The sequence below is a fragment of the Cloeon dipterum genome, chromosome 1, assembly GCF_949628265.1.
Source record: "Cloeon dipterum chromosome 1, ieCloDipt1.1, whole genome shotgun sequence".
Classification (NCBI taxonomy): Eukaryota; Metazoa; Arthropoda; class Insecta; order Ephemeroptera; family Baetidae; genus Cloeon; species Cloeon dipterum.
In genome coordinates, this window is record NC_088786.1 from 39,353,216 (window position 1) to 39,414,163 (window position 60,948).

The 60,948-nt window shown below is 38.2% G+C and overlaps 2 protein-coding genes across 4 annotated transcripts; one reads left to right on the forward strand and one right to left on the reverse strand.

Moving 5' to 3' along the window:
* The first annotated feature begins 36,496 nt into the window (after positions 1–36,496).
* On the forward strand, positions 36,497–39,968 carry BORCS5 (BLOC-1 related complex subunit 5). 2 transcript variants are annotated; one of them, XM_065485401.1, is made up of 6 exons: positions 36,497–36,656; positions 36,715–36,912; positions 36,962–37,182; positions 37,266–37,316; positions 37,396–37,584; positions 39,605–39,968. In XM_065485401.1, the coding sequence occupies exons 2-6, from the start codon at positions 36,723–36,725 to the stop codon at positions 39,818–39,820; spliced, it is 867 nt and encodes a 288-aa protein (XP_065341473.1). In that variant the 5' UTR covers positions 36,497–36,656; positions 36,715–36,722; the 3' UTR covers positions 39,821–39,968. The 2 variants fall into 2 exon arrangements, with proteins under 2 accessions (XP_065341473.1, XP_065341484.1); XM_065485412.1 differs by lacking the exon at positions 37,266–37,316 and having other exon boundaries at positions 36,498–36,656.
* LOC135940478 (choline/ethanolamine kinase-like) lies at positions 39,961–60,048 on the reverse strand. Of its 2 annotated transcripts, none has more exons than XM_065485381.1 (8): positions 59,887–60,048; positions 51,742–51,854; positions 45,682–45,910; positions 45,489–45,622; positions 45,251–45,367; positions 44,328–44,580; positions 41,782–41,985; positions 39,961–41,105 (listed from the first exon to the last, which is right to left on the reverse strand). In XM_065485381.1, exons 1-8 carry the CDS (start codon positions 59,902–59,904, stop codon positions 40,968–40,970), a joined length of 1,206 nt encoding a protein of 401 aa, XP_065341453.1. In that variant the 5' UTR covers positions 59,905–60,048; the 3' UTR covers positions 39,961–40,967. The 2 variants fall into 2 exon arrangements, with proteins under 2 accessions (XP_065341453.1, XP_065341462.1); XM_065485390.1 differs by lacking the exon at positions 59,887–60,048 and adding an exon at positions 51,920–52,076.
* Positions 60,049–60,948: the final 900 nt, after the last annotated feature.

The window sequence follows — 60,948 nt, forward strand, 5'->3', positions numbered from 1 at the left end:
TATGAAAAAAGCTTTTGATTCTATTGATCGTAAATTCATTTACCGCAAAATTATCGATAGTAAGAAGTTTACAATTCATGAATTAAATTTAATGGCTGACATTTTAGATATAAATTTTTTACAAATCAATGACGGGATCACAACTTCTAAGAAAATTACTCAGAGTAACGGTGTTAAACAAGGAGGCAGTCTATCCCCTTTTTTGTTCATTTTTGCCATCAGCGACTTTAACGATCTGCTAGTTGACTATCCTGATGTTAAGGCAATAATGTACGCAGACGATATTGTTTTGTATAGTGAAAATTTGCTCGTTTTCCAAGATCTCATTCGCGATATTAAAACCTATTTAGGCAAAATGTCTCTATATTTAAATTGGGATAAATGTCAAATTATAAAATTTAGAAATAAAGGTCTTGGTAGATATAGTAAAATTGAAAAAGCATGGGAATCTGAAAATAACTTAAAATTTTCCCCTTCAGTCAACTATCTAGGCGTAACTTTTCAAGCATCTGGCACTTGTTTCAGTCAACATATTGATCGAAGGGTTAAGGCCTCTATTTTCGCAACATTAAAAATAAAAAATCTGTGTAAGTCCTCTATTGATACGGCTACAAAGTTATTTAATTTAGCAATCTCGCCTGTTGCTTCCTACGGTATTGAAGCTATTTGGTCACATTTAACTTTAAATGATTTCCACAAATTAGAAAGTGCTAAATCTAGATTTTTTAAAAAGGCGCTAGGAGTTGATAAACGAATGCGTTCTAGATTGGTTTATGAACTTATACAGACCGACCTATTTGTGAATGAGCTAAAATCAAAATTCTCTCTCACTTGTTCCGAAGCTTTTGTCAAGTTTGTAAGTAATATGAATATCAAAAAGCAAAATATTGATCCAAAATTCTATTATACTCCTGCAATGTTAAATACTGATTGGAAGAAAACGAATTGTAAGGATCGTTCCATGCTAACCAGATATTCTTTTCATGGATATCATTTTCTTATTTGCACAAATTCTAGCTTTCACCTGGATGTTACCGATAAATGTAAATGTAGTTATTGCAATGCTGATCTGTATAGTATGTACCATATTCTTGACTGTCCTCTGAAACCTTTGACTTTAACCAAAGCTGCCTCATATAAATGCTGGAAATAGTTGTACGCCGTTGGCGTTGAATAAATATTCTATCTATATTTCAATTCCCTCCAAAATTTCCTGCACTTCACCACATTCTTTGGCAGATTTCAATTCCTCTGGTCGAGATTTGTCCAACAGCAACGTGAAACCATTTAGGGAAACTCTTTGTTGTGAAATAAAAAAGGATTTCAAGTAGTGAGACATTCCTGACCATTTGAAATACATGCTGACTTTGCAGCAACTTTTTTCAAAAAAATTAGGTCAATTTTGGCTTCAACTGAATGCCCATGCCACAAGGATTTTCCCGGATCTTGCAGTGTCAATCGTCTTCCAAATAAAATTCAATTATTGATCAATTACTAATCGATCGTTTATTAATTTATTTAACAAACGAATGGATCTGTTCACTTTAACGGGATATAAAAACACATGTCCAGTATTGAAAACAAAAAGATAATATTTTAGTTTCTGAAGAACCCCTTTTTGTGTCAATTTTTATTTTTGAACCGAAAATATTGTCTGTTTTGCTTCGCAGTGATTGAGTGCTGAACGTGTTTTCATCACGAATGCAAAATAATATGTATAGAAAATATTATTAATAAGGTTTTTCTGTCCTGTTTTGAAATTCGAATTTAAATCCCGAAAAAACTCAGGTTTATTTTGATCAGATTTTGACCAATAATTTTCAATAGTTTAGAAGGAGTTTAAATTACCCCTGGACACCAGTTCCACAGTTCATTTGATTTCGATTAATTTGTTCATGATTAGTGTTATTTCCAATTATTTAAAACCCAAGAAACTCTAATCTGAATTCAATTTTACGAACTACATGTCCTGAATATGCTGTTGAAGCACTTCAGCATGTTTATTCAAACTGAATTCCACAAAAATTTAAAATTGATAATATTTTCATTAGCTAATAAACTTATTTTTAACATATTAGCTTACATATCAGTGGTCGAACACTCGAAATAAATATAAAAGCTAGGCATGAATTAAATACACTACTTGTAGTCATTTGTGTGAAGCCAGACATTTCACCGTGATGGATGACGAAACTGTGCTCTACTTGGCCAAGAACAGGCTTCAAACTCTACGGGCTAAGAGTTTCAGTTTGGAAAAACTTGCGGTTCGAAGCATTGTGAAAAATGTCAGATTCTATTTGGATATCGATGATCAGCTGGGGCAGCTCAAGAGTTTGCGTGAGTATTTATTTCCTAAATAACATTATAAAATATGACAAAATTATATTCCACAGCTTTAATTTTGAAAGAAAAACTTTTACAATTGCTGTTAAAGCGGAGGAGGATAGATTACTATGGGAAAACAGAGGAATTTGAGGTTTTGATGCGAATTTTTCCTGTTTTGCTGAACTCCCGGACCCGATGCATTGATTTGAATGGAATAATATCATTCGTCGATCCTGATGGTTTGTTTCAACCAAAACGATATAAGGGCCAAGGTGATGCAGAGTTTGCCACTCTAGAAAAGGTAATTTGAGTTAAATTTTCAAATTTGACGATAACGCATTTACGTTATTTGAATTAGGCAAGCGAGTGGTGCGAGCAGTTGATCCAATGGATTGGAACACAAGCTCCGAAAGTTGAGACACTAATCATAAGGCAAAACGATCCATTCGAAAAAATCATTTGTCCCTTTGATAGAAAGCCCGAGGTCCAGCCGGAAATGCTACAATCGATACTGAAAATGCCAAATTTAAGAATTCTTGATGTAAATTTGCACAGGTTCAAGATTACTGATGTGTACGAAATGTTCAAAAACCTTCCAAATCTGCAATACCTGAATGTCCAAACTTTAAAAAAAGAATACCCTCACTCCCCAAATGACTCAAATTACCTCGATATCGTTGCTTCTGAATCGATAGAAAAGATTTCCGAGGAATTAGAATGGCTAACTTATAAGACCTCTGTAAATTTTCCAGACTTAAAAATTGTTCCTTATAATGAGAGCAGGATAATCTGGGATGACTTTAATGATAAAAAGAGAAAAAATCGTTTTTATGGGCAATTATATGAGGAGGAGAAGAAGATCCCCGGGAAATCATATCAGCGACACATTTTTGTGAATCTTGCTGAACATGAGGTTGAACATCCTGGAATTGATATTCGAAGCCTATTCGAAACTCCCAGTCCCGAGGTAATTGAACTTTTCGAAACTATGCATAGACCTTTTAATCCATTCTGATTTTTAAGGCTAGTTTGGATGAACGATATCCGGATCCGAAAGCTGCCTCTACGCCACAATTTGACAAAAATAGACAGCTTAATTTTGAGTTTCGTGATAGATACAGTGATGTAATCTCTCTCCAAAATGATTTGAGCACATATGGACAAAATCTGCAAACGCTTAATTTCTCAAATACATCAAGCAGTTATTACAGTGATTTTAGTATTGATTTGGCAACCATCTCGAAATATTGTCCAACGCTAGAAAAATTGTCACTCTCAAATGTCTGTTTGAAATCATCCACGTTGCCAATTGAGGTTTTTCCGGAGCTGAAAGAACTCGAATGGAAATTTCCTAACATAAGGTAAGTGTCAAAGAGCTTTATTTTCCTATTTTAAATATCGATACACTAGTTAATTTTCTAAAGATTGGATGTAACTCATGAAACGTAATAATATTTATTAAAACATCTAGGGAACGCTACTCCGTAAATAAGAACGATGCTATGATTTTGTCCGACATTTTGTCTGCGCCAAAGCTGGAAAAAGTTGTTCTCTGGGGATCAAGCTTTAACGAAGCAGACCTACTGAAACTCAACTCTTTGATTCAAGAGAAGCAGATTCTATCGCAACTGCACACTTTTCACTTCTACCTCAATACCTATGCCAACGATAACTTTGAATATTTAACAAATATTTTGAAGAGCGCGTGTGCATTTCTTCCCAAATTAACTGAACTCATGTACGTTATTTTTGCAAATTTGTGGGACAAAAATGCTTTAATGGAAAATTGATTTGCAGAGTAAGCAGAATGCTTGGCCGTCTAGATCCACTCTACAAATACGTACTACGAAAAGACGATAAAATTTTTGATGAATGCATCCGCAGTTTACTTTCTCTGTTTGAAAATGAAAAATAAAACATGGGATTAGAAATTAGGACTATTATTTCCTGAGAGCTTCAAATCGTATCGAGACCACCCAATCAGAATGAATCATGCAATTTACAGCCATTTAATCAAAACTAAAATTATCCAACACCGTTTAATCTGTCAATACCGGTTTAAGCGTCTAAAATTCGTTTCAAACTCGTCAATTTTGAGATTAAAATCAATTGTTTCATTTGATATTTTGTATAGAAATCGTAGATAGTCTAATTTCCTTGGTCGCAATTGGACTTCGCCAGATTAATCAGTTTTTTCCAATAGATTGTTAAGAGGAATTCGAAATATTCAGCTGACGTCAATTTGTGAAGAACAGAATTTGAAATGCCTTCTCCGCAGCGACGAATTTTGTGAATTTTACGCATGCTTCTGTGGATCAGAATTCTCCTTGTATAAAAATGCCTTTTGCTTTTATTTTAATTACCAAGGACAAAATTGTTGCCCAAAAATAATATCAGTAAATGTTTTACCATCGAAATTTGCTCCCTTTTTCGAATTGTGATTTTAGAACTAAAATTATTCAACGAACAATGTTATTGTCTCGTTCCTGACCTTGCGGTAAACTAATTGTTATCGAAAAAGTTACGAAAAAGTCTTAAATTTGATCGATCCAGGGCGCGACAGTTGGAAATATTTTAATCGTTAGTTGCCATAAGTAATTTGTTGTACAATTTTGCAATAGTAAAAAGTAGAAAAGTCCCTTAATACAGTAAAAGTTCGAAATATTCATCAAAATTTCCAGCGCTTGACCACATTTTCTAGGCATATTTTGATTCCTCGAGTCGAACTCTGTGAAGTAAAATCGGATTTCAAGTAGCGAGACATTCCTGAACATTCAAAACACATGGTTACGACTTTGCAGCCAATTTTCAATTTTACAAAAAGAAATTACATCGACATTTGGGGCAATTTTGGCTTCAACTGAATATGCTGTCACGCAACAAGCAATTTATTTAAAAGAAACTATCCAATTGCAGAAGAAGACAAACTTTGAAATAAAATGATCTCATCGGAAGGGAGAAAGGAGTTATATAATATATATATATATATGTTAATTAAAAACCCAATTGCTCACTTAACGCGATGTAAAAATTAGTATTTTGCAAAACAAAAAGATAATATATTGGTTTCTGAAGAACACCTCTGTCAATTGTGATATTTAATCTGAAAATATTTTTGATTTGCTTCACAGTGAATGAGAATACTGAACGTGTTTCCAATCAGAATTCAAAACATTGGTGTTACGGTTTTTCAAATTAGAATATCGAAAAAAAAATTTTGCACCAAAATCATATATAGATTTTTATTGTTCTTAGTTAATTTAATTTCCATGAATATATGGCTGTCCTTAGTGCCTTTTTCAATGTTTTCAAACTCCAAAAACTAAAAACTGAATTCCATTTCAAGAACTACATGTCTTGAATATGTTGTTGGAGAACGCCAGCGTGTTTATTTAAACTGAAATTCACAAAAATAACAAATTTGATAATATTTTCATTAGCTAATAAACGTATTTTTAACTTATTGGCTTACATATCAGTGGTCGACCACTCGAAATAAATATAAAAACAAGGAGTGAATTAAATGCACTTGCAGTCAGCAGTCTTTTCGGATTTCGTTCATTTGTGTGAAGCAAGACATTTCACCATGGTGGACGACGGAACTGTGCTCAAATTAGCCAAGAACAGGCTTCAAACTCTACGGGCTAAGAGTTACAGTTTGGAAAAGCTTGCGGTTCGATCCATCGTAAAAAACAACGGATTTTATTTGAACAGCGATGATCAGCTGGGGCAGCTCAAGACTTTGCGTGAGTATTTATTTCATAAATGACACTACTATGTGACAAAATTATATCCAACAGCTGCCAATTTAAAAGAAACACTTTTACAAATGCTTTTAATGCGGAGGAGGATAGATTACTATGGGAAAACAGAGGAATTTGAGGTTTTGATGCGGATTTTTCCTCATTTGCTGAACTCCCGGACCCGATGCATTGATTTGAATGGAATAATATCATTCGACTGTCCTGATGATTTGTTTCAACCAAAACAATATATGGGCCAAAATTATGCAGAATATGCCACTCTAAAAAAGGTAATAATAATTTAATTTTCATAATGGCCTACAGTATGATACGTAAACACTCTTTTAACTAGGCAACCGAGTGGTGCGAGCAGTTGATCCAATGGATTGGAACACAAGCTCTGAAAGTTGAGACACTAATCATAAGGCAAAACGATCCATTCAATAAAATCATCTGTCCCTTTGATAGAAAGCCTCAAGTCAATCCGAAAATGTTGCAATCGCTGATGAAAATGCAAAATTTGAAAATTCTTGATGTAAATTTGCACAGGTTCAAGGTTACTGATGTGTACGAAATGTGCAAAAACCTTCCAAATCTGCAATTCCTGAATGTCCAAACTCTAAAAAAAGAATACCTGATATTCCCAAATGATTTCGATTCTTTCTCTTTTGATGGAGTTGCTGAAGTGATGAAAAAGATTTACAGAGAATTACTATGGCTGAATTATAAGATCTCCATAGATTTTCCAGACTTAGAAATTGTTCCTTATAATGAGAGCAGGATAATCTGGGATGACTTTAATGAAAATAAGGGAAGAGTTCGTCATGATGGACCAATATTTAAGAGGAGGAAGATCCCCGGAAAATCATATGAGAGACACATTTTGGTGAATCTTGCTGAACATGAGGTTGAACATTCTGGAATTGATATTCGAAGCCTATTCGAAACCCCTAGTCCCGAGGTAACTGAAATTTTCGAAAGGATGCATAAACCTGTTAATCCATTCTGATTTTAAGGCTAGTTTGGATGAGCGATATCCGTATCCAAAAGCTGCCTCTACGCCACAAGTTGACAAAATCACACAGCTGAATTTTGAGTTTCGTGATAGATACAATGATGTAATCTCTCTCCAAAATGATTTGAGCACATATGGACAAAATTTGCAAACGCTTAATTTCTCAAATACATCAAGCAGTTATTACATTGATTTTAGTATTGATTTGGCAACCATCTCGAAATATTGTCCAACGCTAGAAAAATTGTCGCTCTCTAATGTCTGTTTGAAATCATCCACGTTGTCAATCAAGGTTTTTCCGCAGCTGAAAGAACTCGAATGGAAATTACCTTACATAACGTAAGTGTCAATGAGCTTTATTTTCCTATTTTAAATATCGATACACTAGTTATTTTCTAAAGACTGGATTGTAAAGTCACGTAATTTATAGAACTAATAATATTTTTAAAACATCTAGGGAACGCTACTCCGTAAATAAGAACGATGCTATGATTTTGTCCAACATTTTGTCTGCGTCAAAGCTGGAAAAGGTCGTTCTCGAAAGCGCATCTTTTAACGAAGCAGACTTGATGATACTCAACTCGTTGATTCAAGAAAAGAAGATTTTATCGCAACTGCACACTTTTCACTTCTACCTCAATACCAATGCCAACGATAGATTTGAATATTTAACAAATATTTTCAAGAGCGCGTGTGCATTTCTTCCCAAATTAACTGAACTCAGGTACGTTATTTTTGCAAATTTCTTGGACAAAAATGCTTTAATAGAAAATTGATTTGCAGAGTCAGCAGAATGCTTAGCCGTCTAGATCCACTCCACAAATACGCAATACGAAAAGACGATAAAATTTTTGATGAATGTATCCGCAGTTTACTCTCTCTGTTTGAAATTGAAAAATAAAACAACTTGGGATTAGAAATTTGGACTATTATTTCCTGAGCTTCCAATCGTTGCGGAACCATCCAATCAGTACGAATCATGAAATTTAAAGCCATTTAATCCAAACTAAAAATTATCCAACACCGTTTAATCTGTCAACACCGGTTTAATCGTCTATCAGTTTTCTGCAGTCTTGGGATGAGTATTAATATAATTTAAATTTTGCGCGCCTTTTTAACTTCGGATGATGGATAAGGGGTGTGGCAGCTCCCGCAAAATGGCGCCACAAGTTACATCTAGCTGCTTTCCCTTCCCCCCTTCCTCCCAGAGGGGTGTTCAATTAGTTTTAGTTAAATATAGTTGGTTGGTAATTAATAAAATATTATAATTTATTTGTGCCATTTTAGATTAGTTAATTAAATTTGTAAGTTTTTAAAACTACACTATAAAGCTGATGTGAATAGCGTCGATTTATCTTAAAATCAAAATATTAGTGTTTTTCCATCTTAAAAGTGCCTTGCAACATTTATTTATTGATAAATAATTGAGTTTAATTGCGATACACGTAATTATGAGAAATCAGAATGAAATTACACTTAACTGCAGCTGTTTTATTTTAAGCGTATGGCGGATTTTTAATTTAGGCTATGCCTTCTACAGAGCAATATTCGCAATAATATTTATATGCAAATGCAATTTGTAATTGGTTCAGTTAAACTATTTATCTTAATTAACGCCATTTAGATCAATATTCATTGTTTACAAACAATTTAGATTAATTTTCTATCAAGCTATTACTGCCAGCTGATCACAGCTGACAGCAGATCCATCTGTGATCGATTAGCTGAGACATTTTTCGCGCCATTTGTGCATTGTGACAACTTAAATATTGATAACGCCCACTTTTAGTGACGGAATGTACAGTTCAGTCCAACAAATTTTTATGAAAACCGGAATGAAAAATGCCATCTGTCGGTCAAAAATGTCAACTGATATCAACCTTGATATCTGACTTTGATATCAATATCAGCCTGATACGATATATCGATATTTTATATATATATATATATATATCAACTTTGAGATTCCCATCCCTACCACGTTGTCAATTAAGGTTTTTCCGGAGCTGAAAGAACTCGAATAGAAATTTCCTTACATTATGTAAGTGTCAAAGAGCTTTATTTTCCTATTTTTAATATCGTTACACTAGTTATTTTCTAAAGACTAGATTTTATAGTCAAGTAATTTGTAGAAATAATAATATTTATTAAAACATCTAGGGAACGCTACTCCATAAATAAGAACGATGCTATGATTTTGTCCGACATTTTGTCTGCGCCAAAGCTGGAAAAGGTTGTTCTCAAAAGCGCATCTTTTAACGAAGCAGACTTGATGACACTCAACTCTTTGATTCAAGAAGATTCTATCCCAACTGCACACTATTCACTTCTATCTTAATACCAAAGCCAACGATAGCTTTGAAACTTTAACAAATATTTTTAATAAAGCGTGTGCATTTGTTCCCAAATTATCTGAACTCAGGTATGTTATTTTTGAAAATTTCTGGGATAAAACTGCTTTAATGGAAAATTGATTTGCAGAGTCAGCAGAATGCTTCGCCGTCTAGATCCACTCCGCAAATACGCAATACGAAAAGACGATAAAATTTTTGATGAATGCATCCGCAGTTTACTCTCTCTGTTTGAAAATGAAAAATAAAACAACATGGGATTTGAAATATTGACTATTATTTCCTGAGCTTCCAATCGTTGCGGAACCATCCAATCAGTACCATTTAATCCAAACTAAAATTATCCAACACCGTTTAATCTGTCAATACCAGTTTAATCGTATAAAATTCGTTTCAAACTCGTCAATTTTGAGATTCAAATCAATTGTTTCATTTGATATTTTGTATAGAAATCGTAGATAGTCTAATTTCCATATCAGTTTGGTCGCAATTGGAATTCGCCAGATTAATCAACTATCTCACGCAGATCGTCAAGAGGAATTCAAAATATTCAGCTGACGTCAAATTGTGAAGAGCAGAATTTGAAATGCCTTCTCCGCAGTGAGGAATTTTATGAATTTTACGCATGCTTCTGTGGATCAGAATTCTCCTTCTATAAAAATGCCTTTTGCTTCAAATTCCATGAATTACCAAGGACAAAATTCTTGCCCAAAAATATTATCAAGAAATTTTTTTACCATCGAAATTTGCTCCCTTTTTCGAGTTGTGATTTTAGAACTAAAATTATTCAACGAACAATGTTATGTTGTCGTTCCTGACCTTGCTGTAAACTATTTGTTATCGAAAAAGTTACGAAAAAGTCTTTAATTTGATCGATACAGCGCGCGACAGTTGGAAATATTTTAATCGTTAGTTGCAATAAGTAATATGTTGTAAAATTTTGCAACAGTAAAAAGTAAAAAAGGACCTTAAAGTGGAATGATACATGGCAACAATTGAAAAATAATTGAATTGCCATGAACAATTGATCGATAAACAATTTGTTCAACGATTTGCAATAATAAAGAAATAGACCTTCCTACATTGAATATTCAAATTTTGTCAATTTTCTCCAAAATTTACAGTGCTTGAACATATTTTCTCGGCATATTCCGATTCCTCTGGTCGTGATCTATCCAAGAGCGTATGCCACTTATTGGAGAAACTCTTGGTTTTGAAATTAAATCGGATTTCAAGTAAGGAGACAGCCATTACCATTTGAATAGCACGCTAAATTTCCAGCCATTTTTCTCAAAAAATTACAGCGCTCCTTAGGTTAAATTAGGCCTTAACTGAAACCTAAGGGATGAGTTTATGCATTGGCAACAAGAACTTTCCAGGCTTTTGCAGTACATTCCTCTTTAAAAAAGTAAAAATTCAGAATTTTCAAATTTTCATCAAAATTTCCAGCGCTTGACCACATTTTCTAGGCATATTTCGAATTCTCGCCTCGAGAGCTGTGTGACAGAGTATGAAACCTTGCAGGGTAACTCTTTGTTGTGAAGTTAAAATCGGATTTCAAGTAGCGAGACATTCCTGAACATTCAAAACCCATGGTAACGACTTTGCGGTCAATTTTCAATTTTACAAAAATTTAAAACGACACTTGGGTCATTTTTGGCTTCAACTGAATATGCTGTCACGCACAAGCAATTTATTTAAAATAAACTATCCAATTGCAGAAGAAGACAGACTTTGAAATAAAATGATCTCATCGGAAGGGAGAAAAGAGTTGTATATGTTAATTAAAGACCCAATTGCTCACTTAACGCGATGTAAAAATACATTTTGCAAAACAAAAAGATAATATTTTGGTTTCTGAAGAACCCTTCTGTCAATTTTGATATTTAATCTGAAAATATTGTTTGTTTTGCTTCACAGAGAATGAGTATACTGAACGTGTTTTCATTCAGAATTCAAAACATTTGTGTTACGGTTTTTCAAATTTGAATATCAAAAAACATTTTTTTGCACCAAAATCATGCATAGATTTTTATTGTTCTAAGTTAATTTAATTTCCATGAATATATGGCTGTCCTTAGTGCTTTTTCCAATGTTTTCAAACTCCAAAAACTAAAAACTTAATTCAATTTCAAGAACTACACATGTCTCATGTCTTGAATATGTTGTTGCAGAACGCCAGCATGTTTATTCAAACAGAAATTCACAAAAGTAATAAATTTGATAATATTTTCATTTGCTAATAAACGTGTTTTTATCTTATTGGCTTACATATCAGTGGTCGACCACTCGAAATAAATATAAAAGCAAGGTGTGAATTAAATTCACTTGTAGTCAGCAGTCTTTTTCGATCCCGTTCCTTGTGTGACGCAAGATATAATTTCACCGTGATGGACGACGAAACTGTGCTCTACTTGGCCAAGAAAAGGCTTCAAACTCTACGGGCTAAGAGTTATAGTTTGGAGGAGCTTGCGGTTCGAACTTTCATGAAAAACAGCAGATTTTATGCGAATAACGACGATCAGCTAGGGCAGCTTAAGACTTTGCGTGAGTATTAATTTCATAAATGACTCTAACATATGACAATATTTTATCTCACAGCTGCCATTTTGAAAGAAACACTTTTACAATTGCTGTTAACGCGGAGGAGGAAAGATTACAATGGGAAAACAGAGGAATTTGAGGTTTTGATGGGGATTTTTCCTGTTTTGCTGAACTCCCGGACCCGATGCGTTGATTTGAATGGAATAATATCATTCGACTGTCCTGATGGTTTGTTTCAACCAACACGACCTAAGGGCCAAGATGATGCAGAATTTGCCACTCTAAAAAAGGTAATTAAAATTAAATTTACATAATTGCCCATGATACGTAAACGCTCTTTTAACTAGGCAACCGAGTGGTGCGAGCAGTTGATTCGATGGATTGGAACACACGCTCCAAAAATTGAGACACTAATCATAAGGCAAAACGATCCATTCGAAAAAATCATTTGTCCCTTTGATAGAAAGCCCGAGGTCCAGCCGGAAATGCTACAATCGATACTGAAAATGCAAAATTTAAAAATTCTTGATGTAAATTTGTTCAGGTTCAAGGTTACTGATGTGTACGAAACGTGCAAAAACCTTCCAAATCTGCAATACCTTAGTGTCCAAACTTTAAAAAAAGAGACCCTGATATTCCCAAATGAATTCGATTCTATGGGCAGAGTTGCTAAAGTGATGCAAAAGATTTACAGAGAAATAGAATGGCTGACTTCCATAAGCTCCATGGATTTTCCAGACATAGAAATTGTTCCTTATAATGAGAGCAGGATAATCTGGGATGCCTGTAATAATAAAAAGGGTAGAATTCGTTATGAGAGAAGACGAGGATCATATCAGCGACATATTTTTGTGAATCTTGCTGAAAATGAGGTTGAACATTCTAGAATTGATATTCGAAGCCAATTCGAAACCCCCGGTCCCGAGGTAATTGAACTTTTCGAAACTATGCATAGACCTTTTAATCCATTCTGATTTTTAAGGCTAGTTTGGATGAACGATATCCGGATCCGAGAGCTGCTCCTACGCCACAATTAGACAAAATTGGAGAGCTGAATTTTGTATTTCGTGATAGATACAGTGATGCAATCTCTCTCCAAAATGATTTGAGCACATCTGGACCAAATCTGAAAACACTTAGTTTGTCAACTATCAGTTTTGATTGTGATTTTCAATATGATTTGTCAACCATCTCAAAATGGTGTCCAAGGCTTGAAAAACTGTCGCTCTCTAATTTTTGGTTGACAACATCCACATTACCAAATGAGGTTTTTCCGGAGCTGAAAGAACTCGAATGGAAATTTTCTTACTTGCTGTAAGTGTCAAAGATCTTTTTTCTATTTTGAATAACGTTACGCTAGTTAATTTTCTAAAGATTGGTTATAACTCATGAAACGTAATGATTTTTATTAAATCATCTAGGACAAGCTTGTTCGTAAATCAGGACGATGCAATGATTTTGTCCGACATTTTGTCTGCACCGAAGCTGGAAAAGGTTGTTCTCGAGAGCGCATTTTTTAACGAATTAGACCTGATGAGACTCAACACTTTGATTCAAGAGAAGCAGATTCTATCGCAACTGCACACTTTACACTTCTATCTTAATACCAAAGCCAACGATAGCTTTGAATATTTGACAAATATTTTGAAGAGCGCGTGTGCATTTCTTCCCAAATTATCTGAACTCAGGTACGTTAATTTTTTGCAAATTTCTGTGTTGAAATTGCTTTAATGGATAAATATTTTGCAGAGTTGGCAGAAAGGGTAGCCATCTAGATCCACCCCTCAAATGCACAATACGAAACGACGATACAATTTTTGATGAATGTATCCGCAGTCTACTTGATCTGTTTGAAAATGAAAAATAAAACAACTGCGATGTGAAATTTGGACGACAAGTTTAGCCGTCTAAAATTCGTTTCAAACTCGTCAATTTTAAGATTCATATCAATTGTTTCCTATATTTTGTATCAAAATCGTATAGGAATAAAAATATAGCAATCATTGTTTATTTCAATCCTAATTTCATTTTATAAATGTCTTTGTAAGGGTAAATAAATTTACTACATTTAATCTAATTCACCAGTTGCATAAACCCTAAGTGTTCGAAGCCGCCAACAGATGGCGCCACCGTAGACTTTCTATTTTAAAGCACTTCCGCTGCGATTGCAGACTCAATCTAGCTACTGTGCATTCTTCAATTAATTTGCTAATTTTTGACGTGCTGAAAACCAAAATCGGTTCAGCCAATCGCCGTAGAATCGTGAAAACCTATTTTTTGAAATAAAACAATATTTTCCAACGTTTCTACGGCGAATGGCTGAACCGATTTTGGTTTTCAGCACGTCAAACAATAGCAAATTAATTGAAGAATGCACAGTAGCTAGATTGAGTCTGAAATCGCAGCGGAATGCCTTAAAACCGCTTAAAACAAAATTTTTTAAGAAAGACTTTGGTTGCGCCATCTGTTGGCGGCTTTAATAACTAAGGGTTTATGCAACTGGTCAATTCGGTCAAATTATGAATATTATTTTACGTTTAACGATTTCGTTATTTTTGAATTTATGAAAAAGAAAAGCATTGAAACAAAATATTCTCAACGGATGGGAGAAAGTGTTACATCTTCAGAAGCGTGCACTTGCACTTGCGATGTTTTATTCAACGCCGGAGAGCAATCTCGGCCTGGCACGCGAGATAATAAAAAGCGGCAATCTTTTTCCGTCCCTGCGCCCCTTGGCTCTGACTTAACGAACAAATTAACCCCGCTGGGGGATGAATAAAAGAAATCCGCTGGCCCCTGAAAAAAGAAAAAAACGCCTTATATATTTTCTAATGGGGTCGGCTTACAATATTAAAAAGGGTTCGGTTACCGCACCGAGCCGATTTTACGGCTTCTCCTCATTGCCAGCCAGAAAGAGATTTACATTTTTGTTGTTTGTACTTGCATCTTCGCAAGAAAAGAAAAAATAATAACTCGCTCATCTGCGTCTAGGCCTCCTTTTTTTACTTTCTTTCTCTTCTCTCGCGCCCGAGACGCACACTAAATTACATGCGCGGGAAATTTATCTGCGCCCGGCCATTTCCCGGATTTATGCCTTTCCCTCTTTGCAAGGCGAAAATTCCCCTTTCGCTGTATGCGCGGGAATGAGAAGCAGGAAATTATTTTATTCTCGTTGCCAATTTATTGCTCGGCATAAAATATTTTAGGCTATCTCGGTTTCGTGGGCGTAGGGAAATTATTTCCAGTATTTATGCTGCGGCGCCCTGAAATACGGGCCTTCTGCAGTTATTTTAATTAATTTTCTTTCCAATTCGAGGATGATAAGGGGGTGAAACAATGTCTGTTGAACTTTCAGGTCAGTGAATTTGTTTCAGAACACGAAATTTGGCGCCAGATTTAAATTTCTGATGGATAAATTAAATCATGTCGATCGATTTTGGTTGAATTTGTCCCAAAAAAACAACCCTAATTTGTCAAATTTACGAAGTAGGCCGTCGGAAATTTGTTAAAAATGAAATTAAAAATATTTTGGACATCTAAATGTTTGTATTTTCCCTTTTTAGAACGAAAACAATAATCTAGAATGTTGGTAGACCTGTAAAATAGACAATTCTTGTAATTTAGACCTGGAATTTCTCTCATAAGGCACCGAATTTCATCAAAATCTGAATATCTACGCCAAAAAAGGGTTCCATAACGAAGAGAGAGTTTAAAATTCTTCAGAAATTCCTTCGAAAATTGCTAAACAATAAGACAAGAAGCCTCACCTTGTTTATTTATCCAGTAAAAGTTGGCGGGAAAAATTCAAACTCCAAACATGGCCACCACGGCATTGCGATAGCAGCGCCTCCAGCGGTGGCGTCATTTAAATTATCGCTTCTTCTGTTTAATGTTCTTTAATCAGAAGTTCCAGCTCGATATTAATAAAAATATCTAGTTTTCATGCTAAATTAAATTTAACTTCCCCATTTCTCAAAAGAAATAAAAAAATATTTAACACTCGGGGAGAAGATCAACACATCAACCGCGTCTGGCATTATTTCTGCATCAATCTAAATCAGTGCCTTGCTTGATTGGCCATCAATCAATCACCCGGAGGAATTTGTCCGGAGCGGCCGGCCCGCCGCTGAAAGACGATCCCGCCGATATATCCATAAGCAGGAAATTGTTTTTACAGGCCATCCGCAGCTCCGAATATAATCCAAACATCGGAATATTGGGCACTAAATTTTTTTATCTCCGAGACGAGTCGTGCTAGCTGCGCGCCACAAATTATTCCAAAGTGGTCCATAAAGCATCAAAAGCTGCAGCGCCGGCGGACGGAATATCAAGTGTGTGTGTTGCTTTGTGCACGGCTGTTTGTCCTTTCGGATGGAATATTTATTAAGCCACAAAGCAGATTTATTTCCTATTTTATCATTCGGAACGATAGCCCCGGCGATAACCCGCCGACTCGAATTAATATCGAGAAAGGCGAAATCATGAGCTTTTATTTTGATTTCTCCGCCTGATTTGAATATACTCACATTTCAAGCCAGAAATTTCAAAATAAATATTTTTCTTTAAATTAAATTATAAAAAATCTGTTGGTTTTTTACATTGTGCTGACTCTAGAAGTTCCGTACAATTTGTTTCTGGAATCTTGTAAAAATATTCATTTTCAGAAAAATGTTTACGCAGATTTAAAAAAAAAATAGTACAGATCCACTTAACCGCCTAAAAGTAATTAAATAGCCAACAAACCTGGAATAAGAATCTACGCAAATCCGTTCCAAACCAACACCAAAATGCATGCAAATTAAATGCCAACACTCACCGGCCCGACTTCTTTTCGTGAATCTCAGCTCCAAAAGCATGTGTCAGCCGCCGAAAACTGTTCAAAACGATGGCACACGACTCACACTGCACTTTCCAACCGTTTTTAATCACTGCACTCACTGAAAACACTTCAAAATTCCGCTAAATCCGCTGACTGAACCGAATGTCATACACTTGAACAGCTGACTCTGAAACAATGCATTGCAAGCGCGGCAGCAGCTCTGACCAATCACAATAAGCAGGCGCTGGCGGGAAGGCTTTGGCGCGGAATCTGGTGAAAACAAATAATGTGCCACGCCCAACTGGTCAGGACTACTGTATTCAATTAAGAATACACTTTAATTCCTAATTAAATAATGATTTTAAGATTCCTTTCTGCTTGCACTGCACACCAATGATTTTTAACAAACAAACAAAAAATCAAGTTGAGCTGCAGAGATATTTTTTGGCACCAGGGTTTTTGGCATTGAAAAAAAATAATACAGATTATCAACAGTTAAAATCGGCCACCGATGAGGGGGGCGTAACCAAGGGAATGCAATATGGCGGCGCGGACAAGGCAGGCAAGAATGCACTGCTCATCATTCATAGGGGGCGTGGTGCGCCGCAATGTTATTGTTTTAACTCGGTTACGCCCCCCTCTTTGGCGGCCGATTGTAGGCAATATAATTAAATAAACTCCAGGCTATTTGAAAATAATTAATGTGATGACTGTTTTTATAAACAAATATGAATATTTAATCATTATAATTGATAGAAGTTGGATATTTAGCCACGGTTTAGTCGCTTTTGGCGCCAATTTAGACGCGATTTCAGGAAAATCACCGAAAAATCTTGTTTACAGAGCGATTGCCTGTTTATTTCAAAGTGTCTATGGGATAAAATTTAGAGATTTCGGCTATTCTTTTATGAAATTAAGTCAACTAATTTTCTTCAACTCGTAAAATCGAACGATTTTTCCCATATATTTTTAAATCAACCATCAATACATATTTTTAAACGCTTTTTCCAATGCGCTAAGAATTTTCAGGTGCAAAATAAAATATTTAACAAAATGAACGAAAATAACGCTAAGTTTCTTGTTTATTTTATTTATTTTTATTAAAAATGGATGAATAAAATTCACAGATCGTATTTTTGGTAATTTTATTAAAGGTAGAGAGCTTTACAGGCCACAAATTAACAGAAATTAAGATAAATTTTGCATTGTTGACCATATAAAGTAGTTCAATGAGTTAATTGTCTGTGAAATTTAGCATTTTAATACCGATAATTTCAGATTTTGCCAAATTTCTACACAAAAAGTTCCAATGGATTGCGAATTTTGAGGAAAAATTCCGTAAACTGCTAAAAAACCCGTCATTTTCCAGTATGGAGACAATTTAAGCTCGCCGTGTTTGATTAAATGTTTATTTTTCAAATTTTTAAACGGTAATCTGGGACATTTTTAGCATTTTCCAAATTTTTAGTAAGTAAAAGAGGTTTAAAATCCCTCTAAAGTTGTAATAAAGCTGATAATAGAGCTGAAAATGAACAATATTGTGCTCAAAGATTAATTAATGCCACTTTCGCTGCGGCGTGTCGTGTCGTGTGTGTCTTGCCGGGCGGTTGGTGGTGCAACATAATTATTTATCACGAGACGGGCCGGCAAAGCACAGCACGCGTCGTAACAATAATCGTAACAACAATGCCGGCCCAAGCGGCGTATTGTTTTCGCCATAAAGCAATTACGAGCGAGCGGCGAGGACAAGGAGCTGCTGCAGCGTGGCGCAGTCTCTTCTCTCTCAGTTCGCAGCTTTGTTTCTGCAACGCGCGGACAATGCAAAAGCGCGTTCGGGCGTGCCGGCGCTGTTTATATTTATTCGCGCCGCAAATCCGCGCTAATTCACCCCTCGCGGCGCCTGCCGCATGATTCGCGTCGTCCCCCGGCTGACCCATTTTCACCCCCGGGCCGCGTGTGCTGTGCACTGTGTCCGATCGACGCGCAGCCAAATATTCCGCCGCCGCCGCCTCACTCTTGGCGTGGAATTCGCTGTTATTTGCCAATAAATCGCGAAACGACCCCCTCCTGCTGCACCAAAACCCTGCTCCACGCACGAAATATAACACCACAAAAAATTCTCACTGGCTAAACAGCAAAAAAATCATAAAAATATTCCCCGGACGAGCAAATATGGCGTCTGGTAGAGTAAGAATGGCGGGAAAGTTACAAACGTTTAAAATACAATGAAAATATCTTGAGCACAATCAATATTTTTGTTGCTAATTCCTTTAGGAACAGCTGATTAGCCCGGTAATTGGAAATTCGACCGTTGGATGGCACATCAGGCTGTTGGAAATGTAACAGAATGCGCGGGAATGAAATTATTAGGTCGGCACGCCTCTTTTTCAACGCTTCTGATTTGCCGCTGGACTGTCTCCTGATTGGCCTCCATTATTTCGACGCCATATTTAATTACGACCGGCAAAGAACCAACAAAGATCGCAACCTGGACCCCCGCTGGGAATTTCGGCCGCGCAGAAGGTTTTAATTGGGTTCACGCATGCGCAGTAATGAGTTTCAGCCTCCCTGTGAGATGAAGAAGCGATCTAAACATACTGCGCATGCTTCAGATGCGCACAAGTTTACTGCGCAGCTTCAAAATGGGCGTATTTTCATACAACTGTAAAAAGTTAATTTAAGCACCTTCAAAGCCTCTATTATTTTGACACCATATTGACATTTATAGTTATTATGTTGTCTATATTATAGTTGTTACACGCCCATTTTGAAGCTGCGCAGTAGAGTTGTGCGCATCTTAAGCATGCGCAGTATGTTCAGATCGCTTCTTCATCTCACAGGGAGGCTAAAACTCACTACTGCGCATACGTAAACTAAATTAAAACCTTCTGCGCAGTCGTAATTCCCATCAGAGCCCGGGTTGTGATCTGTGTTGGTTTCCCGCCGGTCAGAAGTCAATATGGCGTCGAAATAACGGAGGCCAATTAGGAGACAGTCCAGCGGCCAATCAGAAGCATCGAAAAAGGGGCGTGCCGACCTAATTAATTCATTCCCGCGTATTTTTGTTGCATTCCATTAGCCTGTTGTGCCAATTACCGGGCTAAAATGTTCAAATTCCCGCAGTACTTTACGAGACGCCATATCTGCGCCGAAAAAGAACCCGAAAATCCATTTATTTCGTAAGTACGGAATTTGATATTTGCTTTGCTTTGGCAACAAAAAGCAAGACTTCAAAAGCGGAGAGTATAAGTGCGTCGGTTTCGTTATCGGCTGCATGAATAAATAAACAAGCAGAGCAAGCAGACAATTGCAAAAGAGCGAGAACGCGCGCAGAAGGGCGGCTAATGAAGTATTCACGCGCTCTGAGGCCATAACCATTCGTCTTAACGAGATTGTTTACATAGATGCGAGAGCGCGTTTTGCGGGGCAATTATGCGAAATGTGCAGCGAATTGCAGCTGCGCCTCAACCAGGCCTTGAAACAACACGCTTGCTTTCTCGCAAGAAAAGCAAATTTCAATAATTTTACTCTCGGAATGTAAGAGGCATCTGAAAACGCTCTATTTTCACTGCAAATTTTGCTCCAGGGTTTTGTTTTCGTATAGATATTTTTTAAGAATCGTAAAATTGATAAAATAAATATATATTTTTATTCATTTCTCTCTCTGCAGCAACAGAAAGATCAATTTGTCATTAATTCTCTATTTTATCCTTGGCGTGTCCGCTGATGCAAGCTCGACAACGCATTAATTCATCCGCACGATCGAGCGCGCTCCAATTTTGAAAGCACTTTAAGCGAGATGAAGCCGCAGCAGTGCTGCAGCCAAGAAAATTGATTTCCACAGATCCGCGAGCCAAATATAAGTGCATTCGCAGATCAAGAGGCACTCTCAGTATGCGGTTGCAAAAAATATTAATGCATAATTGATTTTTTATTATTAATGGCCGAAAGGCAAAAAGATTTTCTGGCTACAGACAAGAAGGGCCTGCAAATAATTAAATTAAACACTTTAATTTTTGCCAATATTGAGCTCGCCAAATCTCGGGTTCTAAAAGTCAGAATTGCAAAAACTACCCACCATTTGACTCGTCTCAACCTCCCCTAGATAGCCAATATAATTTGGGGGTGATAATTTATCGCCTACCAACCCTAATTTGCCTTTTTTACTACACCCATTATTAAAAATTTATCGTCGAAGTGATTTTTATCGTCACTTCAATGCACGGGGTGGAAGGGGGATGAGGGTTGATCATCCCCAAAACCCATTGACTATCTACGGAAGGTTAAAATGAGTTGAATGGTGGGTAGTTTTTGCATTTCTGAAGCTTAGAACCCGAGATTTGGTGGTTACAATATTGGCAAAAATTGAAATTTCGATTTTTTTTTGCCAATATTTCAATCGCTTAATCTCGGGTTCTAATGGTCAGAATGGCAAAAACTACCCACCATTCGACTCGTCTCAACCTCCCCTAGGTATCCAATGGGTTTTATGGGTGGTCAGGGATCGGTTACCAAAAATTAGTAAAAATTTATCATCGAAGTGATTTTTATCGTCACTTCAAATCATGGGGTGGAAGAGGGATGAGGGTTGACCATCCCCAAAATCCATTTTATATCTAGGGGAAGTTGAGACGAGTCGAATGGTGGTTAGTTTTTGCATTTCTGACACCTATAACCCGAGATTTGGCGGCTGCAATATTGGCAAAAACGTCACTCGTCGCGTATGGACATGATGGAAATGCAAAAAATATGAAAAATAAAATGGTTCTGGCCGTTCAATTGGTCTAAAATTTCGTCTAGACCTAGTTTATGGTTTAAAAAAATTATGTTTTAGCAATTGGATAAATCACAGCTATGAGAAATAATTATTTTTATTTTTTAAAAACATTTGCGTGCAAATCAAGCACTGTTCCTTACTGTAAAATCACGATATATTTCACAATTTACGGTTTTTTCCTGAAAGTTCGCCCATCAATGGATAAATCATGTAAATAGGAATCGAAGTCAAGCAAAAATTCATCAATTTTTTAGAGAAATTTGGAAAATAACTGTTTCTCGGGCCTGATTTTAGAGATAAACTGCTGCTAAATTTCACATTTTTGCAAATTAGGTCAAACAATCAGCAAAATTGGAACAAACAACTAGGAGTATCGGCGGCACGCAGGATTAACGAGCGCGATCGTTTGTTTAATTATTTCTGTTTGGGCCGCGCGCGAGCTGCAGATTAGGCGTCACGAGAAATAATTTACGCCGCAAAAAGAACGAGTAAAACAAGCAGAGGGAAGGCATTTTTATCGCGCGGGCGCGCGAGGAGAAAATCGAGACGAGAGAGAATCTCTCACTCAATCAGATTACCTGCCGTCGGCACGTCGGCGATAAATCATTCAAAAAGCAAGCGCGTCGGCTCAATAAAACGCTCGTTTCGACTCGGCCTCTCGTGCAATAATAATTAAATTAGTGCAATTTGCAGCAGCGAGGGAAACGACGCAAAAACCGAAGGAGGACGGAAATTAAATTGATTTATTTCGTTTTAAAAAGTTATTTTTAATCTTTTTGGTCGAATTCTTCAATTAAATTAATTTTAGAAGATTTTCTTTTCGTTTACATAAGATTTCAGGATTTTTGGAATTAATAAATAGGAAATTTGTCAGGTATTATAGATCGAATGAGGTCCTAAGTCATGGAAATGACCGCCAAATATTGTAAATTAGTAAATTATTTATAAATAAACACAAACCGCATTTAACCCGAGCTTTTATCTTTCAAATAATTAAAAATTTAAAGCTATCCTGCAGGAATAGCAATTTATAATAAAAAATAATAATAATAAATAAATAAAAATAATTTAAATTTATTAAAAAGACAAAAAAATCATTTTAAACAATTTTGTTTGCCTCTTCCAGCCAAAAATGGTCGTAAATTAATTTTTCCCGCGTTAATATTTTCCAAAAAATCAATTTCTTGTAAAAATAATTCGTTTTTGCTTTTTAACTCTGAGAAATAACAGTTTTTTTCCTTTCCAATTGCTGGTCAAGTGCATTATTCGGGGGTGCGGAGGCGTAATTTAAAAGTCGTGTCACGCGCTGTTTTTTTGTATCGGACGCAAAACTTGCTCGCTCAGCAGCACAGCAGCACAGCCTCCGCTTCTCTCACGCTCCGCGCCATGAATGGCAATAGACACACGGAAATACAGCAGAAATCTCTCACAAACTTTTCTCCCCTTTTCCGATCGAGTGTTCTGCAACTTTTTTAGCTCCCAGATGCTCGAATTTGACCATTAAAATAGATTAAATCTGGTTTAATGGTCTCCTTGCGTCAAAAATATCCGATTTTTAATTTCTCACTACTCACGGGACACAGGAAATGGCAATTTTTTAATTTAATGACCCTCTGCATCTCGAAAAGTACTGGTTTTCTCCATCCTAAAAATTAAAGATCACATATTTTGGATATTCAAACAATTTAAAATGAATGTTTAAGGTATTTTCCATCTAATAGGCATCTTTTCATTCTAAATTTAAAGTTCTAGCTTAATTAGAACTCGAGTTATGCATGATTTTGGTAACATTTCTACAAATTTCACTCCGGGTTTTTAGGAAAAGTACTTTAAATTTTCCCGCGTAGTTTAATTCATGAACTAAAATTACAGACGAAACCAAAAACACCCTTTTAAATATTTAATTTTAATTGACCAGTTGCATAAACCGTTAGTAATTTAAGCCGCCAACAGATGGCGCAACCACAGACTTTCTTAAAAATTTTGTTTTAAGCGGTTTTAAGGCATTTCCGCTGCGATTTCAGACTCAATCTAGCTATTTTGCTTTTTGTAATTAATTTGCTTTTATTTTTGACGTGCTGAAAACCAAAATCGGTTCAGCCATTCGCCGTAGAAACGTTGGAAAAGATTTTTTTATTTCAAAAAATAGTTTTTCACGATTCTACGGCGATTGGCTGAACCGATTTTGGTTTTCAGCACGTCAAAAATTAGCAAATTAATTAATGCTAGATTGAGTCTGAAATCGCAGGGGAAGTGCCTTATAAGCGAAAGTCTACGGTGGCGCCATCTTTTGGCAGCTTCGAACACTTAGGGTTTATGCAACTGGTGAATTGGATTATATTTAAAATTATTTATTTTCATGTGTATTTTAATTTTATATTTTTTAATTTGCTACAGCAAAAATTATCACTTAATTATTAAATTTAAATCTTAAATAAAAATGTCCAAAACTCGGCCATGCGGCAGGAATCTCCGGGGCCATTTTATTTGTTTTTGGCCCGATTTTTCAGCCGTGTGATAAATCCAGCCGCGCACACCTCTACCTCTGGAGCCATTTATTTGCGGCGCGCGGTCGTTGTTCTCGGCGCAACCTTGGCCTCGATCGCCCGCTCGCCACTTTCGCCCTCTGACGCGCCAACTGCACTCGCACGTGATGTTGCATCTTCAATTCGCGCTGCCCCGCATTCCTGATTGACCGAGATTTTTCCTTTCTTTATCTCGTACAAAATGCACCAACAGAGCAGCAGACAAAAGCCTTTTATTTTATTTTTTGGTCTACGGCAGGCACGGACTGTCTGTTCTCTCTGCATTTTTAAATTCTGGTTTGTTGAAAGAGTTAGAATAAATTGGCAAATGAGGTGTCTAAAATGATCTGCGTTAAACGCCGGACAAATTTGCCACAGGAACAAATTTCCTAGGTCAAAGGTCAAGGTCACTAAAATTGTATTTAAGATTTCAAGAAATTCTTGCATATCGAAGAAAACAAAAAATTTTAATTTTGAGATAGCCAAAATGTGCCTTATTTAATAAGAAAAGATACATCAAAAATTGGTAAATTGGTTTTTACGGGTTTTTGAGAAATTCCAATTTGAATTTTGAAAAACGTGTTTTTTCGCCCTAAAATTAGATTTCATCGCATTTTTAGTTCATTAAATTTGAGTTTTTAGGTGGTTGAAATAAACCCTCATCCCCCAGGGTTTGGTTTTTTCTTAATACACCAATTTTATAATCCTGTATAGTGTTCAAAGCCACCAAGAGATGGCGCCACCGTATGCTTTCGTAATTAATTTAATTTCAAGGAACTTCCGCTGCGATTTCAGACTCAATCCTGTCACTAAGCATTCTTCACTTAATCTGCTTTCTTTTGACGTGCTGAAAACCAAAATCGGTTCAGCCAATCACTGTAAAATCGAGAAAATCTATTTATTTAAAAAAAAAATAACCTTGTCCAACGTTTCTACAGCGAATGGCTGGACTAATTTTGGTTTTCAGCACGTCAAAAGAAAGAAAATTAAGTGAAGAACCCCCAGTGACAGTTTTCCACCCCGAAAAAATCAAATCTGGAGTCAAATAAACGTTTAACTTGCTTATTTTATTAATTAGATTCGACAAATTAATTTAAATAAACATTCGAATTTTTATTTTAATCAGCTGTGAATTTATTTAAAGTATGTTGCAGTCCGGGTCTGGCATGAAAACAGACACGCCGGCTGCGCTGGAAGCGCAAATAATAATAAAAAAAAACTTCTGGCCGATTGCCCGCGATTGACAAGCTTAAATTCTTCTCCACTCGTCCACTCATGTGTGTGTTACTTTATATACACGCACGCGGTGGTAATTTAGGGGCGCAATATAAAATTATTATGTGTGCCCGCCGAAACGAGAGGAAAAGCAGCTATTTTGGTCGTTGGACAACACCATTGGCCTAATCGCTACCAGCAGCTGTCACCGCACCAGAATTACTGATGCGCTTTTAAACGGCAGAAGTAGGTGTGCGTGTGTGTGTATTTATTTTTTATGTTTTTGGCTTTTTCGCCGCCGCACTCCGTGATTGATGGGACGACTTCATTTCATGCCACTTAACTTTTACTCCGCTGTATATTTTTATTTTAAATTTGGAACTCTGCGTTAATTGCTCTCTTTTTACTCTCCATAAAAATCAAAATTGTCACTTTTTAAATCACTGATTTATTTTAAGGGCGAACAGTTTGGATTTTAATTTGTGGGTGTAAATAAAATAGTCGTTCTGAATGTGAGTTATTTCCACCGCAGTGTCCGGGTTATTGCGATCTGTATTGGTTTCCGCTGGTCAGAAATCAATATGGCGTAAAAATAATGGGGAATTTTCTATAGTTGCTTGAATATACGCCCATTTTGGAGCTGCGCAGTAAACTTGTGCGCATTTTACGCATGCGCAGTATGTTCAGATCGCTTCTTCATCTCACAGGGAGGCTGAAATTCTTTACTGCGCATGCGTGAACCAAATTAAAACTTTCTGCGCAGTCGTAATTCCCACCAGGGCCCGGATTGCGATCAGTGTTGATTTTTGCCGTTCAGAATTCAATATGGCGTCGAAATAATAGAGGTTTTCAAGGAGCTTTTTTAGTTGCTGGAAAATTCGCCCATTTTGAAGCTGCGCAGTAAGCCTGTGCGCATCTTAAGCGTGCGCAGTAAGTTCAGATCGCTTCTTCATCTCGCAGGGAGGCTGAAACTCATCACTGCGCATGCGTGAACCAAATTAAAACCTTCTGCGCAGCCGAAATTCCCACCAGGGCCCGGTTTGCGATCTGTGTTGGTTCTTTCCTGTCAGAAGTCAATATGGCGTCGAAATAATTGAGGCAAATCAGGAGACAGTCCAGCGGCCAATCAGAAGCGTCAATAAAGGGGCGTGCCGACCTGATAATTTCATTCCCGCGTATTTTGTTACATTTCCATCAGTCGGATGTGCCATCAAACGGTCGATTCGCAAATTGCCGGGCTTATCAGCTGTTAGTAAAGAAAAACAAAGACAATATTCATGTGCTGAAGGTATATTTCCATTTCATTTTACGTTTGTTACTTTCCCACCTCTCTGACACGCCCCCTTATTTAAACACTATTCCCGCCATAATTTAAAAATACGTCTACCTCAAATGAAGAAAAATTGAGCTTATATCCCATGCATTTCCGCGTTTTTAGTGACACGCCCACTATTTCCCACCAATTTGAATCCAGCGCAAAACGCTAATGCGCGCGGCTGCGAATTCATCACTGTCGGTTTCAAATTAATTTTCTGACGCGTTTTTATTTCAATTGTTTAATAATTTTAGTACATAATTTTATTTGTTTAATCTCTCGCCCACGTCTTTTAATTTATTTTCAACAACATATAATTTTATTTAAATTTTCACACTCGTCTAGCAGTTGTTGTCTACCGGCACCTACCTCGATGTTGTACTCGAAATTCTGCTCGAGAATGTTGTTGTCGAAGGGCGAGACGTAGGGCTGCTCCAGTTCGGGCGCGACGACGCTGAGCGTCGCTTTGACTTCCTTCATGTCGATCGTGTCGTGTCCGTCTGTCTTCCGCGCAAAGTGCAAACTAAACTAAACTAAAACTACACGCATTGACCCTTGGCACTGATTTCCCTTTCTTATATTTCTAAATAAGCCTCTCGGTCTCGCTCACCCCTTGGTGTTATTTGGGCGGGTGGGTGGGTGGGTTGGTTGGTGGGTGAATATATCTTTTTACCCTTTTCGCATAACAGGATTACATTCGGTGCTCGCGCTCGCTCATGCAGACACAAGTGGAGGAGAGATGAGAGCTTTTCTTTCGTTCAGCCGTCTGCCGAGGAGTCGTGTGTCGCGCGCGTGGCGCCGAGAATCACTAAACACACACACACACAATGTACACATGTGGATGCAGGGAAAAATGTCCTGTACATCCAAGCTGGGTTCGAAACAGGGCTTGCAAAAAATGACACTCGTGTAAAAAACGCCAAAACTGGAATTTAAAATAGAAAATGGGACTTTTTGCATAGATTTTGGGGTGGAAAGGGGTCGCTTTTGAGTTCATTCGACGCAGAATTTTATTACGAGTTCAACGAACTTTGAAATTTTACTCTACGACCAATAGGAGCCGAGTTATTAATTTTTAAAGGCCGAAAAACGTGATTTGTGACATTCCAAAATTTTTGTTTTCGGGGCCCAGACGGGGCCCTATGGGCCGGAGAGCAGTGATTCTAAAACTAGTCGATGCCCCTTAGTGTGGCACGTGCTTCCATGTGCTGTTTTTGAAAATCTGACCATTTTTGAAATTACTACGATTTTTTAAAATATTAAATTTTGGAAAAGTCTAAATTTTTAAATTATAAAAAAATTCATTCTCCCTTACACAAATTTTCCCGGACGCACGCAGGACCATCGCCGGTCTGGAGACCAATTTTTAGGTGATTCCCACCAGCAAAAAAATTAAATTTGACTTTTTTCGGGGTTTTTCGGGGCAGAGGCAAAAATAGTTTTATTTTTGTTAAAATTCAACGGATGGACAGATTTTAAGTCACAAACTCTTGAATGAAAGGTCTTGACAATCCCTACCACTTGCTTAACCCTGACGACCTTTTTCAGGGTACCCCACCCTGAGATCGGTCCTTTCCGCGATTTTTTGCGACTTTTTGCCAAACCCTGTTTCGAAAATTAACTCCTTCCATGCGACATTGCATTTAAAAAAACAGTTATTTACAAATAGACAGAAAAGAAAGAACAAGCGTGGATCGTCTCTAACCTTGAGGCTTTTGGTCCAGGCCGAGTAGACGCGGCGCTGATAAAAGGCGTTGAATTCTTCCAACTCCATGAAATGGTCACTGCACTTTGCACCCACTAGCCCGATTGCCGGCAAGAGCTATAGCCGCGGTGCAATCGAATTCGGAGAATCCGTACAACGCACCCACATGCATTTTGCTCAGTAAAAACGCGGCGCCGCGAGAGTGAGCGTGTCGCAAACTGGAGCAGAATTAAAGCCGCCGCCGGATGGATGACACAGGAGGAATTTGCGTCACCAAAACATCTTTTTTTTTGCTCCAAACCATCTCTGCTTTGTGATTTTCACAGCTGGCAGCCGGCGTGAGCTCCAGGCACACGCTCCTTTGTCGCTTCCCAGAAGATAAATAACACATTGCGCGCCGGAAGATTGAATAAGACTCGAGATAAATACGTAGAAATACTCTGCGAGTCGATTGATTTGAATTGTTGGATGGATAAAAATGTTTTTCTATAAAAGGGCCTTTTCAGTGCGATAAAAATTGATTTTTTTTTAAATTTCTCCAAAATTTCCACGGCTTGACCACATTTTCTCGACAGATTTCGATTCCTCTCGTCGAGATCTATCCAACAGCGTGTAAATCCTTTCAGGGAAACTCTTTGTTGGGTAATAAAATAGGGTTACGAGTAAGGAGACACTTTTGCAGACACTTTTCTCAAAAAATTACAGAGCTAATTAAAGCAAATTTGGCTTTAAATTAATCCTAAAGGATCATTTTATGTATTCCCACTATTCCCAACAAGCTTTTTCCAGGATTTTCCCTTTTTAAAACTGTTTTTAGTAAAAATGTGTGTCTATTTCTACAAACAGAAAATGTTTTAGCGGCTTAGAACTATTTTTAAGTGGTCTTGCATATATTTCCGACTCAAACGCACGTGCTGGCTAAAAGAAAAACAGCAGAAATCCCTTTATTTTCCTCCCTGGGGATGCAAACGCGCTGGGTCTCGTCAAGCCGGCGATATTTCACCTCGGAAACGTCCCTCCCGCGTTCCCGCCCTCCCTCACACACGGGTGCGATATCATTCATCACGCCGCACGCTCCCGCGATAAAGCAGTTTATTTAATGCAACCGCCGTTACGACGAGTGTCGCATCTCCAGCCCGAGAATTTAATAAGGGATTTGCGCCACTCATTTCGCTCTGCACTCTCGGCGCATTGCAAGAATGATCGCGATGATTATTACACACGGCAGCCACGAGCCGCGCCACCACCGGTCGCCATAATTCATCCTAAGTTGTGAAAATGCTGTATTTTAATTTAAAATATAGCTGAAACTAAATTTTTGTTTATTCCAATCGATTCCTGAGGGTCCAAATAGGTGGGAAAATAATTTTCTTGATTGAAAAATGTTTTTTGACGAGCAAGTAGAGGCGCAAAGCAAAACGCACGTTGTTTTGGCGCGTAAAACGTTTGAATTTTTAAGTTGCTACAGCGCATGCATCCCCCCTCTGACGTCACAGCCATGCTTCGTGCATGGCATTGACAGCTGAGAGAGCAGGCGACGGTAGAGACATCTGCTCTCATACCCAGCAACAGCAGTTGGAGGAGTCACGTGACTAAATCTCGTCGTCTCATTGGCTAAGAGCATGCGCGCGCATTTCTTGCTTCCCCCTCCTCTTTTTATACCCCCACTCTGAGGAGTGTGACGTGCGCAGTAGAGTGCGTTGCGTGCCAATTCTTGGAGAGATAGTGGTGGGGAGAAGCGAGAGAGATGCGCGCTGGCTCTTAGCCAATGAGATGGTGCGATTTAGACACGTGACTGCTCTTTCTGGTAATGAACAGATGTCTCTACTGTCGCCTGCTCCAGCTGTAGCTGTCACAATCATGATTTATGCTTGGCATTGGCAGCTGAGAGAGCTGTGACGTCAGAAGGGCGTCGCATGCGCATTAGCGAAAAAAGATTCGAACGTTTTGCGCGCCAAAGTAACGTGCGTTTTGTTTTATTCCACTATTTACACGTCACAAAACGTTTTTCGACCTGAAAAATAATTCACCCCACCTATTTCGACCCTCAGGAATCGATTGGTACACATAAAAATGTGTTTTCAAGGGGTGTTTAATGTGTTTTGTGGCTCATTAATTTTTTTTCGTCTAAATATCCGATTATATTATTTTATAATCAAAATTCTGTTGGTTTTTTTGACGATTCTAGTCTTCAAAATATCGTTTGCTTCAAAACATATTGGTTTCGTTGGCAGAAATCGATTTAATATGAGTTTGGTAGTAAATTTAAATCATCAGAATTAAGTTAAAATTTTATTGAGAGGTTTCAGTTGATATAAAAAAATCAAAACCCTTTTTAAAGTTAAAAAATGTATCTATTTTATAAATAGTCCTTATTTTTTGAATATTCTGCAAGATTTTAAACCATCTAAATATTTTGTAAATATAAATAATAACAATTTTTTAACATATTGAACTTTTAGGCAAATTTATATGAAATAAAGTTCTGATTTTTAAATATTTTTGCTTTTCCGCATCACAGATTTAAAAAGAAATATCTCAAACTTCTTTTTTAATACGTCATAAAACATACTATAAAATTCCTTTTAACCCACTGATTTAGCAGAAAACGAAATTCGGACGAATAATGCGTGCCCCGGTGTCGTTTTTGCATAATACCCGCGGCACAGGGGCAGAGGGGGGATGACAATGCTGCAGTGTGCGGTTGCTTTGGCGCAAAACGCAGCGCCAGCCTCTCTCTCTCTCACCGGAGGACACGTTCATCGCTCTCTCTCTCTCTCTCTCTCTCTCTCTCTCTCTCTCTCTCTCTCTCTCTCTCTCTCTCTCTCTCTCTCTCTCTCTCTCTCTCTCTCTCTCGCACACACGGTCGGAGCGGTGCAGATTTAATTGCACCACCAGGGACACAAAGCAGCGGAAGGAGAACTCGAGGCAGCCCTTTGCTTTTACGCCAACGCGGGCACAAACAGAAAAAAGCATATAGACGTGTGCATGCTTCGCGACTTTTCGACACACGAAACACGACACACAACACACGGCGAGCGGCTTTATTCTTTGCCGCATGGTAATAAAATTTAGGCATTTGGAGCGAGAGCAAATTGAGTTGCGAATCGCACCTGCTTGTTGCTCCTAGGCACGGAATTTCAAACGTGTGTTCGACTTTTAAAAATAATAATAAAGTTTAAAATATTCAAATAGTAGCGAAAATGAAGGATTTATTAGAAAACAATCAAAACTTTTCATATATAAAAGATTTAAAAATTTTAACCATTTTAAAAGCCACAATTAATTCAAGAACTGGTTTCAGGATTGAAATTCGGCAATTTTGACTTTTTATTCGAGCTTTACAGCGGTGAAAACCTATAAAAAGACACCAAGTTCGATGAAATCGGAAATTTTCGAAATTTTCAATCTCAGGCTCACGTCAGGGACAGACCCTGAAGATCAATTTCGACCTTCCGAGGTCTACCCTAGGCCCTCTAGGTGTTCATAATCAAATAAAATGCGTAAAAATACACTTTACGAACGAGAGGCGTACTGCGCATGCGCGCTCGAGCAGGTTTTTTTAATTTTTAAATTCGAATTGCAGCAAAACTATAGGGGTTACACCTTTGAAATTTGATGTGCTTGTGCAGAATTTCACGGGCTACATTTCAGCCATGAAGTCCGAACAAATCGGAGGAGGCTATCATCCCTTAATTTAGAATTTTCGAAAAAAGATCGCAAAAGGTGCCCTTGACCTTCGACCTGCGAAATTTTTGTAAATAAAAAAGTTGTTCAGGATCAAAAACTAGGTCAGACAGCGAAAATTTCAATGAGATACCTCAACGCAGTCAAGAGTTTTACAGTTTAGAATTCGATTTTCAGGGATTTCAACATAACAAAAAAATAGGGAACGCCCCCTGTCTGTTTTTTTTATTAAATTTTGGTTGTTTCATTCAAGAATAGATGTTTTCATTCTTTCGTAAATTAAAAAAAACTGTTCGAGAGGAATAGAGGCCGTAAAACGTACATTCGTCACTCTCTTTTTTATTATTCACCTCATTTCCGCCGACGAGAAACTTGGTACATTTGTGTGTGTTGTTTGTGTGTGTTATTACACCATCTGCACCGCGTCTCGGCAAACACACAGCAATTGTCGCTCTCGAGAGTTGGGCCAACTTTTAACAAGTTTGCAAAGTCACGCCGCAGAAGCGTGCTCGGAGCAAATAAAATAAAAATAAAAAGGATCAGAATGTGTGGGACTGTGCTCTAGTGAGACTTTCGACTGCTTTCACCGCGTGCCGAATCGATAATGATGGTCGAATGCAAACTCCACATCCTCTTCTCAACAAATACACTTTCTGCCAAGCCACAGCCACGGACTGGAAAAAGATTGAACCTAAAATTATTTTAGAAAAATTGTTATAAAAAGAAGAAAAATTAAAATACCGATTTTATTTTTTTAAATCAATTGTTTTGATCGAAAAATGCATTAAAAAATGCGAACAAAGCAAAACGCACGTTGCTTTGGCGCGCAAAACGTTCGAATCTTTTTTCGCTAATGCGCATGCGTCCCCCCTCTGACGTCACAGCTCTCTCAGCTGCCAATGCCAAGCATAAATCATGGCTGTAACAGCTACAGCTGGAGCAGGCGACAGTAGAGACATCTGTTCATTACCAGAAAGAGCAGTCACGTGACTAAATCCCACCATCTCATTGGCTAAGAGCCAGCGCGCATCTCTCTCGCTTCTCCCCACCACTATCTCTCCAAGAATTGGCACGCAACGCACTCTACTGCGCATGTCGCACTCCTCAGAGTGGGGGTATAACAAGAGGAGGGGGAAGCAAGAAATGCGCGCGCATGCTCTTAGCCAATGAGACGGCGAGATTTAGTCACGTGACTCCTCCAATTGCTGTTGCTGGGTGTGAGAGCAGATGTCTCTACCGTCGCCTGCTCTCTCAGCTGTCAATGCCGAAGCATGCAAGCATGGCTGTGACGTCAGAGGGGGGATGCATGCGCTGTAGCAACCAAAAGATTCAAACGTTTTACGCGCCAAAACAACGTGCGTTTTACTTTGCGCCTCTGCTAGCACGTCAAAAAACATTTTTCAATCAAGAAAATTATTTTTCCCACCTATTTCGGCCCTCGGGAATCGATTGAAACAGAAAAAAATGTGGTTTCAGTGAATATTTAAATATAAAATATGAATTAAATTCGTATCTTACGGTTTTAATAATTCAATATAATAAATTATTTTGCTCCAGTCCGGGTCTGAGCAGGGAAAACAGCAAAATTATCAGGAAGCACGCGCTGCGGGCGTTAAAAATTCAGGTAACGCCGCGAGAGGCGACAAGTGCGAGCGTTCTGGCATGAATAATTTGAGTCACGTCTGCCACTGCTGCTCGGAGGTGCGGGAAGTGGGTGGCGTGTGGCGTGGCGTCCAGGAACAGGCTTTTATTGTGCTGCGTGCATGTATAGTCGGTGTAGTCGGCGCCATTTGTCACAAGGGCAGCGAGGCCCATCTGTTGCCGTCGGTCCATTTCTCGCGGCAGCTGCATTCTCGATATTGCTCGCTCGCTCGCTCGCCACCCGATAATATTCCATAAACGCCGCGCCACATTGTGTACGTAAGCGGACGCGTGTATATCGATCTCGCAGACACTTTCTCACCGCCTGCTTGTCCTTTTTTGACGGTTGATTTAGGGTTGCCATCGAATCTGGAAAAATAATATTGGATTTAATGTTTAAATAACGTCTTTGAGGAAGATTCTGAGCTCACCAATCGATTCCTGAGGGTCGAATTAGGTAAAATGGATATTTTTGCCTACCGAAAACTGCAGCGTGACGTGCGAACTTTTTTCCCGCCAAAACATTTTGAACGTATTTGCGAGAAATGCGCATGCGTCAGAGCTGGTTTGAGCTCTTGCAGAGAGACCGCTTGTACGAATGACTTCTTTTTCAGATCCAGCCAGCTCGGACGCATGCGCATACTTCTTCGTATTCATATTGTTTTGGCGGGAAAAAAGTTCGCACGTCGCGCTGGACTTTTTGGTCGGGAAAAATGTCGATTTTACCTAATTCGACCCTCAGGAATCGATTGGTGGGCTCAGAAACTTCGTCAAAGACAGTCTTTAAAATTTATTATTCTTTAAATTCTATAAATTTCGCTTGAAATAAAACAACCCTATGAATTAACAGCCATTATGCTGGGTATAAAATATTTTTAAATAATGACAAAGCCAATTATTAAGCTCTCGCACACCGAATTATATTTTTTATTTAATTTAATAAAAAGAAAAAAACAGTAACGTGTGTAGTAATAATTTTATTTAATTAATTTGTGTTATAATTAAAAATACCTTCGGAAATTTAACCAATTTTTTTCCTCGTCCTACGAATCCGGTGTAAATCTGCGAGCAAAAAGGGTTTGGAATGCTTTTAATATTAAGGAAAAGGAATGTGTGCGGCTGCATGGCTGTACAGCAATATATATTTCGAGGGGATAAATCGCTGCGCTGCGCTCGGGGCTGGTAACCCTGCGTCCGTTTCTCTGCATGTGATAATTTATGTGCGCCAGCAATATGATATATTTTCTCTCGGTCGTGTGTGTTGCCCCGCAGATTTCGGGCCCGCAGATTTATCAGAGAGAGCGAGCAGCGAGGAAAAAGGCATTCTAGAGCTGTTTCCTATAAATTCTCTGGCGCAAAGAAGGAGCAGGAGAGCGAGAGAAGAGGCCTTTTAGTCATCTCCTTGCTGATTTATGCTCCTCTCAGCACTGCATGCGTCCCTTCCCAAAATCCGGGATAGAAAAATCGGAAAAATCCTTCTTTTTTCTGGATTTGTGCGGACTAAATAATTTTTTATTAATTGCAGGACGGAAAAAAATAATTTTGAAGGGTCGTTTTATTAATTCCTTGACTTTTGCAATTTTTAAAAATTCACACAGCCCCAAAAAAATCGTTGGAAAATTTTTAAAAACACGAATTTTCACCAAATCTCAAGATTTTAATTAAATTTTTAAAATTCCATCAATGCCTGGAAATGTTTCCCCCTTAAATTAATCATTTTTTGATTTTTTTTTTAACTAAAAAATAAAATAAAGAGCCAAAATCCATCGTTTTTCCCTTTTCTGCAGTGGAAATGGGGTTCCTGCCGACTCCTGACAATTCGCTTGCCTTTTGTTAGCCAGCCGCTTGTTATTTATGGAATTTTTAACTTGTTTAACGTTCAAATATTTATGTAAGCCGTGTGTTTTAGCGGCGTGGCGGTGGCGGTCGCTCGGCAGAAATCTCGCCGCGCGGCGGCGTCGACGGAGAAAGATCAAAAGTCTTTTATTTCTCCCTTGTCCGCCGGCGGGCGGGCGGGCGAAAACCCGGCTGCTTTTTCAGCCGAGGGATGGAGAGAAAATTTTGTTTACACTCTGCAATAATTATGAGAACGAGAGAAGCTGCTGGCTGCTCGGCTACATTCGGAATTAAGCTGCTTGTCTTCTCCATTACACAATTTCCAGCCCGCTGTTTACTTTGTCTGTGGTTTTCCTCTTGTTTTTCAAGCTGCTACATGATACCGAAATTTAAATACTATTTTTGGTCTTGAATAAAAACTCTTCCTCGGTGCACGTGTGATTTTTAATGGCGGAATAATGTCCCGCGGCTTGCAAGAGCACTCGTTTTTATTTTTAGCCACCTGCGGTCAGACATAACAACGAACAATGGCGCACCTTTCGTCTCTAGCTATTCTTGAAACTTGCACGAACATACGTGCTTTATTCTCGGTTTTTTGCGCCTCCACCTCCACGGAGAAGCGTGCTGACGAGGATATACGAGCAAAAGAGCATCCAACAATGAGAAATTAAAAATAAAAGCCATGGTAGTATGAAGAAAATGTAAAAAATTCGCAGATTTAAAGACAGGATTAAAGAACCGCCATATTTTTTATAATCATTTTTAATCAATTTTATACCAATTAGACAGCAAATAACGGTATTTAGATCAAAAATCGCATTTAAAACGGCTTAATCAAAGCAATTTCCGTTATTTTCTGAAAATTCTTTGCGAATTTTCTGAAATTCTCAGCCATTCGTGCGTGGTGCTGCCTCCTGGCGTCATTTTCCCGCCAAGCTGCGTCAAATACGTGCCGCGGCTTGCATACCCCTCCCACTCCTGCCTGCTCCGGCCGGACTGGAGCGCCACGCCCCCTTCTCATCATGTGTTGTTGCAGCTGCAGCGAAGTAACAACACTGTGTCAGCGATAAATGTATTGATTTTCGTCATTATTTCGTAATAATTTGGGCCGAAGTCCCATGATTTGACCGCAGCTCGGTGCAAAAGCTGTAAATTCAGGTTCGAGAGCAGAATTTCGTGTGTTTTGTCGAGCTTTTAATTAATTTATTTGCCGCAGACAATAAGATGGGGAACGAGCACAGCAACCAGCAGCCTGGCCAGCCGACCCGTTCCAAGTCGCTCACGAGGACGGGCAGCAAGGGCCCTGAGCCCGACCTTCAGGACGACCCCGGCAGGTCGGCGTCGCCAGGGCCCAGCGTGTGTTCGGACTCGGAACTGCCCTACATTTCCTACACGGTCAGCAGACCGATCGGAGGTGATTTTCTGCAATTCCAAAGGGTCCTCTTAACTAAATTAACTGTCAGACTCGCCGAAACTGCAGCCGAAGCATTTGCAGCGTGGAAAATCGGCCACTTCGTCGCCGGTGCGGACGCGGCAGCCGCTGCTGGCGGCCAAATCGGTGCAGAGCAGGATCCGACCGGCCAGTTTCCCCAATAAAACGACCAAGGCTCACACCATTGTGGTTGTCAAGCCTGCGCTCGAGAATAATGACCTCGAGGCCGACGAGGATCAGCTCCGATTGAGGGTATTTTTCGTGTCCTTTGATTTTTTTTTAATGCCTTAGGTTAATTATTTTTGTAATTATTTTTTTATGATTTGAACTTGCAGAATTTATCGAGTAGTATTCGCCAGAATTTCCTAGATGTTTTCCCCAATTTTGTGAGTGCTTTTTGATGCATTTTTTAATTTTACCACCATTATAAGAATTTAGATACTAATTTTTTTATTTCACTGCCAGTCAACGCCCATGTTTCTGCCGATAATGCGAGGGACCCTGAACCTTCCGGCTGCCAGGGACCCTGAGGTGCTGGAGAGACTGGACCCTGGCGGCCTGGTCGCCCTGGGCTCGCGTTACCAACAGTATTTGGCCAACTGTGCCGACATGGTCGCCGCTGAGCAAAACCAGCTCACCGGCAGAGTCAAAGAGGTTTGTTAATATTAATTTTATTGTATTTTTTTAACTTGAAAATTAAATATTTCATTTTAATAAAAATCTTTGCCAAGAATCGCGAAATTTTGGTGAAAAATAGCATCAAAAACCGTTCAGGAGCGGATCTCAGGTCGGGGTACCCTGAAAAAGGTCGCTAGGGTACCGCAGGTCGAAGCCCCGTCCGAGACGCGTCTAATGAGGGGTCGTAGGTGACGATCAGACGAACGGCCGAATTTTAAGAAAAATAAATCGTTTTCGCCTGTTGCAAAGCTGAAAAACAGGAAAAAATTCATTTTAATTTTTCTATGGGAGTAAAAAATCTGAAAATTGTTTTCCAGACCGGCAAAAGTCCCGCGCGTGCGGTGGAGTTAGTTAAACCATTCAATTTTTCTGTGTTTTGAAAAAATCACAATTTTTCAATTTTCAATGAGAAAGTGAAAATCACGTTTTTTAAACTTTAAAATTTATCTCCTAGGATTTTGATTCGATTGGCTCGAATTTAGTCTTAAAATTATCCCTGATAAATTTCGCGTTGACTGATGAGCCATTTTCGAATTTTTGTGCTGGACTGGAGATATAGGAAGCGAAAATCTTGTTAAAAAAGCGAAATAAATTCGTAAAAATTCTAAAAATGTTCCGATATTTAAAAATCTTACATGGACGAACGCGCCTCATCAAGAGGTATCGATTGGTACCGGAATCGGCTCCGTCAGGCCCATAGGGCCCCGCCTGGGCCCCGAAAACCAAAATTTGTAATGTCACAAATTTCATTTTCCGCTAAAAATTAATAACTCGGCTCCTATGGTTCGTAGAATTAAAAACTAAAGTTTATCAGACTCTTCTTGAAATTTTGCGTCTTTTTGACCCGTTTGAAGCCGCCACAAATGCCCCCGCCAAAATTTTGCGCCATTTTTTAAGGTTTTGGAATTTCAAAATTAAATCGTGATCAAAGAACAGTTCAATTTCAGATTTTTTTTGCTTGATTTCGATTTCTCTCGATGTAATATATAAATTAGTGCCAATTTTCAGGGAAAAATCCCTAAATTTTTAGATAAAACGTCGTTTTACAGTAGGGAACAGCGCTTGGAAAAACCTGAAAAAATTAATTTTAATTTTTCTATGGGCACGAAAAATGTAATAATTGTTTTCCAGACCGGTAATGGTCCTGCGCGTGCGGTGGAGTCAGTTAAACACTCGAATTTTGCTGCGTTTTGAGAAATTCACAAATTTTCAATTCAAAAATTGGAAAAAATCATGTTTTTCAAAGTTCAAAATGTATCTCCACCTAGGTTTTCGATTGGATCGGCTCGAATTAATTCTTAAAGTGATCTCAGATAAATTCCTCGTCGACTGAGGAGCCAATTTTTGTCCTCGACCGGTATTCATTGATAATTTTGAATTTTTCAAAAATTAGGATGAAATAAATTCGTGAAAATTTTAAAAATATTCCAATTTTGTAAAATTGCACACTGGCGGATGCGCCTCATCAAGAGGCGTCGATTGGTACCCGAATCGGCGCCGTCGGGCCCATAGGGCCCCGCCTGGGCCCCGAAAACCAAAATTTGGAATGTCACAAATCGCGTTTTTTCGACTTTCAAAATTAGTAACTCGGCTTCTATAGGTTGTACGACGGAAAACCAAAGTTTGTCAGACTCGTCATAAAATTCTGCGTCTTTTAGAGTCAGTCACTGCCGCCGCCAATGCCCCCCGAAATCTTCAATATTTTTTTAACTTATGAACAGCTCAATTTCAGATATTTTTCGCTTGATATTGATCACTCTCGATGCGATATATCAAAGAAAATGAGATTTTGAGGAAAATTTCCCTAAATTGTGAAATAAATCATGGCTTTACTGCAGGAAACAGTGCTTGGAAAACGGGAAAAAAATAATTTTGATTTTTCTACAGTTTTGAGTTAGAAAATTAATTATTCGAGGAGAATTGGCAATAATTCTGACCTGAATTTAAATTAAGAATTAATTTTTAATGACACTTTATTTAAAAATCTAATTTGCAGATCGACTCAGGGTTGAACCGGCTGATGGGGAACCTGAGCGAGCGGCAAAAGCGGTTCGCCAAGCTGGCCGAGAAGTTGAGCAAAGTGCACGAAGTGTCGAGCCAGCTGAACCGGTGCCACTCGCTGCTCAACCACCTGATCGAGAGCATGGAGACGCTGAACAACTCGCTGCCCATCGACGACCGGCTCGAGCCCTTCGTCTGGACCACGGGCTGAACCTTTAAGACAAAAACCAACATAAAAACAAGACTCTTCCTCTAGTCGACAACTGTGACGAAAAAATAGTTCGTTTCATTGTTTGCTCACTCGCATCTGAAATTTATTTTTTTCCTTCCTTGAAATAAAACGCTGGAAAATAATTTAATTTCTGGCCTTTTTATTTATTGCTAGAATTATATAAAAAGATTACATAATAATACAATCAGTCTCCTTTGGATCAGAGATTTTCTTATCATTGCGTTAAAAGGGCTAAGGCAGAAATCCACATCTACGCTCTTAAAAGATTAAAAAACCGATTTTTTTAAACTAAAAGTTGCACTACCAGAATTTCGTACATATCTTACACCAACAAACCCGTCATAAACTCTGTTTCGACAATTTTGGTCCGAACCAAATATAAATAATCCCAGGGCACGCCCTTCTCTATAGTTTAAAGGACATGTCAATCAAAAACTTTTTTAATTAAATTTTTGAAGCATAACAATCGGAAAATCAGAATCGCGTTGGAATTTTTTCAATCGGATGAAAATTTCTTGATGTTCAGACGCCATTTTTTTCAGGGTCGATCGATTTTCTGGGCTGTAATTTTATTCTAAACACTTCATATTGTGTTTCAAACAGTAACGAAGCAAAAAAATAATTTCAAAATGGCGACTTTAAAGGACCCTTAAATCCAAAATGGCGGAAATATCTCTTTTAATCTGAAATTCCAATCAATTCCATAATTTTCAGCTCCATTTAAAAAATAAAATTTCCAACATGAACGTGTCCTTTAATAATTTGAGTTGTAGACAACAGATTTGATATATAACAGTTATACAGTGCGCAGTAGACTGCGAGAGTAGATTCAGTAGAGATATCACATCAGCCAGTGATAATGACAATAATGTAAAATCCGTTCAATCCGACCTGCAGGTCCGCGTGTGTGTGTAAGCTCAATCAGAGGGAAATGCATGACAGATTTTGTGCCTTTATCGTAAATTGAGTGAGAGGTGCTGGACAATGGACAAGAGAGACTGGCGGTCAAATTGGCACTTGAATTTATAAAAAGTGCTTCTCCGCGATCTGTGCATATTGTGCTTTCCTTAATCTCAGCGTGGCTTTTTTCATAAATAGAATTATAGATTATTTTTAGGACTGGCACTCAGTCGGCCATCTCCTCGGCCTTCCTCTTGCCCAGGTGCGTCCCGGGCACGTCCACCGCCTGATGGCACCCTTTCGCGTCGGGCAGCAGCTTGCTCTTGTGCAGGAAGTACGCGTCGAACCTGGCGTTGCTGTACTCCTGAAAACAAAATTAATTTTATTTCAAAAAACGTAGGAAATTAAATTCTAAACTAGCTCTTGACAGGGTCGAGATATCACCCTGAGATTTTCACTGTTAAACCTAGTTTTCGACCCTGAAGAACTTTTAAATTTACGAAAAATTCGCAGGTCGAAGGACAAGGTCACATTTCGCGACCTTTTTTCGATAATTCAAAATTAAGGGATGATCACCTCCTCCGAATTTTTCGGGCTTCAGGGCGAAAATGTAGCCCGTAAAATTCTGCACAAGCACACCAAATTTCAAAGGTGTAACCGCGATAGTTTTGCCGCAATTCTAATTTGAAAATTTAAAAAACCTGCCAGAACGCGCATGCGCAGTACGCCTCTCGTTCGTAAAGTGTATTTTTCCGCTTTTTAGTGGTTTAAAACACCAAGAGAGCCTAGCATGGACCTAGGAAGGTTAAAATCGACCTTCAGAGTCTTACCCTGACGTGACCCTGAGATATTAAATTTCGAAAATTTCCAATTTCATCGATCTTGGTGTCTTTTTATAGGTTTTCGCCGGTGAAAAACTCAAATGAAAAGCCAAAACTGCCTAATTACGATCCTGAATCTAGTTCTTAAAATAATTGAGGTAGCAATTAATCCTGACCTGATGTTAAAAATGGTTAAAATTTTGTATCCAATCCACTTACCAAGTATCCAAACGGAATCTGGGAAACCTTCGAGTTGACCAGGCTCCAGAGGCCCCAGAAAAAGTGTGAGGCGAGGGTGAAGGCGTGCACCTCCTTCAGGACAGCTTGTTCCTCGTTTGCCCTGACGCTCAGGTCGGAGGGGGCGGTCCGGCACGTCGAGCTTTCCGCGTGCAGGGTCGCCAGGTAGGCCCGGACGAAGTTGAGCTGAAATTCGAGCCGAGGTAAGTTTCCGAAATTTACCGAAAAATGAAAGTTTTGTTTTTTCTCGGGTTTCCCCCTTTTTGATTTTGATATTTTTTTGTGTGGAGCAATTAAAAAAGGAAATCTATAGCTGTTTAAGGTAAATGGTCCGAGGCGAGCGAGTGCAGGGGACGGGAAAACATTTGCGCCAATCAGGAGCAAAAGAATTCGCAGTCCCACGACGAGAAACTCTCGCCTCGGAAGATGTGAAACAAAAATAAGGCAGCAAACATCGAGATCTCATTTTTTGCACAAAATTTAAGATTCGAATTGCTGCTTTGCTTTGTGAAAGAGGATTTTTGTGACTTGAATTTGGCCTGTGAATTTTTGACCGTTTTTTTTTAATTAAATTTATAGCATAAATCACGCGATTAAAGCAAACATTTTAGTCCTTCACTGTAGATTTTTCTTCAAATATTGATTATGGATCGCTGAAAGCTTGAAAATATTTATTTAATAGAGATAATTAGATCGTTAATTTAAAAAAATGCATGAAATTTAATAAAATACATATAAATTCATGATAAAAAAATACAACTAATGCAAATAAATAATTTTTAAAATACGTGAAATGATTTTAATTTGTTTATTAATCTAAATTAAAAAAGTAATTTATTAAAGACCGTCTTTGACGAAGTTTCTGAGCTCACCAATCGATTCCTGAGGGTCGAATTAGGTAAAATTGATATTTTTCCGTTAAAAAAGTGAAGCGCGACGTGCGAACTTTTTTTCCCGCCAAACCAATATGAAAGCGACAACTGCGCATGCGTCAGAGCTGGCTGGATCTGACAAAGAAGTCATTGGTGACTCTGCAAGTGCTCAAACCAGCTCTCACGCATGCGCATTTCTCGCTAATACGTTGATATTGTTTTGGCGGGAAAATAGTTCGCAGGTACAGCTGGACGTTTTGGTCGGAAAAAGTATCAATTATACCTAATTCGACCCTCAGGAATCGATTGGTGGGCTCAGAAACATCGTCAAACATGGTCTTGAAATTCTTTTAGCAGTTTTTAATCAATTAAAAATGTATGCTCAATTTGAACACAGTCGAAAATTCACAGTCCTAAAAATTGTGACTTTTAAATATTTGGCACAATTAATATTATTTTAATTGATCATTTTTAAGATTGTTTGATATGAAGGAGAGAGGATCACGGCATTTTGTCGCGCAAATACAATTTGTCAGCGCAAGGCTGTCGACTCGATCGCCGCGGTGCGGTGTCTCTGCGTGCAGGTCGCAGCTTTCTCTCTGCAGCCACCAGCCCCTCGATTGCCACTCTCTCAGACCACAATAAGCAGGCTCTGAGAAACGATTCATAACACAATGCGCACATCCAGCAGCGGGTCTCTAATTTTGTTTTGTCTGCAGCCACTTTTCTTTTTATGCTTTACTCTGTTTTTTTTTATTCAGGGGGGAGGGGAGGGACGTGAAGAGTTTTTAATGAGAGAATAATATGATTCGCTAAATACACGCAAAGGGGTTTAAGGCGAATCTGCTTCCGTTTGCACTTCAAAACTGAATTGGCTCCCACGTGGAAAGAAAACCATGCAGATTTTTCAAACAGGATTTGAAAAATTTCCGATTTTTTCTGCTAAATTGTCAGATGAAAAATCAATTTTTATTTAAAGTGGAATGATAGGGATTTTTTATTTACCGGTTACGCCCTCTTTTTTTAGCAAAGTAAATTAATTACTTCCGGAGGGAGAAAAATTATGAAAATTTAATAGTGAGAAGATAAAAAATAGTTCTTTTGAGTCTTGAAAGTTATTATTTATTTTTTCAAAAATTTCAGATTTTCGAAAGGGGTGTGTGTTTGTCCTGATTAAAATTCAGCAGTTGATAGTAGCGTCAAAAACTGCCTAAATTCAAAAAGCTGATTAAATTTCCAGTTTTTTTCCTACTGAGCAAATTTTTCTCAAATTAACTGTTTTCGTTGTTAAATTCACAATCATTCCTCTTTAATTTGAGGAAATTTGGCAGAACCTGTTTAAATTCCAAGCTGTAAACAAACAAAAGCCGGAAAGGAAACGTGCAGAATGCGGCGCCAAATTCAATTTTAATGTGCAAAGGCATGCTTCTTTTTATAAAGAATTACTGGTAAGCCATGCAATTTAACTATAAGAGGGGATGAAACTAACAATTTCTGTGCTGCTTACTCCAGCACTTTATACAGAATTCTCCAAAGGGCGGGAAAACAGCAGTAAAATTATATAACCCTTTCAATGAGACGGACTGCCGAAGCAAAATATATAAAAAAAACCAAAGAAAATAATGAACGACATCGCGTCGGATGGCGAAAACTTACTTGCTGCTCTGTACTTGGGTAGTTTGTCCGCGTTTCGAAGAAGTTTGGCGACTGCTTGTTGCTGTAGTCGTAGACCCACTCGCAGAAATGGTTGGCCAGGTCGAAGGCGCGGTAGTTGTAGGCGCAGTACTCGAAGTCGATCGGCACCAGGCTGTCCGACGGGCTGGACGCGTCGTCGCGCAGCAGAATGTTGCCTTCCTGCAGGTCGTTGTGGCAGAAAACTACTGGAGACCCGACTTTCAACAGGAACTTCCTGAAAATGTTGATTTAAATTAATAAATAGCGGTCATTTTCATTCATATTCTGTAATATTGGGTGATTTTCACTAGTTTTGAGCTGAAAAGAATTTTTTAAAAATGTGAAAAGTAGTTTTATCGAGATTTTTGCTCTCATTTCCGAGCAATTCCACTGGGGAACCTGAATAAATTGAATATTTTTACTGTTTTTAAAATCAGAATCCCCAGAAACGCAAAGAAAACAGTTAAAAACACAGGAAAAACAACAAAAATGGCGCTAGAACCTCTTATTTTGGGAAAGTAAACAAAGAATTTCATATAAGGCTTTTGATTGGCTGATTTAAGAGTGGGGAGCGTTACATGGCGGATTTTCAAGCCTCCCTGGCATGTCCTTGGCATGAAAAGTGGAAAAAACGCACTTGAATCATTGAAATCAGACAGAAAACACAAAGAATTTCTCCATCAATGACCGATTTAAAAGGCGCGCCAAAAAAAAACATAATTATTTTGTTCATTAATTCTTGGAGCTGCCGCGCGCTTCCAGCTGGCGTGACGACTACGTTCATTGCCTCATCGCCCGCCCCCTCTCCTCCACTCTCCCGCCAGCAGCCAATCAGAATGCAGGATGGCGCGATTTTCCACAGAATTTCGCCATTTGGCGCAATTTTTATGAAAAATCGAACTAACCTCAGCCACTTGAGTTCAGCGACCAAGTTATGGGCTAAAATGTTGCGCAGCAACTGCGACGAGTGCGGGTCGGTGTTCTGCTCGTCCTTGATCTCGTCCTGGATGCTCTGCATCCATCTGGAAAGACACAATACCGGATTAATTTGATAGAAACGCCAGCGACGTCTCGATAAATGGGAGTGGGTCAAATATAGTGGCTTTGTTTACTTGGCGGGCTTCTTAATAAAAAAATTCTCACCTGTTCATGGTGTCCCAGAGCCACCTGGGCTCCTTGCTGACGGGCACGTTCATGGAATGAATTTGCGCCATTTTCTCAGCAACAATCACGCTAATTTTAGGGTCCTTGAGTTCCTCCGTGTGCAGTGGACGGGCCTGTAATAATAAATAATTATAAAATTCGCTCTTATTAGTTTTAATCGGCATATAATTACGGGAATAAACTCCTCTAGTCTGCCTCCGGGGAAGACGCCGTGCAGTTTGGGGCCGAGCCGCCGCTCAGAGAGCAGAGTGAAAATTACAGACTCGGTGATGAGGCCTTCGAGGGCCTTTTCGCCGTGGATTTGCCCGTAGAAGCGCAGCAGCACCTGCGACGGCTCGCCGTTTCTCGCCGGACGGTTGCTCGGAAGTTTGCACAGATACAACCAGTTGCTCAAGCCTCCACTGCAAAACAGAACGAAAAATCCAAAATATTAAAAAATGGGAGTCAAATTTACTGAGAAAAAAAACCTATAAACATTTTTTAATTAATAGGGTTAATTTATTCTGCAAAGTTCTGGAAAATTCTTGATGCCAATGCATGGAATGATCCTTTAGGATTCAATTGAAGCCAAAATTGAGCTAAGTAACCGTGCAAATTTTTTAGAAAAGTGGCTGCAAATGGTGCGGACTGTCTCCTTACTTGAAATCCTATTTTATTTCAAAACCAAGAGTTTCCCTAAAAAGTTTCACACGCTGTTGGACAGATCTCAACAAGAGGAATCGAAATCTGCCAAGAAAATGTGGTCAAGCCGTGAATATTTTGGAGAAAATTTTAATATTTTGCATCCAACAGTTAAAAAATAATTTTTATCTGTCGACCTGTATCGATCCATACTTTATAAATAAATTTCTTCAGCACTTTGTAAGTCTTTTAATTGAATTCTGCTGACAGCTCTGTTGATTCCCCAGTCACACGCGTCATTAATTAAACAACACGCGTTTACACGATGATGCAAACGACTTCTTGCAACGACAGCGATAAAGAAACTTATTAAAGCCGGCAACTGCGGCACATTTTCGATTGAATAACACGGCGCCGTACTATGTAATTAAGAGAAGGATTTCTTGCTTATCTAAAGAGCAAATCAGAAAAAAATGGGGACATGCATGCGGATTGCGGATTCCCGCGACAGATAAGATAAGATTAATGAGAATGAAACTTGACTTTCATTCATTCTAAAGACTGCGATTATTTTATACATTCAAGATTTGCGCTCGTTTTTGCATCAAATTAGAATTAAACTAAAAAATTTATTCCTTTCTCCGTCAAAATTAATAGTTGTTTGAATATTCGCCCGTTTGGAAGCTGCGCAGTAAACTTGTGCGCATCTCAGGCATGCGCAGTATGTTCAGATTGCTTTTTTATCTCACAGGGAGGCTGAAACTCATTACTGCGCATGCGTGAACCAAATTAAAACCTTCTGCGCAGTCGAAATTCCCACGAGGGGTCCAGATTTTGATCTGTGTTGGTTCCCGCCGGTCAGAACGTCAAAATGGCGTCAAAATAATGAAGATTTTCAAAGTGATTAAATTAATTCGCCCATTTCGAAGCTGCGCAGTAATCTTGTGCACATCTTGAGCATGCGCAGTATGTTTAGATCTCTATTTCATCTCACAGGGAGGCTGAAACTCATCAGTGCGCATGCGTGAACCAAATTAAAACCTTCTGCGCAGTCGAAATTCCCACCGGGGACCGGATTGCGATTTGTGTTGGTTCCCGCCGGTCAGAAGTGAATATGGCGCCGAAATAATGGCGGCAAATCAGAAGACAGTCCAGTGACCAATCAGAAGCGTCGAAAAAGGGGCGTGCCGGCCTAATAATTTCATGCCCGCGTAATTTCTTAAATTTCCATTCGCCTGAAGTGCCATCTAACGGTCGATTCCTGGGGTAATCAGCTGTTACTAAAGAAATAACAAGAAAAACATTTAAATTTTTCCACCGTTCCCTATTAGACGCCATTTCTGCGCGTCGCGTGGTCTCTTTTTTATAAATCTAATCTCATTAAGCGTGAGCAGAGGCAGAGGCGAAACATTTTCTGCTTGCGGTTGGCTTCGTGTGTCTCATGGTCGGCACATTTATTATCTATTTTTACATTCGTTCACCTTTACGGATCAAGTTCAGGGTCAGCAGTGTGGGACTTTGGGTTGCTGTTTGGAATACGAAGCGCGCGTCCTGGCCCAACAGTTGAACGACCTGACCACTATTTTGCCTATAGTATACGAGATTTAATTATGTAAATTATGAGTTGCGAATGGTAAATAGGATTTGATCCACTTTTGAAGAATGAAAAGTGTGATGATAAGGAGATCACGTGCTGCGCAGGTCATTGGGGAAAATCGACTTTGGTCTTAGAGGCGCGTGAGCGAAAACACGCACCGACGGACCGACCGCGCGCGCTCGCGGATGAGAAACCCTTCCGGCGTAAAAACAACGGGAAGAGGAAATAAAATTGCGTCTTGTGATGAATGGAAATGGAAATACACACACTTAGGCGCGGTTAGAGGTCTCTCACAGGATGAAATAATTCTGGTTTTAGAGAGTTTTCGCTTGGTATGCGGATTGAGGAATTCATTCGCTAAAAATTGGTAAAGCTTTTATTTTGGTAAATGCGTTTTTAATTTAAAAATGTTAACTGTTCCAATTGAATTTTGCCGAATAAATTTTTGCGCTTCATTTCGATTCTTCTTGTCGCAATCAATCCGAGAATTGTGAGGAAAATTCCCTAAATTTTGAAATAAATTTTAAAGGCAAAGCAGTGAAAATTCCATAATTAAAAAATGTAATGGTTAAAATAAAATAAAATGACGTCAATTGAGCAGTTGCATAAATAAACCCTTAATGTTTGAAGCCGCCAACAGATGGCACAACCACAGACTTTCTTAAAAAATTTTGTTTTAAGCGGCTTTAGGGCATTTCCGCTGCGATTTCAGACTCAATCTAGCTATTTTCCTTTTTTTTAATTAATTTGCTTTTTTTTGACGTGCTGAAAACCAAAATCGGTTCAGCCATTCGCCGTAGAAACGTTGCAAAAGATTTTTTTATTTCAAAAAATAGTTTTTCACGATTCTACGGCGATTTGCTGAACCGATTTTGGTTTTCAGCACGTCAAAAATGAGCAAATTAATTGAAGAATGCACAGTAGCTAGATTGAGTCTGAAATCGCAGCGGAAGTGCCTTAAAATCGAAAGTCTACGGTGACGCCATCTGTTGGCGGCTTCGAACACTCAGGGTTTATGCAACTGGTGAATTAAAGCAAATAAATTTAAAAAAATGCAAAAATAATTTAAAAACACTGAATTGTAGACAGAATTAAATTCGTGCCCGACGATCAACGCCTTAATTTTATTTAATAATCCGATTTAAAAAGGTCAGACACTAATTTCATTTCTCTAAAATTCCTGGGAATTTATCAGTTGCTTTAAATTTCAAAATCATTTCCATCGTCCTTTAATACTTTCGTCCTCTCTTAAAATAATCTTCAAGAAGAGGTCAAGTGGTACAAAAAGTTGTTAAACTCTTCAACTCACACCGTCAGCGATTATTCAGCAGGACAGAAATTCGCAACAAACAGCAATAATTTTTTCCCTCACTCAGCACTGCACGTGGACGGAAAATACATCTCGTAACAAATTTATTATTTATTCAACAATCGTACATAAAAAAATCCAATTAAATTGCTCCCTTTATTATTGTGCTTTCGAGTTTATTTATTTTTCTTTCAGCGCGTCGAGAGTGTGAGTGTGTGCGGAGAAACTGCAAGGCCGAATGCATAATCAAATGGTTCGAGTGTTTCTTTCCGTCCGGCCGTCTGGCTGCGTCTCAAAAGCGCTATTTCGGATTCGGAAAGAGCAAAACTGCGCGCAGCATCCAACGCGTCTCTCTTTTTCTCTCTTTTTCTCAGGAGACAGAATGTAACGCGAGAAGCTTCCAGAATTATTTGGTCTTTGGTCGGCACACACCTCCCATCAGGTGAGGCTGCAACCTGCACCTGATTGGTCCTTCATTGCTCTCTCTCAAAGGTCGCCCGACTGCGTGACGCCGCACCGCGATCGAATAATCGGGATTTTTTGTTTTTTTTTGCTGCGGCCACAAAGGCCTAACCGAGATATAAGGTGATTAAAAAGAATTAATGGAGTGCATATAGAATGTATATTTATGACGATCATTTAAACCGTGATGCAGCTAAATTTGAAAATAAATTTATAACTCTAATTTAGGTTAGTTTAAAATTAAATGACAGAACGTGAGTAAAAAAATTAAATGAAGTGGTAAAAATGATTAAAATCATATTTTATAAAAAGGTTTTTTTATTTTAAAATTTTAACAAATTTACGATTGAAACAGAGCAAATCCTACGGAAAAAAACTAGTTAATTTGTTTTTCCCTATTTTTTTATTCTAATCCAGTGGTAACTAAGAGAAATGTTAAAAATATCTTTTTTTATTTGACCAGTTGCATAAACCTTAAGTGTTCGAAGCCGCCAACAGATGGCGCCACCGTAGACTTTCGATTTTAAGGCACATCCGCTGCGATTTCAGACTCAATCTAGCTACCGTGCATTCTTCAATTAATTTGCTTTTTTTGACGTGCTGAAAACCAAAATCGGTTCAGCCAATCGCCGTAGAATCGTGAAAAACTATTTTTTGAAATAAAAAAATCTTTTCCAACGTTTCTACGGTGAATGGCTGAACCGATTTTGGTTTTCAGCACGTCAAAAATTAGCAAATTAATTGAAAAATGCAAAATAGCTAGATTGAGTCTGAAATCGCAGCGGAAATGCCTTAAAACCGCTTAAAACAAATTTTTTTAAGAAAGTCTGTGGTTGCGCCATCTGTTGGCGGCTTCAATAACTAAGGGTTTATGCAACTGGTCAATTGTGAATAATTTTTAAATTTGTTAGGTTTTTCATCAGCTCAAAGATATAAAACATGCAGTTTAAAAATAGGATTTGTATTTTTAATTTAATTTGATTAATGTTCGACAATTCGGTATAAATTTAAATTGAATTGGCCTTGCAATTAGAGATGACGACGCTACTTTTTACTCGAAGCGCGCACTTGATTTCATATCGTGTGTTTGCTGAGATATTTATGCATATATATTCTAATTTAGTCGGTGCAATGTGTGTCTAATTGGCACACACCATACTTTGTCATCGTCGTCATCATCATCGCGCGATGAAATAAACCGAAATAGAGTAACGTCGATCGATTTTCGGCTTTCGGCGCGCCACTGCCAAGAGTCAAGAATCAAGAACGGACGCCGCACTCGCCCCTCACGTGTGTGTGCAACACTTTCGCCTTTCGCCGCGGCAAAAGACACCAAACTGACGAAATCAGAACATTTTTTTGGTTTGTTTATATTTTATAAAACAAAAATCCAAATTTAGAAAAAAACAGAATGTTTAATAAGATAATAAAATAATGATTGTTTTGTATTCTTGCAGGGCAGTAAATTTAATTAAAAATCAGCAGATTAAATTTAATATTAAATAACCAGAAGGGAAAAATATTTTTGCTGATTAAAATTGATTTAAATTTAAGTTAAAATCTCTTGAAACGATTTAAAAAAATTTGATTTTTAATTTTTTCGCGAAATTGACCGATATTTTAAACTGATTTTGGCACAAACGTTTAATTGGAACTTTTCTGGTAATTTTAAAATTCAGAAAATATTTCCTGGGTCAATTTAAATTAAAAATAATTGATTTCTACTCTTGCAGGGAAGTAAAATTGTAATTAAAAATCAGCAAATTAAAATTGTCTATTAAATAACAAGAAGGGAAAAATATTTTTGATGATTAAAATTGATTTATATATAAATTAAATTTAAATCTCTTGAAACAAATTAATAAAAAGTGGTGGATTTACTGTTTTTCGCAAAATTGAAAGATTTTTAAACTGGTTTTGGCAAAAATATTTATTTAGTAATTTTCTGGTAAATTTAAAATGCAGAAAAATTTATCCTGGGGTCAATTAAAACTAAAAATAATTGTTTTTTACTCTTGCAGGGCAGTAAAATTTAATTAAAAATCAGCAAAATATTAAATAATCAGAAGGGAAAAATATTTATGTTGATTAAAATTGATTTAAATTTGAATTTAAGTTAAAATCTCTTGAAACAATTTAATTTTTCCGCTGATTTTTTGCAAAAACATTTCCTGTTAATTTTAAAAATCCAGAAAAATAATTCCTGGGGGTTAATTTAAATTAATTTTTAAATTTTGACTGACCTGATTCTCTTGAGGACAATTTCGTGGGGTGCGACGACCTTCCAGGCGCCGTGCAGGTAGTCTCGGCAGAGACGGAACGCCCTTTCCCTCATCTCGCCACTTTCGCTGCTCATCTGCAACAACACGCACCCAACTGAGTCTCTCTATCTCTAATTTAGGGCTTGAATTAATGCCGTACCAACAAACAAGAAAGGCGCGAAAGCAGGCTCGAGCTCGGCTCGAGGGAAAAATTAATAAGTGCGCGGATCGGAGAGTCAGAGCGCGAGTGGCATCGTCGAGAGCGGCCGCCAGATAAATATTACGCCGTCCTTGGAGTTTGGAACGCACGGCGCCCCCGAGATGAAGCGAGATGAAGCGATTCCGCCGGCCAACCCGCCCTTCGACCCGATTTCGCTCGCTCTGCGCCGCGCCGACCGGCCAGAAAGCGGCCAAACCCGCGGTCGATACGCGCGTCTGCCTCTGCATGCGCACTTTCCTCCCTTTTCGCCCGCCGCGGCGCAACACGCACCACCGCCGCGTCTCCCCGTGCGTGGGCAGCACACCGCATATAATCATTAGCCAAAATAAAAACAGATCAATTTGGACGGGAGGAAAATTTTTTGTTTTAAATTGATGCAAAAAAAGCGTTAAAAATTGATCTCAGGTTTTGGGGTACCCTGCAAAAGGTCGTCAGGGTACCGCAGGTTAAAGCCCTGGCCAAGACCTGTCTAATGAGGGGTCGTGGTCGATGATCGGACGAACGGCTGAATTTTAACAAAAATAAAACCATTTTCGCCTTGCAAAGTCGAAAAAACGTAAAAAATTAATTTTAATTTTTCTATGGGCGCGAAAAGTCTGAAAATAAGTTTACAGACCATTGTTGGACCTGCGCGTATGATAGCAAAAAAATCGTCAGGTCGCGCGACCTGAGAAAGGTTGGTGACAAATTTAGATACAAAAAATAATCCGAAAAGCATTAAAAACCGGCTTTGGAGCCAATCTCAGGTCGTAGGGTACCCTGAAAAAGGTCGCCAGGGTACCGCAGATCAAAGCCCTGATCAATGCCTGTCTAATGAGGGGTCGTGGTCGATGATCGGACGAACAGCCGAATTTTAATAAAAATAAAACCATTTTCACCTCGCAAAGTGGAAAAAACGTAAAAAATTAGTTTTAATTTTTCTATGGGCGCGAAAAGTCTGAAAATAAGTTTACAGACCAGAATTGGACCTGCGCGTATGATAGCAAAAAATTCGTGAGGTCGCGCGACCTGAGAAAGGTTGGTGACAGATTTAGATATAAAAATAAAGTCGGAAAAGAATAAAAAACGGCCTGGGAGCCAATTTCAGGTCATGGGGTACCCTGTAAAAGGTCGTCCAAGTACCGCAGATCAAAGCGCTGATCAATACCTGTCTAATGAGGGGTCGTGGTCGATGATCGGATGAACGGCTGAATTTTAAGAAAAATAAAACCATTTTCGCCTCGCAAAGTGGAAAAAACGTAAAAAATTAATTTTAATTTTTCTATGGGCGCGAATAATCTGAAAATAAGTTTACAGACCATTGTTAGACCTGCGCGTATGATAGCAAAAAATCGTCAGGTCGCGCGACCTGAGAAAGGTTGGTGACAGATTTCGATCAAAAAATAATCGGAAAAGCATTAAAAACCGGCCTGGGAGCCAATCTCAGGTCGTGGGGTACCCTGAAAAAGGTCGTTAGGGCACCGCAGGTCAAAGCCCTGACCGAGACCTGTCTAATGAGGGGGCGTGGTCGATGATCGGACGAACGGCCGAATTAAAACAAAAATATAACCATTATTCACTTGTGCACGTCGCAAAGCCGAAAAACCGAAAAAAAATTAATCTTAATTTTTCTATGGGCGCGAAAAATCTGAAAATCGGTTCCCTGACTGGCGTTAGACCACTGCGCGCGATGAAACAGGTGGGAACCGATTATGAAAATATTTCACAATAAGAAATAAAACATTTTAAAATTGATAAAAAATTGTAACAAAAAAAAAACGATTTTTAGACAGTTTTTCTGTCATAGTAATTGCAAATTAAATTTTTGAAGGATTGAGGATAAAGGAAATTTCCTTTTCTCCCGCTGCGTGGGAAGCCAACCGCTTTTTTTAATGGCGAAAAAAAGTAGAAAAAGTTGGATAATATAAAAAAATAGTTCAAATTGATTTAAAATGAAATTTTATATCTCTACTAGTATGAAATTAATTTAATCTGACGTCACAGCCCTGCTTCGTGCTTGGCAGCTGAGAGAGCTGTGACGTCAAAGGGGTGACGCATGCGCAGTAGCGATAAAAAAGATTCAAACGTTTTTCGCGCCAAAGCAACGTGCGTTTTCCTTTGCGCATATTTTCGCACGTCAAAAAACACATTTCTACTCTGAGAAATCGGTTATTCCTCAATAGAAAAGAGTTATTTTAATTTAAATTCCACTGTCAAACAAAATTACGCAATGAAAAGAATTAAAATTCGCGTAACACTCGAGAAATGTCCATTGATAAGAGGATTTTATCATTTGCCAAAACGCAGTTTACCTTAATCTTGAGCGCATGCAGGTTTGTTTTCGATAATCGCGGTGTGGAGTGGAGTGGATCGACAAATTACGCAGCATATTCATTGATTGTCGACGCGCGCGCGCGCGCTCAACAAACAAAACAAAACAAACAAACACACGAGCCGGTGCATGGGCGCCTGTCTGCGGCCCAAAATACACATTTTCTGGAATGGATCGGATCATCAAGAGCGCGTGAAAAAAATAGCTATACGAAATCAGGTCAGATAAGCGCAGAGACGATAGATAAATTATTGATTCACACACGAATATAGAAAAGCCGGATATTTATATAATATTTTCCTTCTTTCTGCTTCGATTTATCACGGCCTTGTTTGCTTTTTCTTCGCGGCGCCAAAAGGAAATGAATGCATCATGCGTCACTTTTATTGATGTAATAACAAATAAATAGCGATGAGTAGATGGTTAATTTGGTGCTTTACTTACTTCCTATTGCACCAGTTTTGCTAATAAGAAAATGTTATTCGTTAAATGGAGCGAATTTTGGCATTTTTAAGCTTTTAAACTTTTAGTCCTTTGATATGTAGCGATTTTTTGACTTTAAAATCATGTTTTGTGGCCTTTAAATTTTTATTTCAACCAGCAGACAAGTTGTTTCGACAGTTAAATTAAATAAATTTAAAAAAAAACAGAAAAATTGCATTTCTAAAATAAACACTAATAAATGATTGTAATAATAAAGTCTAGTTGTGTTTTAATTGCTGTGTGCTGGTTTTCATTCCTTAAAAGGAAAAACTAGGCTTTTACTCCAAGGTAACGAGAAGGAAATCGCGTGTTGAACACACATTTTCCTTCTCTCTTGATCATTTGAATTTTTATATGAAATAAAATTGCGTAATTTTATTCCAGAGTTAGATTTTAAAATAGAGATAGAATTTGCGCAATCCAAGATGACCTATTTTTCTCTCTCGGGGTCAGTCGTAAAACACGCACGTCACCGGAAGCGTAAAAAAGCAATAAAATCGTGAAATTCGAAAGCAAATTTCATTAAAATTTCTAGTTTCAAGATGAATAAACAAATTTATTATTTATAGACTTGTTTTCCTTTTGTTTTTTGAAAGATAAAATTTTTAAAATGAATAAAAAGCCGAATTTTTCATATTTTTCAAAATCTTTAGCTTCTAAAAATCGGATTTTCTCATCTCCTGGTGGTCCAATCTCAAATTTAAAGAGTGAATTGGACTCCTCTCATCAAGCCCAATCGAATGAGACCAAATTTAAGGTCATCGGTCAAGTTTTAAGGTCATTACGGGTCATTTTGGTAGTTTTTCAGGACTTTTAGACCCATAGAAATTTTTTAAAAAATCCAAAAAGCCTACTAGTGCAGTTCCAAAGTACTTCGGAACTTATTAAAATAATTTTAGTGTGGTTTATTCACTTTCGTAGTGAAGAAATTACGATTTTTTCGATATTTTTAATTTTTGAACTCTGAATTTTGGCTTGAACTAACAATAAATGCACGCTGTTAGACTCGTCTTGACCTCCCTAAATAACCTGAAGGACACTCGATCAGGAGAACAATTAATTAACTAAATAAATATTTGTAAAATGCTCTAAATTAAAATAAGATTAACCTTTTTACAGGTTTGCCAAATTTTCAATGCACAAAAACGCACCAATGGTTTTCTGCGCTAAAAACAACTGGAAAAAATCCCCAGTTTTGGGTTTGAAGCACTTTTCGGGTCGAATTTGGCACCAAAATAATCCGAAATTTTGGAAAATTACGAAGAAATGTTAAAATTTTTGATCTTTTGTAAAAAATCCCTATTTTTGGGTCATGAGAATTTTTTACCTTCTATAAAAAAGAATGTGTTTCGGAAAATTGCGCAAAAACCAGTTTAAAAAAATGCTGTTGAGGTTTTTTCCTTACAATTTTAAGAGAAAACATCCTGCTTATTTCGAATAAAAAAAATAAGAGGAATAAAACTCACTTTGACGGAGGCTTTGAAGGTGCTGGCTGCTGTGTGGATCGGCGTGGAGGCGCGGAGTGGCGCAGCTCAGGGCGCGCCGCAGGTTTAAGTAGTGGGCAATTTATTATTGTTGCAGAATGCAGGCAAAAAGTGCGCGTCACTCGATACGAATTGGCGCAATTATGTAAAATTTGCATTAATCTGTTTTATTATTGTCGGCGTTGCGTACAATAATAGCTCGGCGGTGGTTCTAATTACACGCCATCGTCGCGCTCCACGCTGCCAATTTGCTCCAATATCTGTATATTCCTGACGCAACGCTCTAATCAACCGGTGCGTTTACTTTATTATTCATCCGTGCAATTGTCATATAACAAAATTAATCAATATAGCTTTTTTCCTTCTCGACGGAAATTAATAAAATCTTTAATTAATTTTTATTTTGGCATCTTTAATTGATATGAAATTCATTTTTTTGCACCAGGGGCTGGATTCAGGTGACACGCAGACATGGCGTCTGGTATTTTTGTTGTTGATTTGCAAATCGACCGTTAGATGGCACATTAGGCTAATGGAAATGTAACAAAATACGCGGGAATGAAATTATTAGGTGGCCACGCCCCCTTTTCAACGCTTTTGATTAGCCGCTGGACTGTCTCCTGATTTGCCGCCATTATTTCGCCGCCATATTCACTTCTGACTGGCGGGAAAACCAACACAGATCGCAACCCGGGCCCCGGTGGGAATTGCGACTGCGCAGAAGGTTTTGATTTAGTTCACGCATGCACAATGATGAGTTTCAGTCTCTCTGTGAGATGTAGAAGCGATTTGAACTCACTGCGCATGCTTAAGATGCGCACAAGTTTACTGCGCAGCTTCAAAATGCGGGAATATTCAAATAACTATAAATTTCGACGCCATATTTACTTCTGACCCGGCAAGAACCAACAAAAATCGCAACCTGGCTCCTGGTGATTTTCAAGAAAACAATTTCTTTGCAAAATGAAAATAAATCCGGGAAAAGGGGGCGTTTCCTTATTTTTAAGTCGACGTAATATGATAAATCATCCTGAAACTTCCACCATCCAACCTACTTTTTGATTCTGAACAACTTTTAAATCTTACAGAAGGGTCGCAGGTCAACCTTTTGCGACCTTTTTCAGGTAATTTAATTTTTCAGGTTGAATATTTCCAATTCCTTAACATTTTTTAAGGTTTGCAAGGCCAAAATGTAGTTGTGATTCTGCATAAGTACTACAATGATCATTTAAGATCTATTCTGTCCTCCAGGGTTCAACCCTGACTTGACCCTGAGTATTAAAACGGGAAAACTGTCCTAAAAGCATCGAGTTTGGTGTCTTTTTATAGGTTTTCAACCCTGTGAATTTCAATTTTGATATCAGAAATGCCAAGAAATCATCCTAAACTTTAAAATTTTAATTTTCATGACTTTTAAAAGAGTTTTATTTCGTTAATTAATTTTATGCCTTTTAAATTGTCCTGGTAATTTAACCCAATTCAATTTATTTTAATTTAATTCTAATTTCCAATGTAATTTAAATTAAAACAACTCAAAATCTAATTTAATGTGATAATTCGCACAGAGCAGTTAAGGTGCCAAGCAAAGGAATGTTACATATCCGCACTCGTGTTTGCTGCCAGTCAAAGACAAAGAAAGAAAAAAAACATCAGAGAGAATGTGCGCCGAAGAGCCGGGAGTAAGTGCCAAAAGTGCGAACAATCCGTCTTCTCAATTCCGCTCGAGTGAGAGAGAGAGAAGGGCGGCGTGCGCAAAATTGTCCAAAAATATCCGCTGCTGGCGATGCTGGCGTCCCAATTCCTTCCGTGAATTATTCGTGTTTACAATGGCCAATTTCGGATAGGCGGCTGCCGCGCGCGCGACGAGGGCTGCTTGGGCCGAAAATAATTTGTAAGTTTTCCGAGAGAGGCCTGCTCAAGGCTCAAGGCTGACCCACAAATTGAAAATAAAATTCGCTTTCTGCGAGATACACGCGAGTCGCGAACACGCCCCCGCGCCCGAAATAAACACAACTCGCTGTTTTTGTTTTGAGTCTTGAACGTTTGAAATTTTTACTACGATTTTTTCTTTTATTCACTCTGGCAAATTTCACGTACATGACAAGTTTTTGAGTTTCTCATACCCTTTCAAGAGGATGAAAAATTAAATATTTTATTTTATTGACAGCAACGAAATTTAAAAAATTAAAATTATTTTAAATTCTGACTTTTTAGAGGTAAAAATTCTTGAAAATAATATTATTCAATAAAATATGAAACATTAATTACTATTTTTTGGCATCAAACTTTCAAAATGAAAGAAAATTTCAAAATATCGTAATTTTTGCAACTCCAAATCTCGGCTTCTAATAATAAAAAATTCACAAACTACCCACCGTTACACTCATCTCGACTTCCCCTAACGAGCTGAAGGGCTTAGGGGGTGCCTACCCCTACTCACTAATTGTTAAAATATTTTAAAACCCGCGAAAGAGTGCGTCTGAGGACAGTTTTGCTACGAGAATTTTAGCAAGGGGGTTGAAGGGGTGGATAATTAGCACCCTTTAAACCCTTCAGCTATTTAGGGTACGTTGAGATGTGTCTAATGGTGGTTAGGTTTTGCAATTCTGATAATTAGAACCAAAGATTTGGCAATGACAATATTTGCAAAAAATAAATCTTTCGCATTTTTGACAACTTTTCAATCACTAAATCTCGGGTTGTAGTTGTCAGAATTGCTAAAACTGCACACCGTTCGACTCGTATCAACCCCCTCTAGAGAGCAAATGGGTTTTTGGGTTGATTTTTTCAATTTAAGAGCGTTTTGAATGGTGAATAACTTTGCTAAAAGTGCACAATGACGCGATTTTTCTCGTTACTTTAATACACGGGGTGGAAGGGGGATGAGGGTAGATCACCCTCAAAACCCATTGGATATCTAGGGAAGGTTAATACGAGTTGAACGGTATGCAGTTTATGCAATTCTGATGGGTAGAAGTGGAGATTTGGAGTTGCAAAAATGAGAACAAATTTGAAAATTTTATATTTTTCAGTTTAAAATAAAAAACAAATTACCACGACACCACAAGTTTTTTACAGATTAAATTGCGTCGTAAATCACGAAAATAAAAATAATAATCAAAAAACAAAATCGTCTAATTTGAAAAATCTGTCTAAATAAAGTCGATCATTTTCTTTTTTGTGGCGTAAAATATTTTTGTGTGTCAGCTGCAGGTGCGTGAAAGCGTTGCGTGGGCCCCGCGGAGATGAGACCACCCACGTAGATGCGATAAGAGCAGACGCAACATGTTTTTTTCCAGGCAAGAGAGGCATAACAATACCTGCCCCTCACCTCATCTTACCATAAAAACCCTCTAACAGAAAGCAAACAAACATCTTCTGTTAAAAACTTAAAAAAATAAAATAAATCAACGTAATTTTTGTTATGATCGCGATTAATTTAATTCAATTTTTTTTATCGCCTGGTAAAACGAAGCCGGAAGAAAATCTATACTGCGGAATTCGATCGAAAAATAAATAAGAAAAACGCATTATTTTCTAAGAATGTGTTTTTTTTTTAAAAAAAGGCAAAAAACTTATAAATCGGGCTTTGAATTGATTTTTAATTTAAAATTCGAGAGAAAATTTACCTTGTCGTGAAGGACCATGTTCACTGGTGTGAATTCCGTTTGATGAGAGGTAATAAAACGTTTTAAACTGTCGTGGGGCTTCTTGCGGCTCACTTTGACGCGATGTTTGCTTGCCGAGTGCGGGCTCAAGACTGGCGGCCGGACAGAACAGGTGATTCCAATGTGGCGTGGCGACTGCCGACTGCACTCACTCAGCCGTGTACTTTGCACATATATGTATTTTCCTCTCTTTTTTATTTGCTTGCTCTCTCCCGATTATCGCTGCGGTGCGGTGAGGCTATGACGACGCCCTCGTGCGGACGGGCCGACGCACCAATCGCGCCGTCGCAACCACAACACCGGCCTCTCGCATTTATTTCCTTTTTTGTGAAATATATAGTGTTTATGCGTGTGTCCCGCGGTGTGTCACGGTAGAAATAAATAAATAATCATGTGGGAAGCACGTGTGGAGGAATTTACGCTAATTGAGGCAACAAAAAAAACGCGAATTTTATTTTTTAATAGAATTTTCCGCAATTTGGAGACTTTTAATTTGAAATTATGCTAAAAGAGGCAATAAAATTAAAATATTGAGGTTTTTATAATTATAAATTCCTTTCTTTTCTCAACTCCAAAAAATTAAGAAAATTTAAATTATTTATTTTGCAATTTTTCTTCTAAATTTGAAAAAGTGCTCAAAAGCGATTTAAATTATCCGTACTAGAATTTAATATCGATACAAGTTAAATTTATACGATGAAAATGTAATCTGCCGACGCCTTTTTCTTCTTTTAATCTCGTTTGGCTTATTATTTTAATTATTTTTGAATTTTAACTGAAAAAATTAACGATATTAATTCGGATATTGCGTGAAATTATCATTACAAGCAAATTTAATAATCATTAAAATATATTCAATATTAATCAGCTCTTCTGCGTGAATTTGAAAATATTTTTAAATAGATTTTGACAAGTTTGTTAATGTCTATTTATTTTTAACCAAAATGAAGAGCTGCAGCTGATTAGAATTGGAAAATTAATTAATTCTTCTTTGAACGCGTCAAGAAAAGGAATAATTTTTTT

Bases quoted from the DNA above. Each gene is read 5' to 3' on its own strand.
- BORCS5 (XM_065485401.1), top strand. From the start codon at position 36,723: ATGGGGAACGAGCACAGCAACCAGCAGCCTGGCCAGCCGACCCGTTCC. The intron at 37,183-37,265 runs GTATTTTTCGTG...TTGAACTTGCAG, and splicing joins AGGATCAGCTCCGATTGAGG to AATTTATCGAGTAGTATTCG. The intron at 37,317-37,395 runs GTGAGTGCTTTT...TTTCACTGCCAG, and splicing joins TAGATGTTTTCCCCAATTTT to TCAACGCCCATGTTTCTGCC.
- LOC135940478 (XM_065485381.1), bottom strand. The intron at 45,368-45,488 runs GTGAGAATTTTT...GTGTCTTTCCAG, and splicing joins CTCTGGGACACCATGAACAG to ATGGATGCAGAGCATCCAGG. The intron at 41,106-41,781 runs GTAAGTGGATTG...TTTTGTTTTCAG, and splicing joins AGATTCCGTTTGGATACTTG to GAGTACAGCAACGCCAGGTT.